Source organism: Aulonocara sp. 'chitande type north' Nkhata Bay, linkage group LG4 (genome assembly GCF_057382095.1).
Source record: "Aulonocara sp. 'chitande type north' Nkhata Bay isolate Kocher_YH1m ecotype deep benthic linkage group LG4, A_spYH_male_GT1.1, whole genome shotgun sequence".
Taxonomy (NCBI): Eukaryota; Metazoa; Chordata; class Actinopteri; order Cichliformes; family Cichlidae; genus Aulonocara; species Aulonocara sp. 'chitande type north' Nkhata Bay.
Genome location: NC_141347.1, coordinates 1,875,442 through 1,947,530, shown reverse-complemented (window position 1 = coordinate 1,947,530; position 72,089 = coordinate 1,875,442). Strand labels below are relative to the sequence as shown.

Below are 72,089 nucleotides of genomic sequence, written 5' to 3'. Positions count from 1 at the left end.
CACACCCTTTATTTGTGGAGTTTGCATGTTCTCCCTGCATGTTTGGTTCCTCCTGGTTTCCTTGCAGTATCAGTGTATCATGAGGGATACTTGATATTTGTGAAGCTCTTTGAAAAACTCACTATTGCCTTGTGATCACCTTACTAGTCTTAGTATAATGAGGCAAAGCTACCCTGTGGCTCCAGCTGTCCAGTGTATCTTTTATTCCTAAATCCACCTTATAAACTATGGTTTAGACTCTGGTCTTAACTACATGTCAGTATTTTGCAAACCTCGGGGGGATTATGTTTGTAACTGGCAATAAATATTTACATGTCCTGTATGTCTTTGTTCTTTGTCTGTGTCATTTATCTGTTGTGAAGATAGCTGAGACTTGTTCGAGTCTTCAGCTACTTTCATTTTTTTTCTAAATGCTTTATAAGGCAAGTCGTCCCTTTACTCGTCACACAAAATACTTAACAACTAGTAACTGTCTGAATTAACCATGAATTACAGTATGATAATAAAGTGTCTGTTAACACACTCACAAACAGTTCAGTTCATCTTTAAAAGCATTGAGTAATACGTTACTAATGCTGCACTTAAATGTCTTAAACATTACAAAGTAAAGAAAATCATGATCTTAATCTCAATCCGTTTTCACACAGTGAGACTGCAGAGGCCCAGCATCTCCTTGACGTTTCCTAATGCAGGACTTGTCTGGGGTCCTGAAGGTGCACAGATCACCAAGGGTTACAGCTTTGTCCTCACCTGTTCCATTAACTCCACATTTTCCAGTGGACATTTTATTCTCAGCTTCTCTGGCTCCAACCTCACAGAGCCAGCAGTCAACAACTCAGCCTCCTTTAGTTTCCCTGTAGCTGAGTATGAACAGCAGGGCAACTACAGCTGTGTGTACGAGGTCACAGTGTCCACACGGACATTCAGATCTGCTGAAACTGCACCGATTACTGTCATCATTAAATGTAAGTACACTGTTAAATATATGTATTTTTATTTTTTACTAAGAAAGAAGAATCATAAATATCACTGGCAATTCTACTGGGCAGTATTTTTCCCTCAGACGTCTCTCATTCTATTAATTTCTAAATTTGTATGCATTTAAAAAGAAAGAAAAGGAGAAGCAGGTATAAGTCAGAAGGCAGTTCTGATATAGAAACAAAACTGAACAGAAACAGGAACAAGCACAACTGATAATATATCCTAGCAAAGCAATCCTTTGCTATTTGTATTTGCTTATACACGCTCTGGACCAGAGATGTCAAACAAATCGACATGGGAAAGACTCCAATCTGGCATAAATTTTAGACTTTATCTGAATTTTCATAGACTTTTTAGCTTGTCCTACTGACAAAGGTCTCACCCACAGTCATTCATTACTACATCAAAGTAATTAAGTAACAGATAAACAATTAAATAAAAAAGTTTGGGTTTTGTCATTGTATACTACAGAAAAACTGAGACATATTGTTGAACTTGCACTTCTTTTTCTTATATTGAAATATTGCAGGGATTAAATGTACAATAACTTTTGTACACTGACAGAGTTTCATTGTTTCAACCCACTTAATATGAGTGTGGGCTGTATTTGGCTTCCGCTGTAAAATGGGTTTGACATCCCTGCTCTGCATTAACAACCTAAATGAGAAGCAGTTCATTTCAGTGGGACAGAATGTGTTCTAATAGACAAATGCTGTCCTCCTAGTGTCTTTGATGCCGCTGGTGTCCTCTGTATCTGTTGTAATCCTGCTGCTGCTCCTGCTGCTGCTCTTAGCAGTGTGGCTGATCCTCAGAAGAAAACGACAACACAAGCAGCCTGCAGCTCTCATCCAAACTCAAAGTGTGTACTCACCAAGAGACACAATTTTAAATGATTACAAGTTTAACTATATATTCACATTGTTTTCCTTTACGTGTGTTTCAGTGGTTGTCCAAGTTGGGAATGACTACACGTGGGGAGACAATGAGGGCGATGAGGAGGTCTATGTGAATGTTGATCTGCATCAAAAAATAAAAGGTGAAGCTACAGGAGAGGATGGAGACTTGAGCGATGACTATGAGGAGTGTGATTTTAAGGAAACAGATCCCAGTGACTATTACAGATGTCCAAAAGAGGCCTGTATGTTTGTAGACAATCACAGGGAAGAAGATGATGATGAAGAGAAAACTAGTCATGCAGAAAATGTCTTTGAGAATGTATCCCCTCCATCACCAGTTTATTAACATTCATAACAACCTGAATCGCATAAACATCCAAAATACAACCACACCGAAAATACCTGCAGGCCAATAAATGTTCACCAGTGTCGTATGGGTTCTATTTCTTCAATATACCATTCTTTGTAACAATATTTCCCTGATATAATGAATGGTATTTAGCAATTAATCTTGTATTATGTGGTCCAAACTGAAGTACTATAAGTACTTTTAAATTACAGTTATTTTCGATTCCTTGTGGCATGAAAGTTAAAGGAATCATCTTCGGCCCAATGCCTTTGGTGGTCACCTGACTTCACAATATCCTGATCTGTGGGTTTGATATCGGTTCTTATTTAAAGGTTCCCCTTCTGGATCTCTGCAGGCTGCATGTCAAAGCTAAATGTGAAGGGTGTGTGGGGGGAGGCTCAAATGATCGTAAAACTGTTTATCGAAGTGTATCGTTAAAATTGGGCTTTGTCCCCTGAGGTTCTTGTCATGTCTGCTCCTTGTTCATGACGCCCAGTTTCAAAATATCAGGAGAAAATTGGCAAAATTGCTCACCTTGAAGCTTTATAGTGGGACTAAAACCAATGGGTGATGTCAACCGTTCTAAGGTTATCCTTTCCTCTAACATTAAAACATTTTCTTTACACTGTAAGAAAACATTAGTTTTTTACCCTACATATTGAAATCCTCTTATTCCAAGTAGCCTTTGACAAACACCACTGAACAATTTAGGTTCAAAAAACTGTTTGACTTTTTTTCACCCTTTATAATCTTACAAAGAGTGCATCAGTAATGGATGGAAACATTCTTTTAAACAACCTTTCCTTTGAACCTTTACTTTTTTTTTTCATTTTATTGAGTCATACTGTATTTTATATTTGATCTTGGACGCGAATCTGGGTTGGCTTCATTTTAAAATGTACAAGTCTGAGCCTGAATTATTGTTTTTCAATGCTTTTTGTTTTTATCTTCATATATTATTCTATTTTCTTGGTGTATATATCTAAAATAAAATAAAAAAGGTTTTATGTTGCATGCTACTGTACACGTCAACATTACATTATACTCTGTGCATGATACTCAAATACTTTTCCAAGGCAAACCAGAAATTATGTATTGATATTTTGGTAAAGTTATAAACACCCTGCAAATACTTTGAATAAATTCTTACAAAATATTTAGTTTCATCAGGATGTTATTGCAGACACTCACATTAATACAACCTTGACTGGTCTTAATTTGGATGTTCTTGTAGAGCCATGAATAATAAGCAGGCTGATCTGGGTGGTGTAATAATATCTTAGTCATTTGGAGATGCAGATACAGCAGCTATCCAGAGTCTCCACTTCTATTTCTGACCTTGGCATCCTTTGGTTTACTGACATACTTCTTTATTTATGCAGCAGCCCCGATGATTCAAAGCTGACTTGAACATTATTCCATATGTGTTCTTCTGTATATCTTTGTTCTTGTGAACAGATCTTTTGGCTTCATTATAAACGGGCACAATGCCTAAAGTTACCAGAGAGCTGAATTTAAATAACTTTTTTTTTAAATGACAGAATACTTAACTCCATAAAACCTTTTACAGCCATTACACACATCAAGATAATTAGTTGGCATTTTGTATCAGCAGACTGTACCAAGAGTACCAACCAATCACATTCAAACTTGTTTCTGGTTTGAACCAATGATCTGACAGTCTGATGCCTACAAAGCCACAAATACATATGACACAGGGTCCTTGTAATGTTCACAAGCAGCGCTCACATACACACAGTGTGGAAATGTTAGCACTCTGAGCTCATCCTCAGTGATGAGGCCCTGTAACCTGAGACAAGACAGACTCTGTTTATAATACAAGCTCAGCTCTGAGCAACTGCTGAGGTCACTTGTTGGCTGTCATTTAATGTCTGATAAATTAAAATGTACGCAGAGCACACAGCCTGACACACAAAAGATATTTAGAAAGAAAAATTCCAAGATACTCATGTAGCATATGCTAGTTAGCTTAGCATAGCATAAAGGAAGGAAACGCTGGATATATTGAAAAGTAGTCTAACTTTACCCACCAGTTACTGCAGAGAAAGATGATTAAAAAAAATAGGATTCAATATATTAAACTATAACAGTTTAAAATGGCAGCGCACTGGTGCATTGATTAGCACTGCTGTCTCATATCGGGAAGGTTTGAATCCACCAGCAGGCAGTCTTTGTGTGTGGACTCTCCATGTTGTGCTTGTATGGTTTAAGATAAGATAAGACTTTATTGATCCCATGGCGGGGATATTTGTGCGTTACCTCAGCTCAGGTACAGATAGCAGAAGAAAAATAAGCAAACAAATACAAAATAAATAAGATAATACACGATATACAACAGCAGCATACACAGTATGTGATTATGGATAGAGGGTTGTGGAAATATACAAAAAATAAATGTAACTACTTACCACTACTATTATTACTAAATACCCGAGTAATAGATATATATAAGTATCTAGAGTATAGACGTGTACTCAGGGTCTCTCTGGGTACTCCAGCTTCCACCCACAGTCGAGGGGATGAAGCTTTATTAAACAATATTGTTAAACGTTTCAACAGTGAAGGCACATTGAGATGCAGTAAGCATTACTTTTACATTAACATGCAACTAAATCTTCATGAATCAATGTTCAGACGTTACCTAATAATGTAACATGGTCATGTGAAATTATTAAATATTATTAACAGTGCCTTTCACTGTGTTATAACATATCTTAAAATTAAAGTGTTTATATGCATTTCATACAACCTGTTTGTATGCATATTTGCTTCATGTTTTGTTTTGGGGTTTTTTTTGTATTTTGGAGTTTATTTTTGCACCATCCACCTGTAAGGAGAAGCATTGGAGGATGACCTTTGCTGTCTTTACTTCAGTCAAAATAAAGATATCTAGGCACTGAAATCTGAGCTTGTTATTGCCTCTTTTTTTCTTACATACTGCTATGATACTTACTTTAGTAAAATGTGTTGAATTTGCCATAATTTAAATCACAGTTATATCGAGTCAACAAATCATAACTTTTCAGCTGACTGCTATTTGTGAAGTTTGGACAAATAAAGAGCACTATTTCCATTAGTCAGTTCTGAGTGATGGAAGTAAAATGTTGCGCAAAACGCATTTGTGCAGTTTTAGTTTTTTGACATTTACTGGCACCATTTAAAGAAGTTACAGATTTTGAGCACATAAGTACTTTAATTAAAGAGAAGCCATTTTGGCCTAGAGATGATCCAACGTTTGTCAAGTACAAAAACACAATTCAATAAGATAATGTTTTATTTGCTTTAGTGATCATTTATTTCCTCACTTGTAATTACTGGTCTTTTCATTCCAGTTAAGTTTCATTTTGTATCTAATAGAAAGAGGTTCAACACTGCTAAAAGGAGTTTACATTTTTGTACTATAAGGTTTGTGGCTTCCATTTGTAACTGAATTCTGTTTGAGGCCGTCTGTCTGTGTTTAGATGATATAGCTTTTCATTTGCAGCACGATGGTGCGGTGACTGTCACTGTTACCTCACAACAAGTAGGTCCTGGGTTCAATTTCACCATCTATGTGGAGTTTGCATGTTCTCCTTGTCGTGGGTACTCGAGCTTCCTCCCACAATCCAAAGACACGTGGTTAGTGAGGTTAGGTTAACTGGTGATCCTAAATTACCCATAGGTGTGTATGCGAATGGTTATCTGTCTCCCTGCGTTAACCCTGCGACCTGTCCAGGATCATACTAATCATTCTTTTGTCACAGTGAATTGTTCACGTCTACTTATCCCTGTTCAACTTAAAAGAGCACTGAGCACACAGTGTAGGGTTCTTCTTCACCATGTGTCATAAAATGAGATGACCACTTTAAACTCATAACAAATTGTCAAAGAAGCAAATAAAAACATGTGATCTTATATTAGCCTCACTATGTACAAAATAAAAGTAACAGGAAGGATTTTTTTCCCATTATTTTACATGGTATTAATTATGTAAACCTTGACCTTAGTTTTTTATTTACAGTAAATAAAGAGGAAATGAAAAATTGCTAACAAGCTGCTATTTTCCCAGAGAGGAAGAAGAAGAAAACTAGCAGGACAGCAAACAAGGTGATTATATAAGTATATATAGATATACTATTATTAAAGGAATTTATTTTAAACTAATAGCTATGATTGGACCATAATCGTGGTTTAATGTAAAAGAAGAGATTGTATAATGTGTTAAAAGGTAAACATTAGGCTAAACCTCTTTTGATTTACTGGGGCAGCCCTTCATTCTGAAACGAGCTTTAGCTCCTGTCCTGTTAAACCAGCTTTCTTCTGATGAGCTACTTCTCACGAACAGCAGGTGGGTGGGCCTTCTGTGCACAGAAGTCCACAAACTGCTACAAGAATATTTCAGATTTTAAAATATTTACATTTTTGCTAAAATATTTCAGCAAGACTATTTCATAGGATAAGTATGTATAGATATACTTTGCATGACTTGTTTGGGATGTTTTGGATTTGTTTGTCTAATTCACCATTACATTGGTAATTAACCTTCCTGTAAAGTACATCACCCACATGAGAAGTGACACTCTGGGAAATGTGATCTCTCCTTATTTAGAGAACATTTTAATCCCAAAAAGCTAAAAGCTTTAAGGGGAACAGCCCTTACTGTGTTGCCAGGTTTAACCACTTTTTGCTCACAGTGGTTGTGCTGTGAAGCAGACATGCAGTTTAACTTCCATGTCACACAAACCTTTCTTTAGTGATCAGGAGAGAACCATAATAATGTAAACAATAATGTATCACTAAAAACGAATAATCTGTCATTTCTTTATCAGTTCAATTTCAGCTATAATGAAAATGGGTTGAAATGATTAAAATTGTTTTTTCAGCATGAAATAAGAAAACAGGGCAACCACCAAAACAGCTAGTCCACTGATTACGTCAAACAGATAGCAAACCAGGTTTCAGGAGAAGAGATGTCAGATGGATGTGCTCATCTTTGAACTTAGCATTAAAACTGAAAATACTCTGGAGATGAAAATACTCTTCAAGATATGTTCAGATAACCTCGAGTCCACATTCTAGTTATGGTCGGTTAGATCAATCAAGACTGATTCTTCAAGATTAGGCAGTCGATCAAAGTAAGAAATGATCATGATGTCTCTAAGTGGGAGAAGAATAAATCTATTTGGAAGGTGAGAACTCTCTTAAACAAAACATAACAAGGCTGCCTCAGTCTGCTGTGGCCGTGGACAGAGGATTACTGTAACTGGTGGGTGTCCTGTTTAGCAGTTGAGAAACCAAATCCCACAGCTTCAGAGCCCTAACTTAAGCAATACTTCTTATCCATAAAGAACTTTTGATGTTGTCATTTTGCCCTAGTTTTGGCTCTTCAAAGACTGATATGAGCTTTCATCTTCTAGCTCAAATGTCTGGCCCTCTATTGGCTTGTCTCTTGAGAGTCTTACTCCCCTTACACAGTTCTGGTCAAAATCCTGTCTCCCTCATACAGCTCTCATATACCATTAATGACATGGCCTAACAACACAGCTTTAGATTTAGGTGAGCATTGGGTGCAGAGAATGGAGTTAAAGTTTTGCTTTGTTGATATTCAGGAACAGTTTAGAAAATGTTTATACAGGAATGTTTTCTGTCAACCACAATTCATGAATCCAAAGTTCCTATGGTGTCTGTTCACTGATCACCTCTGCCAGCCAAGCCACGTGAAGGTCTTTGCTGGTGTTATTGGCCACATTCAAACATTAAATATGTCCACAGTCACACATTCAAACATTAAATGTTTGAATGTGTGACTGTGTAACTGTAATTTACAAGCTAAGTCAGTTAAATGCAGCTAATGGCATGCTATTCAGGTTACTCTGATGTCCTTAACAAGTGTTCAATCCAGCACACTGTAGTGCTTTTAGAAAATAGTAACTTTAAGTTAATTTAGTTACTAGGCAGAAATTCATTTTGGTTATAGTAAAAAAGAAATATTAGAATTTTGTGTTTGCTTTTAACATAGAGGTGAATAAAGTCTTTTAAAAGGTGTTGTGTCATTATTTACTTCATCCTACATACTCTCAGTGAGACAGCACACTTTCAAAGTCCCAGTCTGGGTCACTTATGAGGAATGACAAATCAGCATATTTTCTCCAGCAGTATCATGGCCTTGTGCATACAAACCCAAACAGGCTATGACCATGTGTTGTCTTTAGCTTTTTGATTAATGGCAGAGTATTCCTGACTTCACTGGCACATGTTAGCAAGCAGCACTGAGCTCATAGAGCTTAAATAGCACGGTGGGAGGGCCGGGACAGAGCAGCTGGGGTATATAAAGGACTGCTGTGTAGATTCCCAAACTAAGAGAAGAGTCAATACGGAAAAACTGAGGAAGCTTTCAGTTCTCACTGGACCCTGAAGATATCTAGTCAGAGGCAGGAACCTGCAATCAAAACAACACTGACATCATGTCCCAGCACGCAGCCTTGACCAGCTTGTTTGGCGATGACCCTTTCTTCAGTCATGAACGGGTGCTGTGGCCTCTCAATATTGAAGCCCTGTCTTCTCTCCAGCGAGACTTCTTTAACCGGAGAGCCAAACTAGCTGACAGCCTCCTGAGCCAGCTCTATGATGGGCCCCAGCTGCTCAACTTCAACCAGATGCCCCTAATGCCTAACACATTGAAGCGGTATGTACAGTAGCCCAATTTTACTAGTGGATATACCTGATTTGGGGTTTGTTCAAACCTACAGATTTGGTTTTAACTTAACCATCCATAAGATCACCACTGATCTGCCTAGAGTTATGGCATGTTTTAGCCACATGCTAAATACTAAAATGCTAAAAGTGGTAATGAAGTCTTATACATTGTTGGCATCAGATTTTCTACTAAAAGATATTTTATTTGGCTTTTCTAAACAGGTAAAGAATCTATTAAAAGGGTAGAATGCTACCTAAGATCTACTCCTATCTTAAGCTTAAGCTTTTTTGGATTGTCAATGATCAGTTTAGACATTCAAACATTTGGGGTTTTATAAAAAATTGAAAATTCTGTAAAGAAAAGAAAAGATACGATGATGATAAAAATAATAAATAAGGCAAGCTTTAGCAGAATCCAAACCCTACCCCAAACACAACTATAAAAAGGTTAACAGCCTTTGTGGGTCCGGAGCAATGATGGAGAAATTTTTTCTAATACTGATTCACTTTCAGGCTGAGTGATGATGAAGAGCAGCAGAGAGAGCTTTCCACTACAGAGACCCACAAGGAAGTCCAGCCAGCTAAAGAAAACAACGGTGACCTCCTGGTGACACTAGATGCTCGCGGTTATGCCCCCAGTGACATCACTGTCAAGCTGGAAGGCCGGTGTCTGGCGGTCGTAGCCATGAAGGAGGCCGGAGCAGAAGAGAGCCAGTCCTGCTCTTCCTCATCCTCCTGTGCGTCCTTCTGCTCCTCTGCATCTTCTCAGGCAGGGTTCGCCCAGAAGATCGACCTGCCTCCTCACCTGGATCTGTCCGGCCTCTCCTGTTCCCTGATGGATAACGGACAGCTGCGTATCCATGCCCCTGTGGCTAAGCAAACAGCTGGAGAGGAACGCCAGGTACCCATTCGTTTCAGGACATCGCTGGAGTTTCCCATCAAAAAGGACGACACAGAGGAAGAACAAAGAGACTAGTGCATATGTGCCCCCCAAAACACACACACACACACACACACACACACACACACACACACACACACACACACACACACACACACACACACACACACACACACACACACGCACATTTTTGATGAGTTTATTTATATACACCCTTCCACAACAAAAAGACTCTACAATGAGTAATGTTTACAATTATTAGATAAAGACAACTTTTTATTTTATAACAATGTGCAATTTGTATCAACTGTAAAAATGAAATAAAGTGTCAAATGGAAAATAATATCATATAAAATTGGCTTTTGCTGAGGACTACTGTGACCACATGATGGTGCCAACAGCCTACTCACACGAGGAGAATGAAGGAGTAAAAAGAAGTCAGCAGACACAGATGGAGGAAGAGAACAAGAAGAATCCTAAAAGCTGGCATTAACTCCCCTAAGGTGGCTGAATTAGTACCCTTAAAAGGTTCAAGTGACATTTGGTTTCCTGGGGCGAAGTTATTTGCCGGCGTGCTGGAGCTGGTGACAAACAAAAGGAGCAGTTTAACATTTTATGAGTCCTACCCTGAGGGTGTCATGATAGAGAAGAGAAGAAATAAAGGCATTATTAGAAAAGGTGAACAGAATAGAGTGAAAGGGAACAGAAACATTGGCAGTTTCTGAGGGATCAGTTTAACCAAATCCTAACCTTACTTTTTCTTTTCTATGACAATACCTTTAATTTGTTTTTTTCTTAAAGATCTGCTGCCAATGCAAATAAGGTAACTAAATTTACTTTATGCTACTAACTTGGGCTTTAGGAAAACTGCACAAAAGGTAATATCTTCGCCAATACCCTACCAGACATAACCAAAATAAGAAGATAACATTATTAGATTACTATTATTAACAATTGTACCACATGAGTCAATGAGACTTTATCAGAATGTTGCAAATTTATTAAAAATCAGGAAATCTTTAAGAAAAGTTTCTTTATGCTTTGATGTGCTATTCTAAAATTTGGTCTTCTTTGGTTTAATTATTCTTGTAGTTGTTGACATTGCCAACAAAGACACACACATTTGTGTATGAAAGGTCAAACAATTGCACTGCATGCCAGGATGAAAATCAATCCACAAAGTCCAAAGCACTCCCTGAAGACTTCTGCAATTATCTGTAGTGAGGTATAGATCAGGTCGAGGGTTAAGATCTATTTCTGCACCCTTAAGTGTTTCCTGAAGCATGGTGCTCTTGATAATTCTAAAATAAAAAATATTAGTGCTCTGTAGAGCTAAGTTTAACCTCGATAGAAGAAATAACCAGACGGATGACTATGAGGACTAAATCAAGCCTTTGTAAAAACAGAAAAAAACAGAATTCAGGAATAACTATGTCCTTCACCAAACCATACTGAATTGACCTCATTAAGTATCTGTGAAAAGATCTGCAAATGACGCTTCACAAATGGTGCCTTTTTACCCTGATTAAATGTCACAAAATGGGGCAAACTTTTCAAATCTTGGACGAAAGAGGCTGTAGAGACCAATCCAACATATTTAAGGTTGTTGTAGGGACATCTTCAAAGTGGATGAAAGGTCTTACATAGACTAATGGATTACTGAGTATAAAAACAGCTTTTTCTCTGTTTTATTGAAGCTGACTCTCACAGATCGACAGATACGTACCAGGTCATAGCAGTAGTGAGATAGGTCTCTCATTCCAGCTCTTCACATATTTGACTCTTGTAAAAGACCACTTGGCATCTAATACAAACACATAACAAACATAACAAAACAAAGTACATGCACACTGGGAGCACATGAACTCCCATTGCTGACAAACAGAGACGTTTAATGACAGAATGTCAGAAGACATGAAATTTGACATTTGAATTTCCACAGTTCAAAATTCTTTATTTCTTTTTTTTAATCCTCTCCTCTCTAGCAGCTTTTGCAATCAGTATTAAGATCTGATTGTGCTGTTGTGCCAAACACATTTTGCTTTTCCAAGATCAGCTCTGTAAATTCTCTATAGGCAGACTGGACTTCCCAGCATGGGCCAAACTGCCCTATGCAGCAAGGCAACAAAGAGGGCGCAGACCAGCCCAGTGCAAGGAAGCACCCAGCCAGAGACCAGGCGAACCCAGGCACCAGATCCCCATGCCCCACTCGCAGAGCCACCCAGAAGAGGGTTGAGTTCATGTTTAGGCATAGAGAATGATCGCTCTGAATTTGAGTGGTAGCGGCTAGCATAGACCAAAACTCTTTGTAAAACCATCTGGTGCTGGGGCTTTATCTTGTTAAGGAATTCTGCAATGTCAGCGTCGGAAGGATTAATCTGTGATGAGTTTAAAGCTTATAAAAATCTTTCAAATATTTATTTGTATATTTATATGTTGTTGGTCATGAGCAAGGATCCCAGTGGAATCCTTTAAAGAATAAATACTTGTTGTTGTTTTTTTATTTAGCTTTAACTGGTTAGTAAGTTTTTCAAACCCAGCCTTTGCCTTAATTGTTTTATTTAGTTCTACTTCTCGTTTTGTCAGGTTGGTAATTATATGCTCTTGTGGTGAGGCAGCACAGGCAGATTCTAATGATTTCAGTTTTTGTTCTAGTTCTAATACGATTAGAAAGCACTTTCTCCTTGTTGTTCTTATGTGAACAGTAAGATAATATTTTGCCCCTCATTACTACCTGTCCTGTTTCCCATAGAACATGTGTTGATGTCCCTGCTAGGTCATTATCTAAATGTATTGCCCATTCCATTTTGAAATAATCTTGTCTTGTTCTTTAAATAGTGATGTATTAAATCTCCAGCTCCTAATTAGTGGTGTGACTCTTTTCTGTGTCAGACAGATAAATACTAGTGTATGATCACTGATAGTGATAGAATGAGTGTTTTTAATAACGGAGCTGGAACTAAAAAGTAGTCTGAGCGACAGTGTGAGTGGTGTACTGGTGAAAAGAAGGTGTAATACTGAGAGTGGCATCACAAAGACCAAACTCACAGCCACATCCTTTGACTCACTGCTGTACTGAGACAGGTTGAAGTTTCCTCCTATTATAAGTGTGGTGTTAGAGTGATCTGAAGGAAAACCCATGTCTTCACCCTGCCTTTTGACACCTTGTGAGATGTGGGGTTTTTTAAAGATTATTTTATTTTATTAGTTCATTGTATGTTTTTTATACTGTTTTTATTTTTTATTTACTCTGTTTTGTTTTCTCTATTGTTCTTTACTTATTTCCCGTACTTTGGTCCTGTGCTGGCTGTTATAAAGTGCTTTATAAATAAAGTTGGATGGGACTGAGAGTGAAAAAAGAAGGTATAAACAAAGGAGGGGTCATCAACATTTGGTCCATATACTAGTGATACACAGATCCATATTTTGAATACATAGATAAAGTATTATTAATCTGCCTTGTGGACCTGCTGCTGACAGTGCAGTTCATTTTTCTGTTAATTAATATGGCTAAACCTCTTTGTTTTGAGTAGCGGGCTGAGAATGTGTGAAGGAAATATGGAGAGGTGAGTTTTGGTCATATGAGTCTCCTGTAGAAAGACAGTATATGGTGGTAAGTCATTTAACCGATTAGTCATTTTGAGCCTCTTTTTCCTGGAATCAATTCCACGTAATTCCATGTGACGAACCTCAGTGTGGTCATGGTGGAGAGTAGAATTTACACCAAAACTGTGTGTTTATCTGTCTGTCTTGTATGGCTGCATGTTAGTGTGTGTGTGGTTGGTATGTCTGTGACTGTGCTGTATGTTTCTGTGGTAAACAGCAGCATTGAGGCAGAGCATACATAATGCTGAGTGCTGAAGGAAACAGAAAAGATGTGAAAGGTGATAAAGGGAATAAGTCACACCGTTCAGTTCCAATTCATACAAACCAATTTAACCGAAACTGAACAAGAAGAGCGGTCATCCTTATTAGTACTTTCCCCCATTTAGGCCATTTTGACAAAGATGAGGGGTCAAAATATATTTTCTTTTCTTTTCTTTTCTTCCTTTAAATTTTATTTTGCTAAAATCAGTTAACAGTAGCATTTTATTGTTTTCAGCCAAAGACAAAATATCAGCATTTCATGTTAGTGTGACTTGCACTCTGTGGATTGAAAGGTTCATCACACTGTTTCTATAATATGTTTACAGGTGTGGAGGAGGTACATAAAAACAGAATAATAGTACATATATGAGATTGTTTATGTCACAACTCTTGCATTCTCCTTGTATCAATGATTTCAAACAGTTGTGACAAACTTGTCTCTCTCCCTCTAATTTTTCATGTCCTCCCAGAAATGTCTTCACGGGACCTGCAGGGATTCATAGTGTGTAGGTGTGCGTGATTGTGACTATGCATAGATTTGTGTCTAAGTGTTTGTATGTGCGTAAGTTCTTGCCTTTCTAAAACTAAACGTGCTCACACATGAAGAATGATGTCATCCAGAGTGAGGGCTCTTCTCTGCCATTGGAGTAATACAGATGTATGTGTGTGTACATGTTTAGACATCTTTGTGAGGACAGAAATTGGCATGCCACTATACTTGTGGGGACCAACAGTCCCTAATGGGGACAAAATGCCCATCCCCACTAGTTTGAAGACATTTTTGAGGCTCAAAATGTGGTTTTAATGTCAGGGTCACAGTTATTTTTGGAGGTGAGAAGAAAAGAATCAAAGGGTTGAAAATGGCTGCAGTGCAATGAGGGTTGCAATGAATAGCAAGACTTTGCCCTCGCATATATACGTTTGCAGGAAATGTCTGCACATTTTCCTTGCAGACAGTTATAAGGTCATAATAATGATGGATTTTACAGTCCAATAAGGCGGCAAACTCACTTTCTCCTGGAGAAGGACTCCCTCACCAGAGGATGCTGTTAAAACTGGCAGACACTTCTCTCTATGCACAAGTCATCTCAATAATCTGCTTTGTGCATGTGTGAATTTTCTTGCAGTTCTTTGGCTGAATTCCCAAAAAATGTAAAAACCCATCTCTGGTACAGCAATAAGTCAAAATATGTAAGAACAAAAAGGCAGATACCTGTTCATTTTACCCAAAGGGAGTTACAATTATCACATCATCAGTTATTTCCTCCTGTGATGTTATTGTCCTGTGAGAAGAAATGTTCCACAGAACTTCCAAACTGAAAAAAACGCCAAAAACAAATAAATAAACATCAAAATACAGATGAGAGAGACTTCTTAAACCAATTTTGTCTTATTTAAAGAGTATTTTCATCAATCTTGTAATGTACTGCCATCTTGTGGCAGTGGACTGCCCACTGTGGGCCATGTCTGTCCATAGTGACCCCGCATGAAACCTAAAGGGATATTTGCTAGGTGAGCTGTCAGAGGTTAGTGGAGGAAACACAGTTATTTAATATTATATTATAAACTCACTGTCACGATGTGCTGTGCAGGTGGTGGAGAGCTGATCCAGAATGCAGGACTCCTCAGAAAAACATACATTTAAAATGTAGTTTTACTAGCTAGCATCAGCAAGCTTTTGAAAAAACAGCAGTATTAACTGGAGCAGACTGATAGACTGGCAGGCAAACAGCATGAAGGGACATGACAAAGAACAAAGTGAAACTTTGGAACACAGCTGGGGAAAACAAGGCACAGGTGAACAAAGTCAGAACGATGACATGGGACACAAAACTGAACATAACGGCAGTGTTGGGAAGGTTACTTTTAAAATGTATTCCACTACAGATTACAGAATACAGAATACATGCGCCAAAATGTATTTTGTAATATATTCCGTTACGTTACTCAATGAGAGTCACGTATTCTGAATACGTTGGATTACTTAATATATTATCATGCTATTTACAACTACATGAATGTACTATTGCTGTGTATTTTAGGGTGTAGACATCTCGTATAGAGAACTATTCCACGTATATAAAACAGGTCCGCGGCTCCGAACTGTAGTAAAGGGACCTCTGGCTAATACATCGGGTTCCGTGTCGGGCTCTTAGCCAAAAACTAGCTTTACTTTGTTGTCTGGGTCAATTTTGCTAGCAAGAGAGAGAGAGAGGCGTTGAAAGGCTGCTCCAACGGAACTTATTGTTTCAGAGGAAAACACGAACAGATCCTGTTTCTGCTCGATGACAACTCGTACTTTTCCACTCTCCTTTTTCTCCCTCCTCGCGCTCACACACACATCACGGGTATGGCAGTCCATTCTCCCTGCAGCACAGAGTACACTGCCCGAGTACACTGAAAAATATTTCTTCACATCATCATGTGGGCTGCAAGTAGGGGTGACATGGGCCGCGAGACTGAGGCCCAGGCATTAGAGCCTCTTAATGTGTGTTTTGTTTGGGTTTCCACCAACATGGAATTACCAAAAATAGAGAGGGCATAGCCTAACATATGAAGCAGGAAAAGAGCGCCGTGTAATCCATTTATTTCAACAAAGTAACTGTATTCTAAATACCACCTTTTTAAACGGTAACTGTAACGGAATACAGTTACTCATATTTTGTATTTTAAATACGTAACGCCGGTACATGTATTCTGTTACTCCCCAACACTGCATAACGCATGCAGCAAAAGAGACTATCAAAATAAAAAAGGAAACTAGCACTGAGCCTGAGAATTACAAATTTGACAAAGACAAAGGGAGAATAAACAGAGACATGAAATCACCAAAATCACCAAAAGACTTCAAAGTAGGCTGGAGCCTACAAAGCCACACCCCTCCCCCACATTGGACAATCGGACCATCTCTCCCTGTTCCTCACACCTAGGTATTCACCACTCATCCAACGTGTGAAACCTGCTGTGAGGACAATTAAAGTGTGGCCAGAGGGGACAGACGCAGTGCTCCAGGACAGATTTAAAAACACAGACTGGAATATGTTCACCCACACAGACCTGGACCAGTACGCCTCATCTGTACTGGATTACATCTCCGAAACCACAGACAGTGTCATCACCCAGAAACGGATCACCATGTACCCCAACCAGAAGCCTTGGATGAACCGGGATGTTCGTCTCCTCCTGAAGGCCCACAACACCGCCTTTAGGTCAGGAGATGCACACGCCTACAGCACAGCCAGGGCTAATCTAAAGAAGGGCATCAAAAAAGCCAAACACCATTACAAAAAGAAGGTAGAAGAACACTTCTCCAACTCCAACCCCCGACGCATGTGGCAAGGACTCCAGACCATTACAGACTACAGGACCACCAAACCCTCCCCCGCATCCTCTGATGTCTCCTTCCTCAACGAGCTCAACAACTTTTATGCTCGTTTTGAGCGAGGGAACCCCACAACCACAACCAAAGCAGACATGACGCCAGACCACCAACCTCTGACTCTCTCCCCCACCGATGTAGGAGTGGTGCTGAGCAGGATCAATGTCCACAAGGCTGCAGGTCCCGATGGCATCCCCGGGCGTGTTCTCAGAGCGTGTTCTGGGGAGCTTGCAGGAGTGCTCACAGACATATTCAATCTGTCCTTGGCCCACGCTGTGGTACCGGCCTGCTTCAAATCCACCTCCATCGTCCCGATACCCAAAAACTCCAACCCATCTTGCCTCAATGATTACCGCCCAGTAGCACTCACCCCCATCATCACTAAGTGCTTAGAGCAGCTGGTCCTAGCACACTTCAAATCCTGTCTCCCCCCCACCCTGGACCCCCACCAATTCGCATACTGCCAGAACAGGAGCACAGAGGATGCAGTCTCCATCGCAATGCACTCTGTCTGTCTCACACCTGGACAACAACAACACCTACGCCAGAATGCTGTTTATAGACTTCAGTTCAGCATTCAATACAATCCACCCCTCACAACTCATCAGGAAACTGACAGACCTGGGCATCAGTTCCCTCATCTGCAAATGGTTACTGGACTTCCTGACCAACCGCCCCCAACATGTCCGGCTGGATAACCGCTGCTCATCTACCATCACAATGAACACCGGTGTACCACAAGGCTGTGTGATGAGCCCTTTCCTCTACTCCCTCTTCACCCACGACTGCAGACCTGCTGATGGTTCCAACACCATCATTAAGTTTGCAGATGACACCACGGTGATTGGCTTCATCAGTGACAACGATGAGGCCGCCTACAGGGAGGAGGTGGATCGTCTGGCTGAGTGGTGCGACAGAAACAACCTGCTGCTTAACACCGAGAAGACCAAGGAGCTCATCGTGGACTACAGGAGGAATGCTGACCCACATCCACCCATCCACATTAAGGGGACGGCTGTGGAGCGTGTGAGCCGCTTCAAGTTCCTGGGAGTCCACATCTCCGAGGATCTCACCTGGACGACCAACTGCTCCAAGCTGGTCAAGAAGGCTCACCAGCGCCTCTTCTTCTTGAGGACTCTGAGGAAGAACCACCTGTCCTCAGACATCCTGGTGAACTTCTATCGCTGCACCATCGAGAGCATCCTGACCAACTGTATAACAGTCTGGTACAGGAACTGCTCTGCCTCGGACCGGAAGGCATTGCAGAGGGTTGTGAAAACTGCCCAGCGCATCGCCGGAGCACCACTTCCTGCCATAAAAGACATCTACAGGAAGCGGTGTCTGAAAAGGGCTGGGAAAATCATCAAAGACCCCAGTCACCCATCACATGGACTCTTCACCCTCCTGCCCTCTGGGAGGCGCTACAGGAGCCTCCGGACTAAGACCACCAGGTACCGGAACAGCTTCTTCCCCACAGCTGTCAGACTCCTGAACTCTGCCTCCTGACATCTGACCCACGTTAAACTCATGGACTGAACATACACACACCCACAATGGACAACTGTACCCTCAAACACACAATAATAACATGGACTGAACCACCACTCACAACCACTAGCACTTTATATAGCCTCTGTAGAAACTATCTACACCCTCACTTATCTTAACTGCACTACTGTATAGCTCTGTGTAAATAATCATTCTGTACATTCGATAATTTTTAATCCTACAACTGTTTACAACTTGCATAGTTCCCATTTCTGTATAACTGTATATCTCAGATTCTGTAAAGTTATTTATTTCATATTCTGTATAGTTTTTCATATTTATATCCTGTTCATATCCTGTACATAGCTTGTACTCACTACAGCCTGTACATACTTATAGTTGTAGAATATTCACAACATACTTCATACCATGTACATTATAACATACCATAATAGACCCATTTCTGTAATATACTCACATATCTATATTATTGCTAATATATATTGTAATATATCTATATCACTAAAGCACTTCTGGATGGATGCAAACTGCATTTCGTTGCCCTGTACCTGTGCATGTGCAATGACAATAAAGTTGAATTCTATTCTATTCTATTCTAAACAGGAATCCTTACAAAAAGTAAAAACAAGAACACAAAACTAAAAATACTCGTAACTAAAAAAGAGATCACAACTCAAAACACTTAGTTGAAGACACAGGAGCACGGCACTAGCATCATATCAGCTACCACAAGCCCCAAACAGATTTAACCTTATTAGATATGTGTAATGTGTATGAGAATGGAACAAACAAGAGAAGCCTATTAATCACAGGTCATCACAAACTGACTGGATGGGTTAATGTATAGCGAGCACATTCATTTATGCCTTTTTTCTGCTGGCTCAGCTTAAAAAAAAATATAGCACATATATTTCATATATGTGTATGCATATATATGTGTATGAGTAATATATGCTGCTATATACAGCAGCATATATTACTCATATTACAGTATGAATGCATATTAAAGTATATATTACAGTATGGATTCAAACCTACCCCCAGGAAAAGAAAGTGTATCATTTATCATTTAACATTTATCTGGAGTCTCAAGCACCACCTCAGCTACAGTTAGCTCCAGCATGTAGCTTTTTCAGACATTAGCTTGGTGATAAAATCTCATCAAAGAGAAAAGAACATGGCATTAAATATCCTGAGGTAAATAATTGACTTATTTCTGATTCTGAAACAAAAAAAAAGTATAAGTAAAATTGTATTTGAAATCCTAAGTGAGGTGACAAAATGTGTAGCTTTGGGCTGTTACATTTTAATGTCTCAGCACTGTTCGAAGGTAGATCCTCTCTGATTAATCTACTAATGTTACAGTAGCACTGGTGTAAGCAGCACCAGCGAGAGTTTTGTCCTGCAGGCTCAATTTTGTACCCAAGCCAGCTCTAGCATCAGTGTGTGCTCTACTACAAACTGCCAAAATGTGACTGATGACTTAAATAAAAATTAGATGTGCTTAACCTGGAGGAAACACTTCATGACTTGCTCACTCATAATAGTCTAAAAGCAGAAATAATGCTGGTTACATTTTATATTATAGAGCTCTGGATTTTCTGTCATAATACTTCCTGAAATTTATGATTTTGTAAACACAAGCAGCAAAGCTATTCTCCCTAAACAATTATAATGATAATTTAAAATCAAATTAGTTTACATTTCATAGCATTTCATGTTTCTGACCCTTACTTAGGCTCATATAAAATTTCCAAATGCTGCTTTGGTTTTGCTTTTGATTCCCATGCTAAAAGTGGATGGACTCTTATTGTGAGTCATCTTGGCTCAAGATGTGCACCAAATGGCATTACTGTTATGACATGTGGCCAACTGATTCATCATACTTGACAAATGTGGAATTATCATGTACTGACACTTTTTCCACAGTAGTAGAAGAAATGTAAACAAACACCTCTGTTGACTACAAAGCTGCATTTCATATGTTGTGTTCAGTATCGGGTTCAAGAGAACCCGATACTGAACTCAGTAGTTTATTCAGTAGTTAGTGTGAAATGCCACTGCGAGAGCACATCACCCCAGTTTCATCCTCTTCCGCTGGCTTCTAGTTCCTTTCAGATTTTAAGATTATGTTGCTTGTTTTTAGGCTTTAAATGAACTCGCCCCTCCTTATTTATCTGTGCTTTTAAGTATCCACAACTCATCAAGGACACTGAGGTCTGCTAATCGGATGATTCTGAATGTTCTCTGGACAAAAGATATATGGAACTGGTCTTTTTCCAGTTTTAGGACGTGACCTGTGGAAACGCCTGCTGAACCCTTTCACGCATAGTGGTCACTACAGTGGACAGCTATTCAAAGGCTGTTTTCTTGTGTTTGTGTCAGTGTTGATGGTATTACTTGCACATAAACCACTACATTGGACACTGATGTGTCACTCCATACCCTGTCACCCACTCCAAAGGTGATGTCGTCCACATAAGTGGACATGTACTATTTGAAAAATACATGTTTAAAAAATGAAGTTCAAAAATAATTTTTTCATGCTTGATTGAGGCTGATTGAGGTTGTCATAATTCATGCTGAAAGGGCTAATCACATCTTTATAATAATTAACAGACCTTCATCCGGCCTCAAATCTCACCTGCTTTCCCCGACTTTTAATATGTGCACAGACATGTAAGTCTCAGCCTGCTTTATTGTATTTTATATTATTTTATTTTAGTGTATTTTATTGTTTTTATTGTCCTTTATCATTGTTTTATTTCTAGCTGAACCTATAAAGCACTTCGGTCAGCTATAGTAGGTTTAATTGTGCAATACAAATAAAGTTTTAGAAATTGAAGCCTCTCCTAAAAAAGCAGAAAAACCAAAACTTTTTAGTATTAGCACATGCTAGCAAAAACTTACTATTCTTACTATACTATTTTTATTAGCATGTTCAGGTAGCTTTAATATAAATGATTTATTCATGCTTTACTGTGCAGCAGTGATGTGACGCATCTATTAGGAGAGTTTCTTTTTCCTCTTTTGCAAAGAGCATTCTACAGGGAGTGCAGAATTATTAGGCAAGTTGTATTTTTGAGGAATAATTTTATTATTGAACAACAACCATGTTCTCAATGAACCCAAAAAACTCATTAATATCAAAGCTGAATGTTTTTGTAAGTAGTTCTTAGTTTGTTTTTAGTTTTAGCTATTTTAGGGGGATATCTGTGTGTGCAGGTGACTATTACTGTGCATAATTATTAGGCAACTTAACAAAAAACAAATATATACCCATTTAAATTATCTATTTTTACCAGTGAAACCAATATAACATCTCCACATTCACAAATATACATTTCTGACATTCAAAAACTAAACAAAAACAAATCAGCGACCAATATAGCCACCTTTCTTTGCAAGGACACTCAAAAGCCTGCCATCCATGGATTCTGTCAGTGTTTTGATCTGTTCACCATCAACATTGCGTGCAGCAGCAACCACAGCCTCCCAGACACTGTTCAGAGAGGTGTACTGTTTTCCCTCCTTGTAAATCTCACATTTGATGATGGACCACAGGTTCTCAATGGGGTTCAGATCAGGTGAACAAGGAGGCCATGTCATTGGTTTTTCTTCTTTTATACCCTTTCTTGCCAGCCACACTGTGGAGTACTTGGACGCGTGTGATGGAGCATTGTCCTGCATGAAAATCATGTTTTTCTTGAAGGATGCAGACTTCTTCCTGTACCACTGCTTGAAGAAGGTGTCTTCCAGAAACTGGCAGTAGGACTGGGAGTTGAGCTTGACTCCATCCTCAACCCGAAAAGGCCCCACAAGCTCATCTTTGATGATACCAGCCCAAACCAGTACTCCACCTCCACCTTGCTGGCGTCTGAGTGGGACTGGAGCTCTCTGCCCTTTACCAATCCAGCCACGGGCCCATCCATCTGGCCCATCAAGACTCACTCTCATTTCATCAGTCCATAAAACCTTAGAAAAATCAGTCTTGAGATATTTCTTGGCCCAGTCTTGACGTTTCAGCTTGTGTGTCTTGTTCAGTGGTGGTCGTCTTTCAGCCTTTCTTACCTTGGCCATGTCTCTGAGTATTGCACACCTTGTGCTTTTGGGCACTCCAGTGATGTTGCAGCTCTGAAATATGGCCAAACTGGTGGCAAGTGGCATCTTGGCAGCTGCACACTTGACTTTTCTCAGTTCATGGGCAGTTATTTTGCGCCTTGGTTTTTCCACACGCTTCTTGCGACCCTGTTGACTATTTTGAATGAAACGCTTGATTGTTCGATGATCACGCTTCAGAAGCTTTGCAATTTTGAGACTGCTGCATCCCTCTGCAAGATATCTCACTATTTTTGACTTTTCTGAGCCTGTCAAGTCCTTCTTTTGACCCATTTTGCCAAAGGAAAGGAAGTTGCCTAATAATTATGCACACCTGATATAGGGTGTTGATGTCATTAGACCACACCCCTTCTCATTACAGAGATGCACATCACCTAATATGCTTAATTGGTAGTAGGCTTTCGAGCCTATACAGCTTGGAGTAAGACAACATGCACGAAGAGGATGATGTGGACAAAATACTCATTTGCCTAATAATTCTGCACTCCCTGTAGTTCTGAACACAAATTTGCATATCCCCATAAAATGGCTGTGAAACAGTCATCAAATGTAAACTATGACTTCAATTGATACAAAACTATTTATTTGAAATACCACAATATAGAGCTGGGCGATAGAACGATAACGATATGTATCGCGATATAACTTTTACTCGATAGAGAAATTAAGCTATCGCGATAGACCTCGCCGCTCTTGTCCTCTTAAAAAAAAAAAAAAAAAGGTCAGCCAATCCAAATTAAGCAGCGCAGAGCCGAACCAATCACAGCCGCAGCGTCACGTCGCGTGACTTGTTACGTACAGCACAAGTGCCAAGCCGCACGTGTGTTTGTTTGGGAAACAGCCAGCGGGTAATGGAGCCAGCGCGTAATGGAGGAAATGAGTGTGCCGACTAGAAAAATCAACCGAGCGTGACCGAAGAGAAAACAGATGATGGTTCCAATGCCGGAGAGATTGTCGAACGGAAGAGCCATAGAAGTTCCGTAGTGGGAAGGTATTTCGGCTATTTCAAGTCTGACAAAAAACAGAGTAGCGTGCACTGTAAATGTGCCGAAAGCAAGTCTGGAAATACAATAAACTGGTGCATGCGTCACACTGTGCGCCACGTTATTGTTTCGGTGAAATGAATTTCTACAATACTGTTTCTGTTAATTCTACTCTCTGCAGTGTTTAAATGCTTACATATACACACAGTTACTGTCCCTCCACACATACGACTCAGTTCTGCTTCTATGCCCCAGCTTTGTTTACTTTTTCCCACCGAGGCTTCTAGACTTCTGATTGGCCAACATTTCTGCACGGTTAGGAATCTAGCGCCACCTGCTGCTTTGGCATGTTCATAGCAGCGTTTTCCTTCATTTCTGCCTTTATGTGTGGACGGGATTATTTTTTAAAACGAAAACGGAAAATCTCCGTTTTCAAAAATACCCGTGTACGTGTGGACGTAGCCTCAGTCTCTGACTGGAAGCGCTAATTCGTCATTCGGCTTTTGTCAGACTAAAGTAACTGTTAAAACTGTTTGAAAAGCTAAGCTATACAACAAGGAGAGATTGAGAATTTCCTTTTAGTTCTCAGTTTATTTGATATTGACAAAGGTTAGTCAGTTTTGTCTGTTCTTCTGTAAAACAAACTAAGATTTATTTTTAGAATTAATATTTTGTTTCTAAGTGGAATTGACAATTTAGTCTGTTTCGTTTGTTCTATTTTGAAACTTAAACGCTTTAGCGGCTGCCTTTTGTGTAGTTTGCAATATTTGCCTTTATTTATCTGAAAAAGTCTCATGTTCCTTAAGTACATCTACCCTGTTGAACTTATTATGGGAAATAAATATTTAAATAAAAACAAGCTGCTGATTATTTCACATTTTACTTGTGAGCAACAGCACATTTAAATCTTACAAATATAGTTATTTGGCTCATATCGTGATAGATATCGTTATCGCCTGAAATGAAAAGAACATATCGTGATATGAAAAAATCTCATATCGCCCAGCTCTACCACAATACAGCAGTGTAGAGTAGGTGAGCCTGACTCTGTTAAGAGAAAAACAAGGTTGTAACTCTCTCGCCCCCACATGATATGTGGCAGTGGGTAAGTGCTGTGGAATGTTCTTTGTCTCTGTGTTTCTCACTCTGTGTATAAGACAGCGACTGCCGCGCCCATCGTCAGAGACAACAGCTCGGGGCGCCTGACCAAACTGTTCTCTCTGTTAAACTCAGTTAAATGCCTGCTCATCAGGTGTTTAATATATGTTAAAAAAAACCTTCCATGACATATATTGTCCTGCCTCCCTGATGCACAAAGTTACACTTTACTAGATTAATATGTCTGACTGAGGATAACATACAGAGGGTGCAAGAAATGCTCAGCAATGAAATGTGATGCCCTTTAGCATCGCGTTTCAATGCACTCTGCATGTTTTTGACATATTACAACATAAATGTTTAATGTTTGAGGAAACTTGTTTTTTCTCTTTAACTATATGTAATCAAATTAAATTTAACACCTAAATCTGACCAAGTGAGTTTTGTGATTACATCAACGAGTAAAACTGAAATATACAAATCATAAAAAAGGGAAACAAATTAGTGAGTTTAAAAAAAAGCTTATCAGCGTGCAAAATACAAAGGTCTCTTGGCTGATATTATAATTACAGTGACTTACATCACTGCCTTGCCTCAAGCCTCCTACAGCAGACCTGGCAGCTTAAGTGGGGTGTTATATCCAAGAGTGCAATATTGCTATGCCTGCCTCCAAGGGACACCTCATAAGGGGGAATGGGAGTTTTTCATGCACTAGGATGAGGATGTGAAATGCTTGTGTTTTCTGCTAAATAAAGATGAATAATAGTCATTATTGTTAGTAACACACAATTGGTTCATAATGGCAACTAAGTGAAATGATGAATTTAATTTCAGCAGACGGATGAAGGGAGGCTGAAGTTATTTATTATACAATATGAAGTGAACCTGGTCATTGAGAAAGACCCACACTAACTGCTGGTGTTGCTGGCACTCTAATTGTGCTTAGCTAAGTTGAAGTTGAAGGCAAGCATCTTCTCCTATACCTGATCATTGGGCCACAGTTATAACTGTACATCTGTGGCTCTGGTGGGGTTTAATCTTTGACTTTAGTGCCACGTATGAAAATGATTGAATGTAAACACTTTAAAAGTACTATTCTTCTCATCAGGGAACCATGTAGTATTTTTTTTATTTAATGAGTTAAGATTCACAAAGGGTCTCCTAGACAGAACATGCAACAACAAGTCTATTCCATTACCAATTCTTCTTGGTTCCAGTTGTGACAGTAAAAGGGATCAGCATACTTATTTAAGGATAGGACCAATGCCCAATTTCATCTCACTATCTCTGTCCCAGCACAGAAATATCCCTTTTTCTTTCTTCTACTAACTCTGTTTTACTCCACCACCATCAAAAATATTGAACTGCACTGCTGTCATTGTCTGTAAAATGTTGTTATTGCCATTTTTCTGCCTCTTCTCTCATAGAGGGTAGCAGGTGTGTGTGCAGGAAATAGGGGGATCAATGGCTCAAATGAGCTTTATTGATTGAAGGAAAGGATACCAAAAGCCCTGAGGCTTTTTGACCACTTCTTTAACCTTCTCTCATTTCTTGTTTGGTTTCTTTTTCTTTCCAGTGTTTATTTAATCCATGTGCCTTTCTTAACCTATTTTCCCCTTTCTATTTTTGTATGTACAGATATGTCTGACAACATCCCCCCTCACAACCTGTAAGGACCCTTGGGACTTTTCAATCCAGCACTAAGTGGGAGGAGTTACATGAGATCGTCCATCAAGCCGTTTCTGGCACATCATAAAACATACGAGAGTACCCTGCATTATACAGGGGTGAAACCCAATACCCATGACAAAAACATTTGCAAATCAAATCAAATAAATAATTATTTCTGGAGGTTTTATTGTAGCACTTTCTTTGCAATGAATTAGGGGCTAGGAATATTTGTTCCTAGTGACCAGAGGGTGACCAGCTAGGCCTGTAATACTGAGGCTGAAGGGACTAAATGCTCAAAAAGAACACAAAGTTAATAAATCTCATGCAACTACAAAAGAAGCAAAAATAATAATTATTTATTAGATTGATCTCAAAATACCTTTGCATTTCCTTTTTTGCTAATTCACCCAGTGTGAGGTATATCTCGGATGAAGCAGTCTCGATTAGCACAAGTCATAGCCACCTGCTGGAATCAACCATGAAAGTGAGCTTCGACATGCGTCCCCAGTGGCTGGGACACATATCCATGGCAACATGTTGGACTTAGACCAGAGAAATAAAATGGAATTGCCACATTGTGGTCCTACCACGCACTGGGGAGGAAAATTGGTGGGTGTTTTAACAACTGGAAAGCAAACAAAACTCTGTTAGTGTGCCAAACACTGTCTGCTGCATTAATAAAGGTGAAATAATCTTTTATTACAACCAGCATGAATATTAATCAGATATCTGCATTCATTCTCAAAAAAGCACTATGTAGCTTGTCTAAAATCATTTATTAGACTGGATTTAAATAAATCCTAGGAAATTGGAATTTATTTAAAGATGTGAATTCTTAGGCCTTCGAAATGTAACTACTGGCCAAAAAAAGAAAAATACATGTATGCAGGCCCCTATCTAGAGATTTCAACAAGCACAAGTTTGAAACAACTATTTGAATAAATCACAAATAACCTCTTTAAGTTTAACATCTAATGAAAACCTTGACTGAGTGGAATGAATGTGCATTGTATTAAAAAGCAGTTAATGCTTTCTTTTGGTTTTATTATATATACTTTATAGTTCATTTAATCATGACAATGTGTTGCTTATTGTTCAGACGCTGATATTAAAAGCTGGTATGAGATAGTGATCATATCATGTTTTTAATGAACAGCAACAGATGATGAAGTTAGCAGTGGAATGAAATACATTTACTGCATGGTGAGAAGAAAAACACAACGGCCATAATAAGATTGCTATGAAACTTGAGCTCATTACTCTCCACGATCATATTATCTTTAGTTATATTAAATAAAGAGGTAGAAATGTTTCCAACACAGCATTAAGATTTATAATTTGAATACACTCTAATGGCCGTGAAACAGGCCATTTGAGGAGAATGAAGCAGTGTGAGGCACAGATACACATCAGACAATCACAGTCACTTAAAATTACACAAGCAGCTAAGGCCCACATGTGCTGGCCCCAAACCTGTTTTTGACTTTTAGTGCTTTTGTAGGATCTTTGCTGTACAATCGAAAGTGCTTTGAGGCGGCTGTTGTTGTGATTTGGAATATAAATAAATGGCCTGTATTTGTATAGCGCTTTTCTAGTCCCTAAGGACCCCAAAGCGCTTTACACAACCTGTCATCCACCCATTCACACACACATTCACACACTTCACACACTGGTGATGGCAAGCTACAATGTAGCCACAGCCACCCTGGGGCGCACTGACAGAGGCGAGGCTGCCGGACACTGGCGCCACCGGGCCCTCAATAAAACTCAAATAAAACTGAACTGAGCTGAAAATTCATAAACCTACTGTCATCATTTAATAAATAATAATGGATTGCATTTATATAGTGCTTTTTGGGGCCCTCAAAGCACTTTACAATTCCACTATTCATTCACACACTGGTGGAGGCAGCTCCAGTTGTAGCCACAGATGCCCTGGGGCAGACTGACAGAAGTGAGGCTGCCATATCGCGCCACCGGCCCCTCTGGCCAACACCAGTAGGCGGCAGGGTAAAGTGTCTTGCCCAAGGACACAACGACCGAGACAGAAAGAGCTGGGGATCGAACCGGCTTCCCAACCCCCTGAGCCACGGTCGCCCCGAAGAGGTGCAACATCAATTTTACAGATGAAAGATTGTTGTCTTTGCAGCTAGGCTCATTGTATATTTTAGGAGAACACAACATGCAAAGGTTTCACTGAAGAGTATTTAAATAAATCATACATACTGCAAATTGCACCTATTATCAGAAGCACATGCAGAGCTTGCTATTTTCAGATCTGTTACATATAACACATTGAAATATCTGTCAAAATGTAAAAGTTTACAGGGCGCATGTGAAGCAATCAGATTAATGCCTGAATCTAACAATTATTTGTTATTTATTGACTGTCATGAATACCTGCAGCCTCACATGTAATGTTGCTGAAAAAGTCATCAAGTGGGTTCATTTTTCACCTGCTAATCTGCACTGATCTTGGTAGCATGTTGGCCATTATCTAAACTCAACTAACTGCTTCTGTGTTTACTTTACTGCTCTATTAGCACATTACACTCAGAACTTCCCATCACTTCTATCAGTGTGTTTTTGGGAATACGGCCTCATACTTGTTTGCCCCACTTAAATCAGTAAATCTGTCCCTAATCGAGAAACACACACACACAAGCTCACCACAGCAGTTGCGTTAGACTGATGTGTTGTTCCTGGTGCTGATACAGCTGCTTATCAGTAAAGTCTGCCTGTCATCGTCTCGACAGAGCAGAGATACAGGCTTAAAGAAACACTGAAAGGCTCCTGAATATCAATCAGACTCGCTTTAAATGCAATTCTGTATCTGTGTGGGTCTCTTTGTGTGTGTCTGTATGTGTCTATCTGTGTGTGTGTGCTTCACAACAATCCTAAAACATCTGTATTTGTAGCACCTATTGGCTCGAAACAGCAGAAAAAGCTGTAAAAAATTTTTAAAAGTATTTCGAAATTTCATTTTCAATCTATGTGTGTGTGTGTGTGTGTGTGTGTGTGTGTGTGTGTGTGTGTGTGTGTGTGTGTGTGTGTTGGGGGGCTGAGTTATGTGCATCAACTTGGACAGCACTGTGTTTTATCAGCGCAGTTTAAATGTTTCCTGCCACTCATCTTCCTCGTTTGTAGCGATTCTAACCTTTAGAAGACTGCTATTGATACGATCAGACAGAGATACACTGACACAGACAGACTCACATGCTCTTTGTTCAGCTTGTTGTTTCCTTATGAATCGATTTTATATACTTCCATTAACTTCCATTATATGGTTATCCCACATGATTAGCAGGGCATCTTACAGTCATGGTATCAAATAAGTAGATCCCTGTAAAATTACTAATAAAGCCTCTTGAATAGAAGTGTGTGAAGCTGTATTGCCAAGTTTTACAACTGATGAAGTATGTAATCAAAGCTCCAAATGATGTGAAATACAAAATTTTATTGGACCAAAAAAATGTGTTTTTTAAATCGAAAGGCTGCCAGCACCCGAAGGGTCAAAAGAAGTTAACAAACCTAAATCTGATCAATTTCAACAGGTAATTCTGTCATTGAAGTGCATGTATCTAATTTCAGAATGACTGTGTGAATATATTATTTGTCGGAAAGATCTCCAAAAAGAACGTTAGAGCAAGACAACAGTTTGCCAATGAAAATACAAGGAAAGAGCTTCTGGAGCTTCACACGGTGCAATTCCTCATATGTGTACATGTACTTGGTCAATAAAACTGATTCTGATTCTGAAGACCAGACTTTTTGGAATGATATTCTCTTGATAGATGAATCAAAGTTCATCAAAAAAGTAATACGACACATTTTCAAACACACATCAGATGTAAAAGATCATAAGTACTTGAGGTATGTCCTAGTTGACCAATGAATCCAATGAATATTTTAGCATTTTTAAATCATCAATAATTTGTAATTGAAACAAACAGGAAAAAAACTGCAATATTAAGTCTTCACGATTGGTCAAACTTTCACCAAGTCATGATGTCTAGGCAAAGAAGGCAATACTGTCTTATGATGGCAAAGCTGCTATCATGTTTTTTGCAAAAATGATTTCTGATGAAAAAAGTTTTTCCTTAGTTTACATGTGCTTTTTGTTAACATATATCCATGGAAGGGCAGGATGGTCCCAGGACAGAGCCATACTGTTAAATTTAAGTTAATACAGGTCAAAATAAACAATAATGAAAGTGTATACATGCATTATAAGTGACTAAAGAGATCTATAATTATTAGTCACCAGGGGTCTATTAGAGGTTTGTGAAAGCAACATGTGTGTATGTGCTTGCATGTCAGGGCACTGTGACTGACTTATGTAGAGCAGGTGCTGCCACACCAGACTGACACATTAAAGTATTGCTACACTGTGTCGGGATTCACAAGGACTGCCTCATCTTCTGCTGTGAGAATCAGTACAAGTGATCACACAGTGACATTGGTCAGGAACTTAAGGCTACGCACTGTGACACACACGACTCCTCTGGTGTCATTTGTTTTGACATTAATGGTAAGCTGAGGTTTTTCCTCTAAGCCTTTGCTGTCTCTTGTCTTCTGGTTAAAAAGAGTAAACATGTGATTATGCTCAAGATGATTCACCTGAACACACCAGTGGTTAGACTCTTTTCATTTCCAAGTTGTTCAGACTCTGTCACCACATTAAAACTTAGTGGTTATCTGTAAGTGTATTTTTTTTAATTTGCAAAGTTAATATTATGAAAATGAGAATTTCCCCTCCAGCCAGTCTTTATTGCTTATTATGTTAAAAATTGTTTATTGTCTTTTTGTCTCTTTTAATTGTTTCATTAGTCTTTGTTTTCTTTGGACATTTTAGATTATCTTGCCTTTGGATTTTATCAGTAAACTTGGTCAGTCTGCTCCTGCCTTTCAGCATCTTTGTTGCTTTTTCCAGACGTCATTGTCTCAACACTTGGGTCTACTGAAGAAATAATCAGCAACAAAGCACAAAACTCCAAAATGTTCTTTGGCTATTAAACTTGGAAGCACTTTTTTTAAGTTAATCACTGTCATAGACTGTATTATTGGACCTTATGTTTACGTTTGTTGCTCTGGGACACATTTCTTATTTTATTGAGACCTGTACAATTTTAACAAGCTATTCCATGCTCTGGTGTAGTTGGACAAAAAATGTATCCAACCATCTGTGTAAATGACCGCAGTAAGCTGAGAAAAATCGGCTGCACTGAAAAGAGAAAAGTGGGATTTTCTAGAAGTAGTGACAAACTCTGCTTGTTATTGTAAGAGAATTTTAACATATTGTGGAAAGAATGACGAACACAATCATATATTTGCATTCTTTCAGCACTTTTTATTCCCAGTTGCTGCTCCTTAAACCCTCGGCTGCAGCTTTTCAGCTGCCAGCCACACATATACAACAACAAAGCTTCTTAGGTCCCAGCACGTTTAATAGGGGAGGTGTGATGAGCTGATCAAGCTCAGGTGTGTCCACCTCCCCCGCAGCCGCGCCACAAACCACGCCCCTCCACACATATCATTGTAATCGACTAGTAATATAAAATATTTATTATAGCTTCTTTAATTAGGATTGATTAGCAAATAACTAGCCCCACACCTTTAATGTTAACTTGCTAATCAATACTGGCCAAAGATATTATACGGTAGCTCAATATTACACCCACCATACAATGGGCACTTTCTGTTTGTGTCAATATCTTGAAGTCTGCCTGTACATTCCTTCAGGACAATGTAATTTTCCAGGTCATTTCAGTTTCATTCTTTGTCTTTAATGCTGTCATAAAATCAGCTTCTATCCTTTTTTCCCATATGTCTCATTTCGTAGATTAAGTTGGAACTTAGTGATAAGGGTCACTGGCAGTGTAAACATATCCTCCTGGGTAGACACCTACACACATGCGCGCACACACTCTGTGGTCAGTAATTGCCTTGCCCTTTTAGCAATGCATTATCACAGGTAATATTTGTGGAAGGAACTAAGGTATGTTAGCTTCCCCAAACAAACCTACATTCTCCATCAAGTGCACACAGAGTAAGCTATTGGCTACTATGTTTGCTCAGCGAACAGAGAAGGGTTGAGTGCAAAGATGTTTATACAGCTTTCATTGACTCTGTGTGAATGATAAAGAGACAACAGAGAGACGGGCGAGTAAGCTGGAGAAATGAGTTCCAGTCATTCAGTGACTGGAATGACACACACACACACACGCACACCTTCATATACGTCACTACCAAGAACTTATCTGTAGTATCTCACACACACCTTCAGACACCAAGCTACTTTTTGCACAGTACTCAGTGTTTTGCACATTTCCATTGCACTGTCTTGTGTCTGTATCGTCTTGTCTTGTTTTTGCAATTTTTGCACACTGCACAGTATTGATAGGATTTTGTTAAGGATTTTTACAAACCAAACACAAATGTCCTTGATTTATGTGTAAAGTTTATTTACACATATAGAGATTTATATTTGAGAGGTGACTGAGAAATTAATTAGCACACATTACAATCAACTACATTCCAATTCCTACACCTGGAAAATAAAACACTTCCTTCAAGATTAATTTCTTACCTTCCAGGCAGTCGTTTGTTTCACTTCAAGCAAAGAAAAAAAGAAAATTAATCAAAAACCTGCATAAAGTGTTACATCTTTATTTATTTATTATATTCTCTCAAAGCTGTGTCATAATGCAGCAGACTCATTACATTTGATTTTTTATGGATTTCACACTTTGCACTGACAACTAATGTTTGATTGTATTTTTCACTTCTTATGTTTCAGTGGCATTGTGTTACATTTACCTTACTCACCTCAGTGTGAGTTCAACAGAGTAATTCAAGCTGGACACAAAAGGCACACGGCATAATAAATAAGTGGTGGGGTTTGACAACTGATATCTGTCAAATTAGTTATATTTCAGTAATATGTAATATCGCTCTGCTTTCACAAAATCCTCCTTAATATAAAAATGTGAAATGTGGATTGTTCATTTTATTTCTGTGCAACATTATCCACAATGAGCCTTATTAGAAAACAAATCTACCCCAAACCAAGAGTCCTTCATCAATGCTAGTCCACATCTAGGCTCTTTTTGGCACATTGTTGTTTTACAAATCAAGTTCAAAGTATTAGGTGTTTATAAAAGTGACATTCCACATTGAAGTTGCTCTGATCAGTGAACAAACTTGAAGATCTTAGTCCACCAAATCTTCATTGTCACCAAAAGATCCTGAACCACAAGTTACTGACAGTTCCTATGTGGGACGGCTTTCAGAGGAAATCCTTTTGAGTTCCATCTCTGCTGAATTGAAAAATCTGTGGACTGGATTTCTCCCCTAGCCTGTCACAGAGTGACGCTGAAAAACTAATTCAGGCATTTATTAATGCTAGGCTGTACCACCATTCATTATTATGCAAATGCACTAAAAACTCCCGGAAAAGCCTTAAATTACACTCAAAATGCTGCAGTGAGAATGTTGACAAACTGGAAAGAGGGAGCATATTTATCCCATATTGGTTTCTCTTCACTGGTTCTCTGTTAAATCAAGATTAATATTTTCAATCCCTCTAAGTAGAATGGGAGGCAGAGCCTTCAGCTTTCAGGCCCTCTTCTGTGGTACCAGTTTGGTTTTAAGAGACAGACACCATCTCTACTTTTCACGATAAAAAGCTTTGCTTTTTGCTAAAGCATATAGTTCAGGCTGGATCAGGTGACACTAAGCCATCCTAAAGCTGCAATAGGTTGCTGGGGGGCTTCCCACGATGCAGTGAGTGTTTCTTCTTCACTTGCCTCTTTTTATTCTCTGTTTATACACCACATTGCATTTAATAAACAGTTATTATTAATTATTAATCTCTGGTTTTCCTTCACAGTGTGTCTGTTGTCCTCTCTCCTCAGACCCACATGACTCATCATGGCAGATGGCTCCCCCTCCCTGAGCCTGGTTCTGCTGGAGGTTTCTTCCTGTTAAAAAGTTGTTTTTCCTCCCCACTGTCGCCAGGTGCTTGCTCGGAGGTCATCTGATAGTTGGGGTTTTCTCTGTATTATTGTAAGAAACAAAAAACTAACAAAGAAAAACAAAAGTCACAATAAAACACTGAGTAGCCATGCACCTAGTTTTGCACCATGTCTCACAATAAGATATAACATTTATATCAGAAATTCAACAGTGTTGTCCTTAAGGTGCAAACCACAAAAGTACAGTTTAGAGAATCATGTGAATAGAATACATTCTAGAAGAACAAACAAAGCAAAGAGTTCTTTTCCTTGACAAGCAAGCTCCTTTTCCCCTCCTAAACGCTACTTCACATTCCCCTTTGTCTTTGCAGATGCAACCAGCGGGATCAGTAAGGCCTGAAAGTCTCTCTTAAGCATGCTGGTAATGTTCTTGTCAGAAAGCTCATTTAGCCCAGTAGGTCCACAATGTGTGAAAGTGCTACAAGCATTTGAGCCCCACTCCATGTCTCATCCATGACATTTTTGACTTAATTCTCTTCACTCCCATGTGCATGGCCTCTTAATTGGTACGATAATGACTGCAAACCAACTGCTCTGTAGAGAGGACGATCAATAAGTGCTATAGATCTATATGAGGAAGTTCTCCACTCAAGCTTATCTATTGAATTTAAACCCTCTCTTGCTTTCAGTAAATCCTGTCCACTCTGTTTTGGACAAGTAACAAGGCTCATAGAAACCTTTTTAAAGCACTTTGAGTGGTTAGGAAGAACGTAAATGTAACTCTAGTCCATATTTCCACTAGAAGATCATTTTATTTAAGAATAAAATAATTATGAGGGTAAATGCACTGTGATGGCCAAACCCGTGGCCACACTCTAAATTCGGTAACTTTTGTATTTTCATTCTTCATTTGAACATAGTAATACATTTTAGTTGCCAATAATTTCATTGATTGGTTTGGATACATTTGTTCTATTTGTAAGCGCGCACATTTAGTTTACTTATGTATTCATACTACTTCATTTCTTTGCTTTCTGACTAACCTTTGTCTTTTTATTTCTTACCTGCCATCATCCCTGGGAGTTGCTGGACAAAAGATGGCAGCCAGGGTTTGAAACCATTAAATATGAAGAAGATAATTGGACCACACCACCACTTCCTGCTGAAGGGGGAATGTCCATCCATCCATCCATCTTCATCCGCTTTGTCCGGGGCCGGGTCACGGGGGCAGCAGCCTAAGCAAAGAGGCCCAGACCTCCCTCTCCCCAGCCACCTCCTCCAGCTTATCCGGGGGAATACCAAGGCGTTCCCAGGCCAGCCGAGAGATATAATCTCTCCAGCGTGTCCTGGGTCTGCCCCGGGGCCTCCTCCCGGTGGGACATGCATGGAACTCCTCACCCAGGAGGCGCCCAGGGGGCATCCTTGTCAGATGCCCGAACCACCTCAGCTGGCTCCTTTCGATGTGGAGCAGCAGCTGCTCTACTCTGAGCCCCTCCCGGATGGCCGAACTTCTCACCCTATCTCTAAGGGAGAGGCCAGCCACCCTTCGGAGGAAGCTCATTTCTGCCGCTTGTATCCGCGATCTCATTCTTTCGGTCACTACCCACAGCTCGTGGCCATAGGTGAGGGTAGGGACGTAGATCGACCGGTAAATTGAGAGCTTCGCTTTTACACTCAGCTCCCTCTTCACCACGAAGGACCGGTGCAGCGTCCGCATTACTGCAGCTGCAGCCCCAATCCGTCTGTCAATCTCCGGCTCCCTTCTCCCATCACTCGCGAACAAGACCCCGAGATACTTGAACTCCTCCACTTGGGGCAGGAACTCATCCCCGACCCGGAGTGGGCACTCCACCTTTTTCCGGCTGAGAACCATGGCCTCAGATTTGGAGGTGCTGATCCTCATTCCCGCTGCTTCACACTCGGCTGCGAACCGTTCCAGTGCGAGCTGGAGGCCCTCACCCGATGAAGCCAACAGAACCACATCATCTGCAAAAATCAGAGATGAGATTCTGAGGCCACCAAAGCGAAAGCCCTCCGCCACTTGGCTGCGCCTAGAAATCCTGTCCATAAAAATTATGAACAGAACCGGAGACAAAGGGCAGCCCTGGCGGAGCCCATCACCCACCGGGAACGAGTCCGACTTATTGCCGGCAATGCGAACCAAGCTCTTGCAACGGTTGTATAGGGATCGAATGGCCCGTAGCAATGGGCCAGACACCCCATACTCCCGCAACACCTCCCACAGGACACTCCGAGGGACACGGTCGAATGCCTTCTCCAAGTCCACAAAACACACGTAGACTGGTTGGGCAAACTCCCATGCACCCTCAAGTATCCTGGAGAGGATAAAGAGCTGGTCCAGTGTTCCGCGACCAGGACGAAAACCGCATTGTTCCTCCTGTATCCGAGGTTCGACTAACGGACGAACTCTCCTTTCCAGCACCCTGGCATAGACTTTCCCAGGGAGGCTGAGGAGTGTGATCCCCCTGTAGTTGGAACACACCCTCCAGTCCCTTTTCTTAAAGATGGGGACCACCACCCCGGTCTGCCAGTCCACAGGTACTGCCCCTGATTTCCACGCAACATTGCAGAGGCGTGTCAACCAGGACAGCCCTACAACGTCCAGAGCCTTCAGGAACTCGGGGTGGACCTCATCAACACCAGGGGCTCTGCCACCAAGGAGTTGTTTAACTGCCTCAGTGACCTCGCCCCCGGATATTGGCGGGTCATTCCCCTCATCCCCAGACTCTGCTTCCTCCTCGGAAGGCGTGTCAGTGGGATTAAGGAGGTCCTCGAAGTATTCCTTCCACCGCCTGACAATTTTCTCAGTCGACGTCAGCAGCGCTCCGCCAGCACTATACACAGTGCAGGTAGAGCACCGCTTTCCCCTCCTGAGACGTCTGACGGTTTGCCAGAATCTCTTCGAGGCAGTCCGAAAGTCTTTTTCCATGGCCTCTCCGAACTCCTCCCACACCCGAGTTTTTGCTTCGGCCACTGCCCGAGCCGCATTCCGCTTAGCCTGTCGATACCTGTCGGCTGCCTCCGGAGTCCCACAGGCTAACCAAGCCCGATAGGACTCCTTCTTCAGCCTGGTGGCTCCCTTCACCTCTGGTGTCCACCATTTAGTTCGGGGATTACCACCACGGCAGGCACCAACCACCTTGCGGCCGCAGCTCAATGCAGCAGCTTCGGCAATGGAGACGCTGAACATGGTCCATTCGGACTCAATGTCCCCAGTCTCCCTCGGAATGCTGTTGAAGCTCTGCCGGAGGTGTGCGTTGAAGATCTCGCGGACTGGGGCCTCTGCTAGACGTTCCCAGCACACCCTCACTACGCGTTTAGGTGCACCAGGTCTGTCCAGCGTCCTCCCCCGCCACCTGATCCAACTCACCACCAGGTGGTGATCAGTTGACAGCTCAGCCCCTCTCTTTACCCGAGTGTCCAGAACATATGGTCGCAGGTCTGGTGATACGATTACAAAATCGATCATCGACCTACGGCCTAGAGCGTCCTGGTGCCACGTGCACTTATGGACACTCTTATGTTCGAACAGGGTGTTCGTTATGGCCAAACTGTGATTAGCACAGAAGTCCAATAACAGAGCACCGCTCGGGTTCAGATCAGGGAGGCCGTTCCTCCCAATCACGCCCCTCCAGGTCTCGCTGTCATTACCCACGTGAGCATTGAAGTCTCCCAGTAGGACAACAGAGTCTCCAGGTGGAGCACCCTCCAGCACCCCCCCCCCCCCCCCCCCCCCCCCCCCAGGGACTCTAAGAAGGCTGGGTACTCTGAACTGCCACTCGGCGCATAAGCGCAGATGACAGTCAGGACCCGTTCCCCGACCCTAAGGCGCAGGGAACAAACCCTCTCGTCCACCGGGAAAAACCCCAACGTACCGGCAGCAAGCCGAGGGGATATTAGGATACCCACCCCAGCCCGCCGCCTCTCACCAGGGGCAACTCCAGACTGAGACAGAGTCCAGCCCCTCTCCAGGAGACTGGTTCCAGAGCCCAAGCCATGTGTAGAGGTGAGCCCGACTATATCTAGCCGGTACCTCTCAACCTCACGCACTAACTCAGGCTCCTTCCCCACCAGAGAGGTGACATTCCATGTCCCTATTGCCAGTCTTGGCAGCCGGGGGTCAGTCCGCCAGTGCCTCTGCTCCTGGCCGCCACACGGTACACAATCCACCCGACCCCTATGGCGCCTCCTGCGGGTGGTGGGCCTGCGGGAGGATGGGCCCATGTTTCCTCTTCGGGCTGTGCCCGGCCGGGCCCCATGGACTAAGGCCCGGCCACCAGACGCTCGCCCTCGGGCACCCTCCCCGGGCCTGGCTCCAGGGCGGGGTCCCGGTAACCCTATCCCGGGCAGGGTAAACTGTTTCCTCGGTGTCCTTTTCATAAGGGTCTTATGAATCGCTCTTTGTCTGGTCCCTCACCCAGGGCCAATTTGCCATGGGAGACCCTACCAGGGGGCAAAAGCCCCCAGACAACATAGCCCCTGGGATCCCTGGGACACACAAACCCCTCCACCACGATAAGGTAGCGATTCAAGGAGGGGACCCAAGGGGGAATGTGTGTTTTCTTTACTTTAAAAACAAAGTATTTGTATTTAATTAAATATTTGAGTTTAGGGTTTAATGGGGTTTTTTGATTTTCTTCTTTAGTGTTTAGTTTATTAACAAACTAGATTGTACTGCATCGTTTGTGATTTATGATTGTGTTTTGTTTGTTACCCCTCATGTGTCACAATGGTCTGATCAGCCATTATATATACCCTTGTATGTCATTTCATGTTTAGGTCAATTATGTATGTTTGGGCAGTCATTTGGTTTGTTAAGGTTGCAGTCTTTGCCTGAGTTCAGTTTTGTTTCTTTGACCTCTTTTATGAGCTCAACATTTATTAGTCTTGTAAATATAATTTTTTGGGGTTAAATAAATGGAAACTATATTTTTCTAATAATTCCTGGGCTCCTCCTGTTTTTCAACTCGGTCCATCACATGCACATTATTTGCTTGTGCTGATATTAGGAAAGAAATAAGAGTGACCAAAGCAATACCTTTATAAAAATATAAATATATATATAAATGTTTTTATTTGGGTATCTGGCTTAAAAGTTAAGTTGATCAGTTGTACTAAGAACTGAGAAAATTAAAATTACTATTAATATTCACTAAAATCTATTATTGAAAAAATCTGTTAAATCTAGTTTTCAGGTCCCTTGAAGTCTCTGGCTATTTTTTTTTTTTAACCTGGCAAAACATCCTGACATTTGGTCAGTAAAAGCTCCACAATCCAAACCAAATGGCACAGACAAAGTACTACCACGAAACACAGAATCAGTGACACCAATGTCAGTAAATCTGGCCTAAAAATTGAGAACTCAACTAAACCGATTATTATGTGTCACATTCTGCAAATGGCAGAAATACCACTTGTCACCTATAGCTGTTACCTTGGGTGGCTGTGGATCAGGTGGAGCAGGTCATTTACTGATTAGATGTTTGGTTGTTCAATTCTTGGCTGCTTGAGTCTGCCTGCTAAAGTACAGGCAAGATACTGATCCATATTCCATATGTGGCTTTTGTGAATGTATGTGTGTAAATATAAAGCGTGTTCCATAATTTTACCTCTGTTGGTTCAACACTCAAATTGTCTGAGAAAAAAATAATTATTTTTCTTTCTTTAAATAGACCGTTTCACTGAATTAGCCACAGGTAACAAAACAAACTGAAGGCTCATGCATTGTGTTTGACATTACAGTTTTTCTGTTAAATGTTTTTGTGCTTTGTTGTTAGAAATATAGAAACCCTGCCTCTAAGCCTGAATGTTTGTTATCACTTGTTGGATATTAAGAGATTTAATACACATAAGAATATTTAAGCACATTTCACAACACGTGACTGTGAACTTCAGCTGTTTTACACAGAAATAAAATGCCTCTAGCGTTCTACTAAAACCTGCTACAGAGAATTTCTTTCTAATCGAAATCTTCAAACTCCACTTGTGAAGGCCTAACCTCACTACTGGCTGTGCAGCTTATTCCATGTTTGAATATTTCTTTTTGTTTTTGCCTCTCCGTGGTTATTGCAACGGTCTCAAATAAATGAATTCAAATGTTAAAAAAGTACAGAAGTGATGGATTAACCAGTGAGGAGACAATGACCAACTGTTTAATGAACTACATGCAAACATGTCAGATGTAAAGATGAAGCAGGTCTTCAACCAGGAAAAGAAAACAAAGCAGCAACTCAGGCCTGCAGCAAAACACGGATTTCATCAATAAAACGGGAAAAATTCACAGGGGAGTGAAGGCGATGGGGGAGAGGGCTGCGGGTATGCATGACACGTAAAGCCATATCGTTCAGGTGCTCATACGTCACAGCTTTGGACTACTGGGAACCTGCGTCATCACGCTTCTTTATTGACGCTGGCACAACTACTTTACGGTGAAATGACTTTTTGTCCGTCTGTCTGTCCGTCAGCCTCACAGTTGCTCACGTGGCTCCGCCTGGTGGCAGAAATCGCAACAGTTTGAGTCACAGAGTGAAAGCATTCCGAGCAGACTGACGTGCAACGAAACACAATAAACGTTTTTAGCTAAACTTCAGACACAGTGGTGTGCACGTGGTTAATCTCCACAGATCAGCCAAAACACAAAGATTTCAGTTTGACTGGGAATATGTATTCCATAACCCAGAGTTGATTCACTGCTGCCCCGAATACACGGAAACCTCAGCCAGCAAGAACGAATCACTTTGTTTGGACAACTACTGGTTTCCATTTGGACAACTACTGGTTTCCATTTGGACATGTTGGATCATATTTGACTGATTTCTCGTGAGATACATATCGAATGTAACAGGTTGCTTTACTGGATAGTTGAGCCAGGACTTCTGGTGGCCAGATAAGCCCAGTCTGGGTTATGCAGAGCTTTGAGTAAACAGATGGAAACTCACTAAACATTCTTTTTTTTTTCTTTTTGCACTGATGCAGCTTTTGAGTGTCATGGCCCAAAATGTCATCAGAAACACAAGACTGACTGCGTGACCGACTCCTTAGTAATGTCTCATCATCATCATCATCACGCTATCTGACTCATTCGGCCTCTACTCCCACCCGTCTCCCTCACACACTCACGCGGTGTAACCCCTCCCTTCTCCGCTGCTGCTAAACTGTATAAATAACCTCTGTCGGAGTTTGGAAGCAAGGTACAGCGACCTGCAGAGTGAAAACAAGACACCGAGGAGGAGAGAGAGTAAACCCTCTGCTGCTGCGAGAGACCACCTGTGGCTGCCACGTCTACCTGTAACCTCCAAAGTCTTCTCAAAGTAAGTCTCCACACTTCTCACACAACCCGTGCTTTAACTTTCTTTGACTCCAATAGGGATTTGTTGATTTGTTTATATACCGGTAAATAAATAAATCAAAATAATCGCAACTTTGCTGAGCAAAACGTACTTAAAATAAAAGGTTTCTTCTGCTCGCTTGCCTTTAAGCGTTAATTGGTGTCCAGTAGCTTGGCTGAGGTGACATCTGGAGCGCGTTCAGTACCACGGACAGCTCAGCCTAGTTTTACCACACAACACATGCCATCGATTTGCCTCAGGATCCACATCTGTTTCGTCTAAAAAGTATTTTTTTTAAAAGCAGAACTTCAATATAACCGATTACAGCAGAAATGTGCGCAAAGGTCACTGTTGCTGAACTTGATCAGATCTGCTCTAAATTCTGAAGATCAGCTTTATAAGACCTGCTGAAGGAAGGAAAAGGACTTAGAACAAAATCTAGTGGCCTCAGTTGCTATTTTTTTTTAAATAATATTTTATATTTTTCAAATGAATAAATACATAAAAGGAGGATATACGTTTTTCTTATTTATTTATTGAAGCAACTCCGACTTTAATCTATAATTCACCCCATGCAATTATTTAGAAAAGGACTGGAAAATACAGCAAATAAGCAAATAAATAAATAGCCGGGCTGCAGGGTGCGAGTGGGGGTAGAGAGCAGAGGTTTCTGGCACACTTTCATCTGCTCCCACACATGCACGGAGAATAGGAAACGTGCTGGAGAGGTTCACACTCCAGCAACATAGTACTCATGGTAGATGAAGGCCACATTCACATAATACAGTTATTCTACCAAGAGTCTTGGTGGAGATTTACTGCTGCAAATGGAAAATGCGAAAAAAGTCGCAAAACGCAAATAAATAAATAAATAAATAAACAAACAAATAAATGAAATGCTACAATAATATTTTATTTTAAGGATTTCACAAAATATTGCGGTTCTTTTTTGTTTTTAAGTTGTTGGTTAGACAAGATTTACATACAGAGTTTTAAAAGACAATTAGATTGTAGACTGCTAGTTCTGGCCTGATTAAATAGTGTGGGTGTGCGATCCGCTGCTAAATGTGGCACAGCATATAGACCAAAACACCCAGAAGGTAAATCCTGAAGCAGCTGGTGCAGCTTGTCAGATGTGAGCGTCTGTTAGTTTCATGGTTTTCTGTAAGTCTGAATGGAAAAAAAAAAGAAATTCAATTTAGATCTCTTTTTTAAAATTCAATTAATTGTGAAACAAATTAAACAGTGAAATGGCCAAACTAATGCAAGTGATAATTAAGCTCCTTACTGCCATTTTCAACAGCCTCTGGACATTTCCACCACAGACTCCACAGTCAGACAGAGGACAGAGGGATTTTTTTTTATGCTTTATGTTAGTTGTGCAAATTTACGAGTTTGCAGTTTTTAAATCTGTGCAGACCTGGTATGGAGCAAACCAGTGACTTCTGGGGAAAATGAACATGCAGTTACTTTATCTGACTGTTAATCCAGACATACACAGATTTATAGTTTGTTGTTGTAAAAAAAATACTTGTTTAGTTATCAACAAGAAGTTACAGCAAGATTTCTCTCTTTGTTGAAAGGCTTTAATCCAGGATTCTAATTAATAATTGTAACAGCAGGAGCAGATTTGGTAATGGTATGATGTGATAATGAAATAATCGTCATAAAGCTGATACACTTCAGTGGAAATCCAGTTCCTCACACAGCATGCTAGTTATTATTATTATTAATGCAAATTAAACCTTTCTGTAAACTCCATTAAACCCACAGCCTCCGTGAAGATGCGTGAAATCAGTTTCCTCCTCTAGAGACAAATCCATTTTCTTCATCTTCTTTCAAAAGACAACAACTTTCAGGGAAGAGCTGACAAAAAATCAATCACAGCCCAAAGCCCTAAAAAACATTAAAGGTATATATTGACTTGTTTAACCGCTTTACACACCTCCGTTTACTCATCAGCCTGAGCAGATATTACAGATGAAAACAGATGACATTTGCACCCCTCAGGAGAGGTATGGTACGGGTCGAAGGTTTTGTCATTAGACAGGAAAGGGCAATAGCCTTTATTAGACTCAAAGCATCTTTTTTAATGTATTTATTTATTTGTAAGATTTCATTTAGGATTTATTTATTATTTCCTCCTTTTTTGTTATTTTTCATTATGAATCAATGGGAAATTAGACTTCAACAGTGGTTAGATTTCCATAGCATTTATGTGCCTTGTTACAGATGGTTGTGATACTGAAACCTTGGACAGTGCTGGTGGCCTTAGTGCTGTGTGTGCTGGTCTGTCTGGGAACACTGGCTGATGCCTACCCCCCCAAACCCGAGAACCCAGGAGAGGATGCTCCTCCTGAAGAGCTGGCCAAATACTACACTGCCCTGAGACACTACATCAATCTGATCACCAGGCAGAGGTATGACCACACATACATACACGAGTGTGTGCCCAACAGGCACCGCTGTTCAGGACAGCCTTGAAATGAATGTGGTGCTCAAATGACATTTAGATTTGGTACCATGAGAAAATGACTGAACTTGAAGGAAAATGGTGATTTCCAAACAAATAAAGAAACCATTTTCATCTCCTGCATTAAATTTCAATAAGGATATCAAGGTAAATTTAACAAGGTAAAAAACAAGAAAAAAAGATACAGCACAATCTGCTTCATCACCAATGAAATGATGTGTGCCATATTTGAAAATGTGGAACGAAAAAACAAAAAAGCTTGAATTAATTTTTTTGTTCAGTTTTCTTCCACCAAAAAATCCTGCAAGGCAGGGCACCAATATGAATATTTAATGGTCCCACACTAATAACCTTTCCCAAGTCTTTAAGTATTGTTTTTACTGTTGTGGATGATCCACATGAAGCTGGGCATGAAGAAAGTATGTGAGTTAAATCACTCATAAACAGCCCTTGAAAAATCCCCTCAAAATTAATGACCCTGAGCCAACTGTAGGTGTTAAGCTAAATGTGTTAGTGGGGAACTTGAGCCTTTTCTTGCTTCTTTCCTGCCGATCTTACTTTAGTCCAGACTTCATTTTATCTTCCTTGAGTCATTAAAGCAAGCTGGTTCATACATAAGCCTGGAGCTCTGTCAATGTGTGATGTACACCCTCTTCCTCCCCAACACTTCACACAATGAGATTATAGATTAGATTACTGTCCACTCTCCGAAACCTCCAGGCCTCGAAATGAGCGGGACCAGAGCAATAAAATCGGCGCAGACCGACCCAAGAAAGAAGCCCAAATTCAGTTAGCAGGGCCCAAGCTAAAGCCTGCTGCTCTCAGGTATAAAGATCACCAGTATGGAATTGTCAGAGGGTGTTTCATCATTGGAAACAGTCACACTCGGGAGCTATCTGTTCTCATTCATGAAAGTCAAATAGGCCATTGGTATTTAAATACATCCAGTGCTATAGAAAGTTTTTGCATTTCACTAGAGAGGTGCACATTATGGTTTTCACAGTGGGTGTGAGTGTTTGTTAGGTTTAGACACACTAGATACAACTGATAGATCTATGAGGTGTAACCACAAATGAACAAAAGAAAACAAAAGTAAAATTTGCATAGTTATTATATCATATGTGCTATATTGTGACAATGTTAATATTTAAATATTGCATTTATCAGTTACCATCACATGTAGCCACGCTTTTCAGTGTAAGTAACATTTCTTACTACTCCAAATTATATGGAAAATTATACACAAATACATCAAAAATACCAAAACTAACAAAGACACGTTCATCCCCAACTGGCTCAAACATTTCACAGAAAGCTGTTTTAACACATGAAGGACTGTGAAGATGTTAAAGAGGATGGATTTTAATTCTGGTGACTTTTGTCTTTTTTTTCTTTTTTACAAATATCCATACAACTAATCAATTAAAAATTAATTCAAAAGAACACTCAATCCTTAGATTGAGCTTTAGATTTAAATTAAGGTCCCACAATTGTAGGAATTGCAGGCGTGAGCCTGTGAACCTGCTTGATCATTTCAGTGCAGCACTAACAGAAAATGTTGAAAGTATAATATTATTACATTTCCTTAAGTAAGAAATCCGAGCATTTCTTTCACCACTGGGGAGAAGAAGACACAAAAGGACACATTAAGGCTAAAGAAAAAAATATTGGTAGATTGGTAGGAAGATTGAGGTATCAACCAGCGGTGAAAACATTTTATATCCTGATATGTTGCCAGCTGTGTGACAGCTGAAACAGTACATGTGCGCTTCTTGATTGCTTACCTGCAGGGAAGCACACACTGAGGAAGTAACGGAGCATAAGATTGGGTGCTGAGGTCATAGGGGAGGTGGAACAGATGTTTGATGGGAAAACAGAAGAACTGCAGGCCGCTCTGCGGGACCTGAGATGATTGTTTCGCACACATAAACACACACACACACACACACACACACACATTACCAAGTAAATTTTCAGTTAAACGGCTCTGTGATTTTACATTTGCAAGCTCTTTTGGAACCCTGGTTTCCCATCAAGGGAATGATAAAAACCCAGCCAGACTTGGAAATGACAGCCTCGTACACACATTAAAACAAACACACACTCTTGAATTTGAATCTGACTGTGACATTAAAGCATTAGCAGCAAACAAAAGGGAACAGCTTGGAAAGGTAGAGGTAAGAGAAGACAGGTGACAGACTGACAGACAAGTGTGATGCACCAGAACCAAAAGTCCAAAAGTCATGTGTTTGTTGTGAGAGGAATAAATGTGGTCACTGGTTTGAATCAGGATGCTGCACACTGCTGATGATTTCGAAAGGAAGGACACAATCACAGACAGAAACCTGCCAACAATAAGAAAAAAACCAAAAAAAAAACCTGATTAACACAAAGTGTCCAAAGTGACGGCATGACAAGCACATCTCAAAAAAACAAATATAGTACCAACAAAAGCAAACAACATACAAACAACCTAACAAAGTCTTAGGGAACAGACACTTAACACACACCAGGGAACAGGATAACAAACCCCAGGCAAACTGAATCAAACACTAACAAGGGTGAGGAAAAAAAGGAAATAACTTTCAAAATAAAACAGGAAATTGTAAGGTTGATCAAGAATGAACTCTAAACTCTAAGCGGTGCAGAAAATCACAAAGAGAACTTTCAAAAGCGCAGTGGAAGAGAAAATTTAGAGACAGACAATTGAAACTGTGTTGTCATAAAGACAGTGTCGTGGAGATGTGCAAAAGTCTTGACTTCTCATTTTTAAAAAGTATTTTTCTACACAAATGGAAAATAGGTGCAGCGTTTTATTAAAATGTGTACATACATACATGAGAATGCATTGTATAAAGCTACATTTTAACAAGCTTGAAAGTCAAAATTTGGTATGGCCAACTTTATTCTATAACACAGATTGCTGTAGACATTCACAGTTTTACCTCTCGTGAGCTCTTCTGTGCATACTCATACAGAACTTTCAAATTTGGTTTATCACTCTAGAAGACCTACTGGCACTGGTTGATAATTTGGGCTACCTTTGTCCCCATTTCCCTTCCTTAAGCATGGTTTCCTGACAGCCACCGTTTCATTGAGACCATTTCTAATGCTTCAGCAAACAGTAGATGGATCATGCATCTCACAGGTCTTCATTGGATGTTTTTCTATTTCTTAAGATCATGAAAGCACACTTTCATGTTTAGCTGTCTGTATATTTTTTGGCCTGTCACTGCTTTGTTATTTTCTTCACTTATCCAGTTTCCAAAGACTTTTAAGCACGTGGGGCACATTATATCCAGTTTTCCGTTAATAACTCTTTCTTTCGGAATCACTTTTTTTGGAGCAGCTATTGGTGAAACAATGTTATCTTTGGCATTATTCATAGATCCAACTAAAGAAATGGAAACATATATGTTTATGCAACAGAATGCTAGTAACAAAGTACCTAAAGATACTATTCAAACTGTTTTGATAAAACTAATCCAACCCTTGAATTGTGTGACTTGAATCATCCTTGAATCATTGATGGGTCAGTGTTGGTTGTCTTCACAAGACATGAAAGAAAGAAACAAAAAACTCCTCTGTAAACATTCACTTACACATAAATGAATGAAAAGCAGTCAATGTCCAAAGGAAAACTTCAGAAATATTTCAGAAAGCCTGGAGAACTCTTATTCATGACCACATATATAGAAATGTGGGGTGACTTAAGACCTTTGGACCACCTACAATATTAAATATACCATATAACAGTTACAGGAGCGGCATGGTCATGAAAACTCATGCTATGAAGTTCCCAGTGCTCATATTCTGCTGATGTTTACGTCAGATGATTGTTGGTACTTTAGTGTACTTTTACACATTATGCGCCTCAGGATTTGACAGCTCCAATCTAACTTATGGGTGCTGTGATTTCTAAATGCATACACTTTGCAATGATACCACTTACAGTTGACTGTGGAATAGCTAGGAGGGAAGAAATTTCATGAACTGACAATGGTGACATCCTATCACAGTAACAGCAGAATGACTTATTAGTTGTTTGTAAAGGCAAACTGCATGGCTACAGGCTTGATTTTATAAACCAGTGGCAAGGGGACTAAAACCACAGTGCGGCACAATGTATTAGTGTATATACAGATATACAGTGTATATCTCAACAAAAGACGTGCGTGTTTCATCGGTAGCCAAATGAGGTTAAACTTATTATGGTTTCTAAGTCATGAGTAAATGGACTGATTCTTATATAGCACTTTTCTACTCTCCCAGAGTACTCAAAGGACTATATACAACAACCTCATTCACACCCACTCATACAAGCACTTCTAAACTCAAGAGCAAACTAACCGACATTCACACACATTCACACTCCGATGAACGCATCAGAGGGCAACTTGGGGTTAGTATCTTGCCCGAGGATAATTGGCATGCAGACTGGGGAAGCCAAGGATCAAACCACCAACCTTCCAGTCAGTAATTGATCTGCTCAACCACCTGAGCCACAGCCAACTCAGTGATTTTCAGCCTGTACGAACAGCTGTATATTTTTTCCTGTGGCTCTAGAGATTAAATTTTATCTTGTGTCAGATAAATAATCCCTACAATAATATAGAGGATGTGTGCAGTCATGAAAGATGTATGCTGTAGAATCATTCCACCTGAATGCAATCATGTGCCACAAAAGGCAGGAGAAAAGACTAAGCACCTTATCTGCAGATCTCATTTCATATCAAGCTTTGAGGGGCGTGTGTTTTCATATTTGTAACTAAATTCTTGAAAATCTGTTAAAAAACGTGGATTATTATGGATTATATAGAGACCTCTGTAGCAACCACCAATGTGGCATTCATGGTTGTATCATGGGTAATTTAGGATCCAGTCTTATAGAAGGATTAAAGGTCAGTGTATAAGGGATCCTTGCTGCTTCTATTTTGACTCTATACCAATGAGCTGCACTTTGTGTGACTGATTTACAATAAAAGCAAATCTGTTTTTGTAAAGGAGAGTGAAACAGCAGCATTAGGAAGTGTTTGGATCAGCAGTCGTTTTGAGAACAGAAAATGCACTGTGGTGGTCTGAGTCGAGGGGGAGAATGGTGAACCTTTCCACTAACAATGATTATTAAACAACAGAAACATTTACAGAGGCAAACTGTCATGAATATCTATTTTTCCAAAATAATGCCAACATTAAAGCATAAAGACTGAGCTTTAACTTCATGAAAATGATCACAATTGCAATTTACAATAAAAAAAGTGTCTTCTTCACTCTCAGGTATGGAAAGCGTTCAGCTCAGGAGGACGTGGTCGCAGAGCTGCTGTTTGGTGGCGATAACAACAGAGACCAGAGATCAAGGTAAAGATCCTCAAATGTAAAAACTGAAGATGTCACATGAACTTAAAGAATTTACACTCTTCTCTCATTGGCACATTATTTCCTCTCTCTGTCTTTCAACAGATATGATGACTCTTACATGTGGTGATTCTCCTCCCTCCTCATCGGACATTCCCTCCGGGTACATCCCAGAATGCACCTGGAGGGGCCGACATGTGCCTCTTCTTCCCTGTACTCTAAACCCAACAAAAGAGCATCTCTGACGGATCACAACCTCCCTCTGTTTCTCCTGTTGTTGTTTCACATCTCTGTCACTCCAACAAAACTGTACATAATTTATTATTAAAATAAAATATATATGTATATGAAATCACAGAAGGTGGAACTGTGTCTGTGTGTGTGCGTGTGAGCTTTGGTGTCCTTCGACTGTCCATCAGACTGGAGGAGATTCTTGTTTTGCTGTTTGTATTGTGAAAAGTAACATCATAATATGTGAATCAAATGTTTTCTGTGAGAATAAAAGTTCCCAAGGACTCATGATCTTTTCTTTTGTGGCCTTTTATGTTCATTTATAACTCCGTATTTTAATTCTACCCGCTACTATAGCTTTGCCTGATTCAGAGTTCAACAGACTTCTTATTGATCTTACAGTGGGACTTGCCTCTCAACTGATCCTTTGTCTCCAATAAGGTATTTTAACGTCCTCCCCAAAAACATTTCTAAACTTAACTAAGAGACTGACAAAAAACAATGGCTTTGTCCAAAACATCAATGTATTGTGTTGAAGAGATATATTTAAAAGATAGTAGTAATCAGTATAGTGTCCATTCTGCACAGGCTCCAGTTAATGGCAAGGGAAATGCTGCTGAACGCTTAGATATGGAGGAATAGGTGCTCTGCTGAATGAAACAGCAAAGAAGCACCAGCGCCAACTTTGGGAAATAAACCACGTTTAGATTTATACAATAGGAGCAATTGAGGATGTGCACTGAAGTCCGACTCGTAGACAGCTCTTGGAGAGTAAAGGATGATTCTGGTGGTAAACTGACATTGTTTCTTCTACATCGGTAAGAACAAAGCTTTTAATCTAAAGGTTTTAGGAGCTGCTAACAGTGCAGAAAAGCCCAAACACCGTTTAACTCCAGAAACTCCAGAACAGTAAGATGACCACATTAGCCACGGCATCACCCAGATCTCAGGACAGATATTGTATTATTTGTTTTTTAAAGGAGTTGGCAACTACACTAACACTTTCTGGTAAAACACTGCCTCCTGGTGGTGAAACTTCGGGTTAAGTTTGCAATATGTGAATACAAAAAGTACCTTTCAATCAGTTTTCTTCTGACATTTCTAAAAAATGGCAAGGATAGAGTAGCAAAATCAGGAAAATTGTTAAACACATAGCTTTAATCTTGAAAGTGTGATTTGCACATTACTCTGAACTCAGAAAATTTGAAACAATAGTTAATATAAAATAATGATATAAATAATACAGTATAAATATAAATAACCCGCAGCAACAGAGGACACATCTCAGAAAATTAGGTTTAGCTTTAGGCCGAAATATTTTAAAAGGAAAATAATTAATAAGACCCCCCACCCCACCCCCCTCTCTCTTATGGTGTCATTATGGTGTGGATGAATAAGATGCATCAATGTGTCACAGGATATGCTGACAGTAACAAAATATCAAGCTTAAATGAAAGTTATCAGGTTATATGCTTAGGGAAACATACAGGGTTAATATGCAGTGCACAAAAGAAAGAGGGTTTACTGTGGGGACAGAAGATTTAGGAGTATTGAGCTAAAACACACAAACACAAACAGCTGCAGTAATGGTAATTTCCTCAGAGACCAGATCTTATTTTATTGTTGAATTTGGGGGGCATGAAGCAAAAGAAAGGAAGAATTAATCCCAGAGCACAGTCATGCTGAAGGCAAAGATGGCCTAATAATACCAGGGAGAAAACCAACATCACATTGTCAAAGGTATCTTTCTCACTGGTATCATTATGTTTCTTTTTATGTATTTTATTTGAGTATTTCTAGGACAAACTGTGATGGAAAAACAAAAGCTCTCACACTTACACATTCTTCTCATAGCTCATGTATTAATTATAACAATAGAAAAAAATGTGAAAGCAAAACAAGCACTGGCCCTTTAATGCACCTCTACGTAAAGCACCGGGAATATGGTCAATTCAACCGGAAGTCTCTTGATTCTAAGCGTTAAAGTATTACATTCCCATCCCGCTTCTTGTTTACCTGCATGCTTTATAATTTTTATTTCAGTGGCAACTCTTACTTTTATATAAATATAAAAATATAATGCTTTAATAATTCAATTTTATTGTAGCTTTATTCGCTAAATGCCCTTTATTCTGAAGTTTTCTCGGAAGTTGTGTATTTTTCTGCCTCTTCCAGTCACAGAGGGAACCGAGAAACCAGACGACAACAAAAAGCGCACGAGACATCACAGACGGCAGGAAGCGTCTCTTGTTGTGTTTAAAGGTGGGTGAGTTTGTTTTTATGTGTCGCAAATATCATTTTATTAACAGACTACGTCTTATCATTAAAGTATCCTAATAAAAGGGTTGTTTATTTAAGGGAGCAGATACACTAAAGCTAGGTTGACAAAGGTGCGCGCGTGTGCGCGCGGTTCTCTCAGTGTATTTAAATAACCGCGCGCCACTAGCGCTACATTTCATTTGTGATGTTTGGTTAGCATCTTCCTTTGTCAGACAGGCTATCTGCATGTCTTTCTGTCCCCCTCTCCTTTTGTGTTTGTGTGTGTGGTGCTTTGTTATGTATGACTCCTGAGATTAATTAGTAGACTTCTCTGCTTGCACTGGTGTATTTGCACCTGTGTCGTTTATTGTGTGTTTGCTGAGGGATTCATTGGTTATGTTAATGGTAGTGTAGTTAGGCTACTCGCTTCTCGGCCTTTTGGCTAAGATCAAGTGTTGTAGTTAGGCTACCAGTTAAACTGTTTTAAGACTTAGAGTCACACTCACCCTGACAATTTTATGACAGTTTGTCAAGCTAGACTCATCTGTCCTAATACTTGACAAATATAGCTTTTTTAAAATTGCTTAATAAAGCCATAATATTAAATACCATAAATCTCTTAAAGTTTTTTCTTTTTTATTATGTATTCTAACAATTCAATAACAATTCTGAGTAATTCTCTTGCTGTTGAAGTTTAGTAACTGACATGATTTGTGTGTTTGTTATCATCTCAGAGACTCAAAATAATAATAATGATTAGAAACAATAATCACACTACATTTGTCATCAGTTAAGTTGTAGTCCAGCTATTATATCTGCTTGGTTGGGATTTTCCTTTTGAAATGGTAAAATAGTACAAAAGAAAATGAGGATAAAACAGCACTTTAGCTCAAGTCTAAGGAATAAATCGTTTGAAATAACCAGCTTTACTAAATACAGGATAACGACACAGTTTAAACCATGTTGGCATGTAGTACAGCACACAGCCAAACAGCTTTTGCCGGCATGTGCTTTCTACAATTGTTTCTTTACATACAGCAGGCCTGTCCTGGTGTAGCTAAGCAGATGGATGATGGTGGGGGGTGAATGGAGGAGGGGCAGGGATGTTGCATAAATAAGGGAGTAATAGAGAGGAAAGGATGGGAGGAAGGTAAGAAGGAGGGGAACATCATTAAGGGGATCTGCAAGCAAGAAAAAAGGATTAAAAAAGCAGAGGGGAGTGAGACAGCAGGACAGAGTGCAGAGCTGAGGAAGCTGTGAGGGAAAGAAGTGTTAAAAAAAGTGACGATGAAGCAGGAGGACGAGGAGGGGTGTTTGTTGGAACGTGTGAGGAAGCAGAAAGCAAATGGACTTCACAGCATTTTAAACACAGTCATTAATGTGTCTGTGTTGGGCTGTTATTGTAGTTGACATGTACAGTAGCTGAGCAGCCTACTTCATCCACATAGAATGAGTCCACGTCCTCATCAGTAATATCAACAAAAGAGAAAAAGTATTGTACTCCCATACTCATTGTCATACAGCTCAGTGAAGTTATGCTGCTACTCACGATGTGCATTTATTTGATGAGTCATACATACACAGTGTGAGTTCAGTTCAGGCGCACCGTCCGTGGTTCTACTTAGATTTGCAACATCTGTTTTTTGTTTTTTTCACACTGAGGATATACACACACACACACACACACACACACACACACACACACAAACGGAATAAACTAGGTGACTCATAACCAAAATAATTTAGTTGGATAAATGGTACTACAGACTGGAGTAAAATGTAAATATGTAAATATGATTTGGGGGTGCCCCTTTTAAGAGCAGTGGGCAGCCAGTAGGCTAGTCCCTTGGTCAGGGGAATTAACCTGACGTGTTTTCAGTTTGGGAAGAAACTGGAGCTACTGGAGGAAACTGGAAGAACAGATTGAAAAAGGAAGGCGCAGGTTTGAACTTTAAAAAGTTTCACTGTGAGACAACAGTGCTAAGCACCGAAGCATCCTATGCTCAGTCAGTTTCTCTCTTTTATGGTGTTCATTATTATTCATGGAGTTTTGCTGTCGCCAGTCTAGACCCAAACAGGTCAGGGTAGTATCCAAGATTAAAATCTTGTAATGTTTTCTTTCACATTTGTTGTCATCAGCTTGGATAAAATGTGCATCAAAGCTGGATGATGGTGTGAATCTCATCTTTCAGACATTATACTTTACATCCAGTCCATCCCGTTCCACACGTCTCACTCTTACAGCTTCTCCTTTTACGTCATCCACTTTTGCCTGAGGTGTTGTGTAATGCCTACTCTAGTATAAACAGCAGGGTGTGTGTGTGAAGGCAAAACTGAGGGAAGATGAGTTTCCATGGCAGCCACAAACTGCAACAGCAGCTTGTCATAGCAACAAGCATAGATAAATGCATAGATAGATAGAAAGCATTAAAGGGGATGTGTGCCTCTTTGTTCCCTTCTCACTTTCTCTGTATTGCCATTGTGTGTGCTGTCTTGGCAGTGTATAGATTAGTCACACCCACATGCCCTCCCCCTCCCCTTTTGCCAGGCATGTTCAATTCCAGAACAATCAGTGGAGCTCCACCCTCAGTCGCTGACATCACTGCACCCTGTGTGTTTGTCGTGCTGCGTTATGGCGGGGAGGGGGTTCAAAAACACGAGCATACCGTATACACCCGCAAACATTCCCACGTGCAGCAACTGAGCAGTGCAGTTTTATCTCATGCTAATTTATAGCACACACTGAACCCAGTCATCAGTTATTATCACGCGGTTGTTACTCTCAGTCAGCAGGATGGCAGCATAAGTCTCGACAGAAAAGGATGATTAAAATGTTTAACATGAATATTTTAGACTGCTGAATCTGCTTTTTTAAATCATGCTATAAAAATAATTACTAAAATGTCAGAACTGAACAGAAAAACATGTTAAAGCCCAGATTTGGTTCTTCATATATCTATGATAACTGACAACTCTCCAATTTTTTGGTCTCATATCCACTTCTGTCAGATGATCACTAAAAAAACTCAGAGCTGTAGTGCATGTGAGATATATCAGCTCAGCTATTTAGCTTCAGGCCTAAATGGATAAATAGCTACCCTGGCTGTAGTGTTTATGTTTCTATGCCAGTACATTACTTGCAATTGTGCTCTCCCCTTTTTCTTCTTCCTGCAGCCATTTATAGGAGTAAAAAAGCCTGGTAAAATCATATAAGCTCAAAGGCTGTTTTTAAAAAATGTGTATTACTGAGGCTGTAGTGGTGTACTGCACTGCGTGTAAGTGGTGCAGTGGCCTATATATTAAGAGTGTTAACTTGTCCAATTGGTTCCAATCTTGAGGCTTTTATTCATGTGAAAGTGTTTATCTTTGTATTGCAAGTTGCCCAGTGAGTTTAAAAGCAGGTGGTTTGCACGGCATGAATAGAGGACATCATCATTTGTACTAAATCATCCCCATCTGAATGTAGCAGCGAAGGAAACAAGCTTTTTTAAAATGTTGGTGTTCATTGAACGTCTTTATCATTATTGTCAGTGTCTTATTTTCAGACCTGCACTTACATTTATTTTGTTGATCATTCTTTCCTTTTTTTCTTTCTGTCCTTCTCAGATTTACTGCAGCTCTACCATGCCCGTGGCCTCCACCAGGACAGAGCCTGGTGAGACCAAACACTATACTCCACATCAGCTTAGCATCGCCACATGATTGTTTTTTTCTGTTTTCTTTATTCACAGCTCTCTCCTAAAATCCAGTTTCACAAAAGATTAAAAACCAGAAATATGAGAATGTGTTACTAATCTGAAAAATGGTGGTATTTGCTCTTTGTAAGCTAATTAATGATAACAGATGTTTTACAGTTACAGCTACACTGTAGAATATCCTCCAGGAAACGACTGATGCCCCCAAATACCAATATTTATGATAGCGCTGTAGTATATATATATATATATATATTAGGGCTGTCAAATGATTAAAATTTTTAATCAGATTAATCACAGCCTAAAAATTAATTAATCATGATTAATCACAACTCGAAATATGACCAAAATGTGTGCAAACATACGGACAGATAGCGGATTTTTACACACTTGTTAGTGTTATTTAATGCTAAGACCACGCTGAGTGGCCTGCGTTCACTCAGCGTGGTCTGACATAGGCTGGGTGTTGTGCTGGAAGCGAATTAATCACAGCCTAAAAATTTATTAATCGCAACTCGAAATATATGTGTATATGTGTGTATATATGTGTAAAAATCGGGACAGATAGTGGTTTTTAACACACTTGTTTGTTTTATTTATTATTAATTGTGAGTACAAGCAGTACAAGCAGAACAGGGCTTCAAATAATTGTGAGGAATTTTTACTGAATGTTTTCCACCCGTTTAAATCTAGCACATTGTTTTATCCATATACATCTTCAAGTTCACAGAACATAGGCCTAATTCAACAGGCAAAATGTGGAGGCAGGAGTGGCCAGGTATCTGCGAGCAAGGCGGGCCAGCTGGCTGTGGGCTCCTGCATGAGCTGCCCACCACTGTAAGGGACAGTCCTCTAAGGCAGTGCAGGGCTCTGCTCTGTAGCGCTGTATGGCTCTGTCCTGCTGTACCTCCTCCTCTGACTCAGAGTCAGAGTCCATCTGCAGCAGGCTCAGCCTCTTCTTGGCTGGACCTTCTTCTGCAGTGTGTGATCTTCTAGGAGAGTCTTCATGCAGCATGCCTGCCAGTGTGGTCCACACTGCTTCTCTGTCAGTCTTGGGCACACTGCGTAGGTCTTTAAAACGTGGGTCCAGTGCAGTTGCGATCTGGAGCCATGCATAGTTGGTATGTTCCTGGCGGGAAGCAAGGTCTTCCTTAAACTTCTCTTTAAACCTCACCACATATGCAGGGTCCTCATCAGTTACTTCCATGACACGGCGCAGGTGGCAGAAGGCTGGTAGAACTACAGAGCAGGAGACGTAGGCCTCTCCTCCCAGCAGTTCAGTCACATATCTGCAGTGGAATACACACACACACACACACACACACACACACACACACACACACACACACAGAGAGAGAGATAAGACAGCAAATTAAAAAAAGCTTTTTAATACTAGGTAATATTAATAAAATATTTGATTTCATTTATTTTTTAAATAAGACATTTTCATAATAACAAAAACTGATTTAAGATGTATGTTTGATACATTTAATCTAAACCTACAATTATGGTCACAATGACAGGCTCACCTGCAGGGCTCTAGAAGTGTCTCCAGTCTCTGGAGTTTGTCCCACTCTGGAGGCGTCAGGAGGACAAGTTTATGCTTTTGTTTATCCAGAGTCGCGGTTACTGCAGTTTGGTTGCGGATCAAGCGCTTCACCATCTCCAGCGTGGAGTTCCAGCGCGTAGGCACGTCCTGGGCCAACGGCTCCTGCTTGCGCCCCAGTGACACCTGCTCTGCGTTCAGCTCTGCTGTGTTTGCTGGGCTGTGCTTAAAATGGCCAACAATTTTGCGGCATTTGGCCAGCGCAGTGACAAAGCCACTGTCTGCGAGACTCACTGTGATGCATCTCTGTAGAATGTGCGCGGTACACGGCATGTGATTGAATGGCATGATGCGAGCCGCGGCGATCATATTGCGCGCACTGTCCGTGCCTACTGTTGTCACCTTCTCCTCAATTCTCCACCTGCGAGCAACAGTCTGGAACTGCTCTGCACAAGCCTCCGCAAAGTGCCGCTCTTCCGTTTTCATTATAGTCAGCGCAAAGGATGTCAGACCCCAGGCTTCAGTGATTAAATGCGCAGTAACTCCCAGGTAATTGTCATTACTCAATGATGTCCAGTGGTCTCCTGTCAGAGCCACGCATTCTGTGTGAACTAAAGCCTCTTCTTTTTTCTTTTTCTCCGTTTCATACAGTTCGTGGATTCGAATTGTTATTGTGCTTCTCGCTGGGGGCTTGTAGGACGCGTCCTGAGATGCAACCTTTAAAACATCCGCAAAGCCCTTGTCCTCCACAATGCTTAGCGGTCTGCAGTCCTTTGCTATCCATTTGGCTATATTGTCGGTCAGTTTGTCCAAAGAAGACTTACCGAGTGGCCTGCGTTCACTAAGAGTGGTCTGACGCAGGCCGGGTGAAGCTGCTGCCCCGACAAACGCGTGTTTGGCATTAAGGTGGTATTTTAAGGTCGAATTTGAACGGTGAAATTGAAACTCTTTACTACAGTGAGTGCAAATTACAACGCGTTTGTTTATTGTCCCATCTATGTTCTTCTTGTATTTAAATTCCCCATCCAGAAGGCCATCCGCTTCCTGCTTCTCCATTTTCAGTGGCGCGGTAAACAAATCAAGTGGAATTATGGGAGCGACTTATCTGCGTGTTGCGCTAAATAGTTAAATATTCTAACGTAATTAATTCCAAAATTTAATTATCGCAATTAACGCGTTAATTTCGACAGCTATAATATATATATATGATGCTGGTTTGCTTACACCTGTGGCCTTTGATTACATCTGGTAATATCAAATTCAATAATATGAAAATACTAAAATAAATAAAAATGAAAAAATTACATAATTGCAGCTTGTTACATTGTAGCATACTTCCCTTGAATATGACTAAATATAGAAATTCTTAAATTCACTGCAGTTTTGTACATAACAGCACTGCTGTAGGCTGTATTTATGAGTCATAATCTAGTTTTCTTTCATTTTAAATTTCAACTTTAAACTTTAACCTTAAGGCAGCATTCCGGCTAACAAGCTGTGCTGGCAAGTTGAAATTTTCTCAAACTTCCAAAGCAAAGCAAAGCAATACATGTACAGTTCATTTCTCTAGCACATGATTTTAGCCTGCAGCTTTCTGTTTTCTTCTCTTTGTTCAATGTTGTCGTTCCTAAAGCCAAAAATGCATCCAAACAACAGACCGTGTGCCACCACACTCGGTAGTATGTTTTAAAGGAGACAGTACACACTGGGGGGAGTATTAACTGAATTTAAAGACAAAAAATGTCAATTTGAGGTCCTGAATGTCGGTTTTGATTGATTTGTCAGCCCTACAGTATCCCCTACCTGACACAACACACAGTCTGCAGCTTTTTTAACCCATGCCATTAGATTAATATGGAGTTATAAACTCATACTCGCGTAAGTATCTATTTTTGAAACTAAAAGGATGTTGAATTCCAATGAGGAATTTCCCTATAATGAGCAGAATTCAGACAGTTACATCACAGCTTTGTTAAAACCAGGAAGCCAGGTGCTTGTTTAAAGCAGAGTTACAACTATAGACACAAGCTCTGTGTCATTTGTTACTGTCTCATTTACCATGTTTCCCTTACTTAATGTTGTTCTTCCCTTCACTGTGTGTGTGTGTGTGTGTGTGTGTGTGTGTGTGTGTGTGTGTGTGTGTGTGTGTGTGTGTGTCACAGTGCCCCAAGTGTTGGACGCAATGAGCGACAGCACGGCCAGCTCCACCACAGCCAATGACCTGGACCTCATTTACCTCAAAGGCATCATGGAAAGCCCTCTGGTAGGCTTCACACAGATGCACTCGTGCACACACATATTTTAAATTCAATAAATTTTGCTGCGCTTCTGTCATTCATACTTGCACTTGCAGCACGCTCTCATCTTTGTAACCGTGTTTGTATTTGTGCGTAAGGAGCAAGAGGAGAGCCTGAAGGAGCCACGGTTGTCACCCGTGAGGGAGAATAATGTGGAGCTCCTGCAGGAGATCCTGAGAGACCTGGACCCATTCACCAATCGTTCTGACACCGCAGCCGAGCTTGCTCGCATTCTCACGCAGCCTCACTTCCAGGTGTGGAACACACAAAGTCACACACACAGTGTTTCCCACTTTGTGTTTTCACTGTATTCCAGTCACAGAGGTGGTTAATTGAAGGAAAACGAATATTTCATGCATGATATTTTGTGCCTCAGTCTCTGCTGGAGACACATGATTCAGTGGCAGCTCAAACATGTGAAAGTCCACCTCCCAGCCCATGTGACTTTGTGGATCATGAACCAGAAGACAGCCAAGCACACAACCACCTTCCACCTGATGCCATCCGCATGGTGGGCATACGCAAAATAGCCGGGGAGCATCTGGTAGGTTATTAGAATTTGGACTGTTTGCACCTTTTGTGTTTCCCATTTAAAAACATTCAGTTTGTGAAATAATAAATGCTTGTGTGGGTTGTATGCTGGTGCCATTTGGGTTATGGATGCAGATTTTTATTAGTGTTAATGATGGAGATAATAGCCAGTAATAACTGTATTCCAGGGTGTGACATTCAAGGTGGAGGGTGGGGAGCTGGTGATAGCTCGTATTCTTCATGGTGGGATGATAGACCAACAAGGGCTGCTGCACGTCGGCGATATCATCAAAGAGGTGTGTTGCTTTTTTCTTTTTTGTTTGTTTTTTGTTTTCCTTAGTTTCATTTTCAATTATCCTCTAATTTATTGGTTTATGGTGGAACCTTGCATTTTTAGTTCTATAGGATAGTTGTTTACTTTTTTCAGTAAGTTAGTATTTGATGAAGAATATACTTTTTGGTTTCCTGCTAAGACTATCCGTCCTATGAATGCAAGAGCCGACAGAAACATGTAGACAGCTACTGCAGACTGTTCAGAGGTAACGTCTCCAAAGCTCACTTTGTAAAGCATTATATTTCCATTGTTTCATCTACATTGAAATGTGTCTCACTGTGAGGTTAACAGGAGACCAGCTGAGACTCCAGGAAATCAGTGCACCTGGCCCACTGTCCCTGTGATTCTTGGGAGTGAAGCTATTTTTACAGCAGTAGCTGTTTCACATGTCTCCAGTTTTTTTTATGCTGTTCTGAGTTCCCGCCTGATTTACATATGAAGCTTACCGATATTACCGTATTACCGTATCAATCGTCTCGTTAAGCATTTACTTATCGACTCTTGTTCTCTTGTGTTTATTTCTTCTTGAGTGTCAACTTGTTAACCGCTATGACTCAAGGTCAGGCTCAAGCATGAAATGCCCCGGATTATTTGCGTACCTCCACAACTACCATAAGAAAAAATCTGTTGTTTATCGGCTGTTTATTGATCACGGCGTTCTGAAAGTCTAAATGCATAAATCTGTGTCCATACTATTGTTTAACCACTAGATGGCGAGGTAAACTATGTGTTCTTATGAAAGCATGGGGCAGAAACCCACAGCAGTTCAATCCCAATACTGTGCAAATGAATAGATCAGGAAAAAATAGCAAAAGTAAGGATCATTTGCTAGTGAAAGTTTGTTTTTTTGACATTTTATTCAGGGGTTTTTGGTGCTGCAGTTGTTGGAGTTTCACTCCTGGAATCTGTGGAACTTTATTCATTTGAGTGGATGTTTGAGCAGATACTTACCTGTGTTTAAATACTCTGTGGTGTAGCTTGCTTGCACTGGGCAGGTCTATCCCTCCTGACAGGGCTATTGGGACCTGTTCTGGTGCTCTGTAGTGGGCTAACACCTTAAGAGTACATTTTCAGTTGTTCAATTTGTCCGTCATCTGCATAGTCCACAAGAGGCTTTTAATTTTTACATGCTTCAAAGTTCTGTAAATATTTAAGCCAACTGATCGAATTTGCAAATTTAAATGTAAAACTCTAGTCAGCTGTTTAAAACCCTTTCGCTTAACCTGTAAGACATGTAAGGAATCTTTTTTGTCATTACTCTTGTTGTCTACTTTACTGACAGGCGAATGGACGAGAAGTGGGCAGGGACCCCAGGGTTTTACAGGAAGAGCTGCAAGCAGCTAGTGGAATTGTGGTTCTGAAGATACTGCCAAGTTATCATGAATCCATACCACCTGTACAGGTGACACATAAACACACCACACACAGAATAGACACATGGGGCTAAATCTATTCTCCTTATTTGTCAGGGTTTCTATTTATTTATTTATTTTTTGGTTATTAACTGAATTTCATTGTTAGAAACTTATTTTCATTAACACTAGAACCTTGTTTTGACCTCTGTTAAATTAAAACCACGTGATCTCATATTTCATGCCGTTTTAAAAATGGATTTCTTCATCAAATACTGAATTTTGGGGTGTTTGGGATCAAAAGAGAAAAGAAAGTATAACCATTTTTACATAGAACCACCAAGGATGTTATTTCGACCGCATAGAAACTGATGTAAAATCACTGTTGTGCCACATTGGGCTGCCTAGCAATACGATTGTTTACACACATTTTGACTTAAATGCTGCTGTTACATGAGTCAGAGCTAGCTATATGTGATTGATAAATAAATATGTAGGGGAATGTAGTTAGATGAAACATGAGTAATTGCTGCTGGGCTCAGGGTGGGATATTGAGCTGGGCAGACTGTGGGACCGAAGGCATGGAGAACCAGGTATGTAACTTGCTGTGTAGGGCAGCATAGGGAACTGAAATGAAAAGAGACTCCAGAGTGTGGGGAACTAATCCAAATAACTAAAGAGTGAAATCAAGAGAATAGCGCCCTGCTCACTTTCAGGCCTGAGCAGCACCTCAGCAGGTGAAGCTGCGGACTGAGGCAGGGTAGTGTGCAGGTTTGGTCTTAATTATATTTTTTAAGTGTGTAAGCTGTTGTGGTAGTTTTGTCCAGTCTTTGTTTATTTATTCTAAAGTGTGTTTTAAACTTTACAACCTGCAATTAAATTTTAAAACTCATTGATGAAACCATTCAAATCCCTCAAAATTCACCTTAAATCCTTGTTTTGCCAAATCTGACTTAAAATTAGAAAAATTTGATGAAATAAACAACTTAAGTGAACTTAAAAAATGGCATCTTTGCCATTACTGCAAGCAGCACCTCAGTAATGGCACCTGTGGTAACATGAACCCCTCCTAGCAGTTCTAGTCTTAAAGGGATTTTAACTTGGGATGCACCACTGAAATAAAGATGTGTACCTCTATGTATTTCTCCAGGTATTCTTTAAGTGTCACTATGATTATGACCCAGCCAACGACAACCTGATTCCTTGCAAGGAGGCGGGGTTAAGGTTTGAGACCGGGGATATCCTGCAAATAGTCAATCAGGATGATGTCAACTGGTGGCAGGTGACAGAATAGTATTTATGTGAACATGTTATAGCTTCCTGTGTGCACATTTTCATATCTTTGGATTGCTTTGCTAATTTTTTCTTCATTTGTTGTGCAGGCACGTCATGTGGAAGGTGGGAGTGCTGGGTTAATCCCTAGTCAGATGCTTGAGGAAAAAAGGAAAGCTTTTGTCAAGAGAGATGTGGAGCTGGCACCTGCAGGTAATATGAAAGAACGAATAAGGTTGTGATGATGGTGACTTTATTTTAACAGAGGGCCTGGATTCTAATCAAAGCATGGACGCAGTGTGTGTTTTGGGCCTTAATGAAATCATCTCACTATGGATGTAAAATATTATTAAAATACTGGTGGTTGCCAGTGTTGCTCTGCAGCCTCCTAGTGGATGGTATCAGTTAGATAATCATAGGTGACTTCCTCCTTGAATTATTGCATCACAAGATTTTCAGGAAACTTGAAGAAACCTTGAGGTCAGTGTCGCTGAGATTCAAACTCATCTGAAATTTTAGTAGCTGCACCTTCAAAATCCAAAACATTTCAAAATCCCACATTGGCACATTTTGGAGTTATAGCATTCACAAACGTGAGTGTCCAAGCTGCTGCCCTGCAGGGTGACGACAGAACTCCATCAGCCTTTTACAGCTTTGGGGTAAAAGCCAAAAATGTTTCATGAACACAACAGAATATGACCCATTTGTATTGAACTATATTAGCATATTATACTGTAAACAGAAATATAAATCGTTAATAAACATATGGCAGCAAAAAAAAAAGACTTCTGAAAGTGTTAAGTATTAAGTAGGTGTTCATTAAGGAAGGGCATTATGTTCACATGTCTGGTGTGTGTTGCTGCAGCCCATGGTTTATTGATTATTTGTCACTGCCGTGTGGTGGTGCACAAACACGCCAGGTACATGAAGTTTGCTCACATGTTTAAATTTCACAATGTGCCAGTGCACTGGTCTACAATGTTTTAAGAATATTTAGACTTAACTTTTTATAAGAAATATTTTCAATATAACATTGAGCATTATAGCATGAACCTGTATTAGATTACAAGAAAAGAAGTTTGAACATACTCCCACTTTCATATGTGGGAGTTACCCCAGTTATTATGGCATATAAGAACCATCTCTCTCTGATGTCCAACCTTTGTAAAAGAAAAAAGGTTTTCTTTGCTAAACGTTACCAGTCAATGATGTGTCATTTTTTACACTTCTGTAAATGTGAGATTTGCATAAGCATTCGAACAACTGCTAATTCAGTTCGAGTTCACAGAAAGGGTTTTGTTCTGTAAGGGAGCTCTTATCAGTAGATCCAGTAGATCTAATTCCCCTTTTAGAAGCACAAACATGAATATTAGAACTTAAAGAGGAAAAATTAAATGTGTATGAGACATAATATCTGGCAGAGACACATGCATGAACATGACTGATCATTACAAGCCAGCTTGTGGGCAAATGAGTACAAGTTAGTAGTTGTGAAACATGACTGATGCTCATAAATTACTTTAGTTTGAAGTTTGGCTTCAGTTCTCTGCCTACACTAATGCTGTGCTCCAACAATGCAACAGGAAATCTGTGTACTGGTGTTGGAGGAAAGAAGAAGAAGAAGATGATGTATGTGACCACCAAAAATGCAGGTAATAAAACAGGGCCAGGATCAGTTTAGCTCTGCTGGGGTAAAATATTCCTACTGCTTCGTCCTTACTTTCTGCTCTTTGTTCACCCTCAGAGTTTGACAGACATGAGATACTGCTCTATGAGGAGGTGGCCAAGGTCCCACCTTTCAAGAGGAAGACTCTGATTCTGATAGGTGCTCAAGGTGTGGGGAGGCGGAGACTAAAGAATAAGCTTCTACTGAGGGATCCACAGCTCTTTGGGACCATAATTCCATGTATGAAGTCTGATATATTCCATTGCCTTATTGCTTCTTATTGCTAAAGTAGCTAGAATTGTTTTTTTGTTATATTGAGTCGATCGGTAGGCCCACAAACCCCTATGCAGGAAGTTGATTTCGGCTCTCTGATTAAAAAACATCTTGATCCCTGATCCTCTGATCAGTCCCCTCTGCATCATCTGAGTCTCAGCCAGTAGATGGTGCAGAGGGGACTCGCTCAACCTGACTGCCTTCATGTCCAGATGTCTTCCCTGCTTCCCCTGATAGGAAAAAAGCTGACTAACTTTGCAGGTCAAACCTTTTTGATTGCACCTGTTGTGGCACTTGTTATCCTGGGATGGTTTCAGAGGCCTGTACAATAGGCCCCAAGGGAAGATATTACTGGGAAAGGCTAGAGCAACCTATTAGAGCTATTTGGACTAATATAGATCAATACTCACCTTTAATGTTTCTCAAAGGGTTGAAAAAGGAATGGCCACAGTTTAGACTTTAATAGCAGAAGATTTTATTAAAACAACTTTTCAGAGTGGGGTCTGCTACCAAATGTGGCAGACAAACTGACTAAAATGTCCACCATCCATCTAAAAATTTTTACATTTTGGGTTGGAGAGCTATGTTAGCTGGCTTGAGCTAATAAACTGATCATAGTAACTTCCCTTCCTTGTATTTGCGCAGACACCTCCAGAAAACCCAAAAAGGGAGAGCGAGAGAGTCGGATGTTTGCTTTCACTACCCGCAGCAAAATGGAAACAGACATCAAGAACGGGCGCTATCTAGAACATGGAGAGTATGAGGGCAACCTGTACGGCTTGAAGATCGACTCCATACATGAGGTGGTGGAGGCAGGGCGGGTCTGCATACTGGACGCCAACCCTCAGGTGTGCACATACAAGACTTTTCTGTTTTAGCAGTAATCATAAGCAGCAGCATCTTTACTGTCTTGTGTGAAAATTAGGGGCTAATTTGACAGAATCCTGTATACATTACACACATGCTTCTAATAGTTTCTATTGCCAGTTTATTAAAGTGAAATGCTCTAACTTACGTTGTGCTTGAGATGCTGAATCAATGTTGTTGTGCTATTGTGGTAAGCTGATTCAGCTGATTCAGATCACATCGTAATCCCATGACTACTTTATCTTAAATCTGTTTGACACAGTCAGTCCCATTCAGTCAGCATAGTGTCATGTGCCTCACTCAAGGGCATCTTATTAAGAGTACTGATAAGAGAAAACAGTCTTTCACTCTCGTCAGTCGGTAACTTGTGGTGGATTAGCCCAGTGGGTCAAAAAGTTTAGAGCCTGCAAGAGACTCTTTCAGTCTAATGTACTTGTGTTGATTTTGCTTGCGTGTCTTAATTTTAGTCTCTCAAAGTTCTGCGGACCTCTGAGTTCTTGCCCTACATCGTGTTCCTTCAAGCTCCAGAGTTCGAGGTGCTCAAGGCCATAAATCAGTCAGCTGCAGAGGCAGGGGTCGTCACCAAGACGCTGATGGTAGGAATTGCTCACAGTACAACAATATGCACATAAAGAAGATGAATAACTCAGGAAGCAGCAAATAATGAGAAATCAGTCAAAGCAGAAGTCCTGTGATTAACAGCCCTGCTATCTGTTTTCCTTCACAGGATGAAGAGCTGCAGAGGACGTGCGATGAGAGTGCTAAAATCCAGACAGCTTATGGTCACTACTTTGACCTCAGCATTGTCAACGACAACCTCGACGAGACATACCGCACCGTCAAAGCAGCGCTGGAAACGGTTTCCAAAAACCCCCAGTGGGTCCCGGTCACCTGGGTGTTCTAGAAAGAGACGTGCTGGACTGAGGAGGGAGGGACAAGAAAGGAAGCAGGCACTGAAAATATTCCACTGAGTATAAATGATGGGTAATGACTTTACAGGATAACTTCTCAAATTTCCATAATTTAAACAGGATATATTTTCCGTGCTGCAAAGAAAGCGTGGAATTGAAGAAGGAAAGAGATGAACGAGGAGGTGGAAAAAAACCCTTCATTTCAAAAAGTGTGCATATGCATGTGTGTTCCTGTTTACATAGAGACTTCAGAGCAAAGACATGTGCCATTACTGATGATTATCATCAGATATTGTCATTGTTTACATTTTTTGCATTTAATCAGTGCCATCTCAGTGCAACTCAGTGCCATTAGGAACAAGCAAGCTCCATCTTTCACTTTTGTAAGTGTACAGTTTCTCATCATGAAATCAAAAATAGTTTCCCACTGCCTTCTACAGTAAATGTGGATGTTTTGCATAAAGGTTAAGTTGTATAAGGTTTCCTATCAATCCCCTCAATTTCCTATCAGTCTGGTGAGGCCGTCATAATCTTTAAAAAATGTCTCTTGTTCTGGAGTTGGTTGAAAAGTGAAAGGACATCTCTTTCAGGCTTTTAAAAAGATTTGATTTCAACTTTTATTGGTTAGAGACACTAATCACTGAGCAATAGCATCTAAATGGTACATGACCATCAGTGGCAATAACAGATTCAATTTGTTTGAAAAGTCAAAGTTAACATCACATCCAGACCAGGGGTCTCAAACTCCAGTCCTCGAGGGCCGGTGTCCTGAACCACGTATACCTGTTGCAACACAACTGAATACAATTAGTAGGTCATTAGCAAGAGTATAGCACTTGACTATAGAACTTGACTGCATGCAACCCCTAACCCTACTAAATTTGAGTAATGTTGTTTGGAAAAATGTACTTCTAAAAGTACTTTTATTGCTCCATGTTCATTCACTCATGAGCTGCTGTAACGTGAATCAAATAGCTGAATAGCCACTTCAGTCCTCAAGGACTAGAGTTTGAGACCCCTGATCTCGATCAAAACCTAGCATGAAACCTCTCAGCCAGGTTTAAACAGAAAGAAACATTTTTTCTAGATATCTTCACCTATCATAAAAAAACAGCTCGTCACATTTCACTATAATCTCATTTTAACTTTGTTTCAGTGTGCGGCACAGTCGCTTCATTAACAGTTTTTCAATAAGTAGCATACTGGGTGGGTCACATGGATTAAACTATGATTTAGAGAACAAAAAAGAATCAACGAATATCCTCTTCATCCTATGGAGCAGGTGCTGAAAAAAATAGGACAAAGAAATAAATGAGAAGTCTGGAGCTCTGCATTCAGCTGTTAACTGTTTTTCTTAAATCATGATTTACTCATAATGCTGGCCTCTTCTCATGGTTCTGTTACTAAACCTGAAGCCTCTTTAATTCAGTTCCATGTCTAAATGGGAATGTGGCCACTATTAAGAGCAAATCATAGAATGAGTCTTAGGAGATACACTGTTCATTTAAAACAGAACTCCAGGCCTCAAGAGCCGGTATCCTGCAGGTTTTAGATGTCCTTGATCCAACACCGCTGATTTAAATGGCTAAAATCAACATGTCTTGAAGTTCTCCAGAGGCCTGGTAATGAACTAATCGTTTGATTCAGGTGTGCTGACCCAGGGTGTTGTCTAAAACCCTACAGGCCTGATTTAAAACATCACCATTTACTTGATGATTTTCTATTTGATTTCTGTATAGGTTTCTCATCATATTCCAAATTTAATAATTGTTCGCAGACACTGAAAAATTCCTGTAAGAATTCAGTCAACTCACTCCGTAACATTTTGACAGCTAATTTTGAGTTTCAGTCTTTTAACCATTTAGTTGTAGATGTATTTTAAGCTTCTAACCTCTTTTAATTTTAGTGTAGTTTTAGTCGACTAAGTATCATAAGAGTACAGTAGGCTAATCCTGAAGTTGAGTGACTTCATTTAAATATAAAGTGTAAAAGTATTTTACCAGTAAGAGTTGCTCCAAATGGTTACAAAGCATCTTATTTTCCTCAATATCCACTTTATGTCTATGTCTCATCTTCTCTTCTACTCAAGTGTTGACATTTTGTTTTGTTTTCATGACAAACAGGGAGCTTCCCTCCAACTTACCCTGTTAGTCAGCAGCAGATGAAATACGCACAACTAACCTGACCGAAAAAGAGAGAGATTATTTCTAATTGGATCGCCTCCTTTCTGCCCAGTATATATTCAATGACAACAGTGTCAATACACTTTGTCATAGTTTTTCTCCTCGAGCATTCTTTTTTATTTAGTTGTCATCATGTTTTAGGAAAACTATGATAGAAATTATTGGTCATAGAGATAAACAAATACAAATTTTATTTGTCACATACACAGTACAACATATAGTGAACATGTAGTGATATGCTTGTGTCCTGAATGACTGATATTTAACTGTGCATCATTTATGCTGATAACTTCTAGGACCAAATATGTTTGGTTGTTATAGGTGGATCTAGACCTAGAGTTCAACTAAACATACAGAGTGTCAAGAATATGGAATAAAAGTGCACACATCAGGAAGAAATCAAACAAACACAAGCTGTGAAACCGTACATTGAAGTCATTGTACAAAGCTTTCTTTCACCAGAATGAGTTATTCTGTTTCACTCATCCTGTCATTCTCAGTTAGCACTTTTCATTTTGATGTGTCTGTGATTTTTTTGTTTTTGTTTTTTGTATTTCTTGCGTGAGCTGTAAAAAGGTTGTAGATAGAATGTAGATACACAATCATATAGAAGGAATGATGCTCCCCCCTCGTATTTACAGTATGAGACATGTCAGTGGTAGCCTCAGAGTGAAGACCACAGCAGCTGACCTACATCAAAATAAATGTAAAACAGTATTTTCACCATTTTGATGTCAACACAGTGTGTTGTCTTTTGTCTGTTTTTTGTTTTTGCCCTTCAGTTGTAGTGTCACTCTCAGGCCACCGTACTTGTCACAGTTTCCACAGTGCCAACTGAAGTAAAACAAATCATTGTATTTATTTTTTAATTTCATGTGTTTTTTGTGGCAGCTACTCAGTATTTTGATGCACAATCGCTTAGCGATATAAGAAAATTTGGTGTTTAACAGTGAACAGAGTCTGGTTCTTTAGGCTGTGTTAGGGGAGCAGTTTTTAGTCAGTCTTTGTAAATAACATTTATATTTATGCTCTAGTTTTTAAAGATGGCTTCAGAAAAGCAGATTTTTGCCTGGCAGCTATACATGTGACGTCTGAATATGCTGGAATAAAACCATCATTACTCTTGAGGACATTCCAAAACCTCACTGTGTGCTTTTTTCAATGAAATGTCATGAATGCAACGGTAACGATCATCAAATCACAAAAAGATTTGATGATCTTGCGATAATAGACTTTCCTGAAGGCAAAACAACAAAATCTTTGCAGTCATGCATTGAATTAGACGGTGAATCAGTGTTGAACCTTGGAATTATTTTGTAAGGCTGCTATTAGTGATGCTTCTGTCTCTACAGAATAAATGATTCAATTATAATTATTTGTGATTATTTTTCTTCTTTCTGCATGTTTTTAGGTGCTTAAAGCCTCAATTATTCATGTGCACTTTTATATTTAATAATTTTATATTTGATAAGTTAAGTATTATAAAAGACACTTTGGAGTGGCATGATGGATGCAAGGCATTTTTCCCTCAAAACAGTTAAACAGGAACCAGCCAATGATATTGGTAATTAATGTAACGTGTGTAAACCATTACTTTTTTTTTGTCTCTCTGGCTCCTCATTTCCTCCACATAGAGATGAAAACATAAAAACAATGTCCAGCACTGTCAAGAGCACGCCAAGTCAACCCTAACCATGTAGAAATGTTGGCCAACTAGAAGCCTACCAGCAATTTATTGCACAGTCTGACATCATAAAGGGGATAATGGCACCGACCTTTGACACTGCAAGCCAGTGTTTATTTTTATTTACCACAGACATTCTGAAAACATTCAACCAAGAAAAGCATTTTTCCACCGTGGCTGTAGCTCAGGCGGTAGAGCAGGTCATCTACTGATCGGAAGGTTGGTGGTTCGATTTCTGGTTTCCCCTAGGCTGCATGCCAAATATCCGTGGGCAAGATACTAACCCCAAATTGCTCTCCGATGCATCCATAAGAGTATGAGTGTGTGTGAATATTACTTAGAAAGCACCTAGAAAAATGTGCTTGTGCGAATGGATGTGAATGGGTGAGTGCTCAGAAGAGTAGAAAAGCGCTATATAAGAACCAGTCCATTTAGCATTTACTTCCAGAGGTGCAGAGAAGAACACACACCCCCATCACCATCAACAGTGCTACTGTGGAGAGAGTGAGCAGCCTCTGTTTCCTAGGTGCACATCTGGTGTAGGATTTCACATGGTCAGTTCACACGAACAAAACAGTGAAGAAGGTGCAGCAGTGCGTCTTCTTTCTCAGGAGACTGAAGAGATTCGGCATGAGCCCCAACATCCTCAGGACCTTCTACCGCTGTGCCATTGAGAGCATCCTCACCGGATGCATTACTTCTTGGCATGGCAACAGCACCACCTACAACTGGATAGCTCTCCAGAGAGCGGTGCAGTGTTCTGAAAGGTTAATTGGAGATTATATATATATATATATATATATATATATATAATTTATTTATTTTTTGATAATTGGTGCCATGAACCCCGATTCTTTTGCGGCTGAGAGGACAAATGTGGCCGAAGGTCGGATCTGAAATGAGGTGGACAGGAGACCGGTCTAAAAAGATTTAAAGGTAGGCACAGCCTGTTCAAAAAAGCAAATTGTGCAGATTGGATGAATTCTAAATTATCTGTTAGCCGAGTTGATGAGCTTGACCGTTAAATTGGCTCAGTAGTGGTGAAAATCTGTTAAGTAGATTTCTGGTGACATGTCCATGGTGATTTTGGGTAATTTGTGACAAATAAAAAGTAAAGTCTGGGGAATATTTGATGAAAGTTTATTCCTGTCAGGGTTGGGGGAATTTTAAAGTTGATGTGTTGTGTGTTTAAAGTTGATGTGCTGTGTTTAATGTAATTGTGTGCTGTCGGCCAAGTGAAAAAGTTTAGACTAGGGCATTTGGTTAAAGGATTGTTACAAGACAATATATATTGTTACAATATATATATAATTAATCCTTATTTTCTGTTTATATTGTTTTATAGAGGCCAGTGTAGAAAATCGCCCTTGTGAGTTAGAATATGTG

The 72,089-nt window shown here is 40.1% G+C and overlaps 5 protein-coding genes and 1 pseudogene across 5 annotated transcripts in view; 5 read left to right on the top strand and 1 right to left on the bottom strand.

Moving 5' to 3' along the window:
• The window catches only part of LOC147331696 (uncharacterized), a 7,422-nt gene extending 5,199 nt beyond the window's left edge, over positions 1-2,223 (top strand). Inside the window, exons 6-8 of the mRNA XM_086290447.1 lie at positions 648-965; positions 1,706-1,840; positions 1,925-2,223. Coding sequence (XP_086146573.1) covers positions 648-965; positions 1,706-1,840; positions 1,925-2,223 — 752 coding nt within the window. The remainder of the gene's footprint in view (positions 1-647; positions 966-1,705; positions 1,841-1,924) is intronic.
• Positions 2,224-8,561: 6,338 nt separating this feature from the next.
• Positions 8,562-10,961, top strand: hspb9 (heat shock protein, alpha-crystallin-related, 9). Its single transcript, XM_086290501.1, has 2 exons — positions 8,562-8,911; positions 9,436-10,961. Exons 1-2 carry the CDS (start codon positions 8,691-8,693, stop codon positions 9,896-9,898), a joined length of 684 nt encoding a protein of 227 aa, XP_086146627.1. The 5' UTR covers positions 8,562-8,690; the 3' UTR covers positions 9,899-10,961.
• A 30,665-nt stretch (positions 10,962-41,626) lies between these two features.
• pyya (peptide YYa) lies at positions 41,627-50,113 on the top strand. Its single transcript, XM_086290500.1, has 4 exons — positions 41,627-41,756; positions 44,007-44,194; positions 49,525-49,605; positions 49,708-50,113. The coding sequence occupies exons 2-4, from the start codon at positions 44,007-44,009 to the stop codon at positions 49,730-49,732; spliced, it is 294 nt and encodes a 97-aa protein (XP_086146626.1). The 5' UTR covers positions 41,627-41,756; the 3' UTR covers positions 49,733-50,113.
• A 1,907-nt stretch (positions 50,114-52,020) lies between these two features.
• Positions 52,021-70,391, top strand: mpp2a (MAGUK p55 scaffold protein 2a). The gene is made up of 14 exons (XM_086287906.1): positions 52,021-52,095; positions 55,699-55,747; positions 59,496-59,596; positions 59,729-59,884; positions 60,007-60,174; positions 60,350-60,457; positions 61,778-61,897; positions 62,998-63,129; positions 63,230-63,332; positions 64,703-64,771; positions 64,864-65,025; positions 65,704-65,906; positions 66,393-66,521; positions 66,653-70,391. Exons 2-14 carry the CDS (start codon positions 55,717-55,719, stop codon positions 66,827-66,829), a joined length of 1,659 nt encoding a protein of 552 aa, XP_086144032.1. The 5' UTR covers positions 52,021-52,095; positions 55,699-55,716; the 3' UTR covers positions 66,830-70,391.
• Positions 52,515-52,669, top strand: LOC147331693 (U2 spliceosomal RNA; annotated as a pseudogene).
• Positions 56,486-58,389, bottom strand: LOC147331692 (E3 SUMO-protein ligase ZBED1-like). The gene is made up of 2 exons (XM_086290499.1): positions 57,317-58,389; positions 56,486-57,076 (listed from the first exon to the last, which is right to left on the bottom strand). Exons 1-2 carry the CDS (start codon positions 58,387-58,389, stop codon positions 56,527-56,529), a joined length of 1,623 nt encoding a protein of 540 aa, XP_086146625.1. The 3' UTR covers positions 56,486-56,526.
• Positions 70,392-72,089: the final 1,698 nt, after the last annotated feature.

Coding starts and splice junctions, on each gene's coding strand:
- hspb9 (XM_086290501.1), top strand. CDS start 8,691: ATGTCCCAGCACGCAGCCTTGACCAGCTTGTTTGGCGATGACCCTTTC. Junction 8,912..9,435: donor ATGCCTAACACATTGAAGCG/GTATGTACAGTA, acceptor ATTCACTTTCAG/GCTGAGTGATGATGAAGAGC.
- pyya (XM_086290500.1), top strand. CDS start 44,007: ATGGTTGTGATACTGAAACCTTGGACAGTGCTGGTGGCCTTAGTGCTG. Junction 44,195..49,524: donor AATCTGATCACCAGGCAGAG/GTATGACCACAC, acceptor CTTCACTCTCAG/GTATGGAAAGCGTTCAGCTC. Junction 49,606..49,707: donor AACAGAGACCAGAGATCAAG/GTAAAGATCCTC, acceptor GTCTTTCAACAG/ATATGATGACTCTTACATGT.
- mpp2a (XM_086287906.1), top strand. CDS start 55,717: ATGCCCGTGGCCTCCACCAGGACAGAGCCTG. Junction 65,907..66,392: donor TACTGGACGCCAACCCTCAG/GTGTGCACATAC, acceptor TCTTAATTTTAG/TCTCTCAAAGTTCTGCGGAC. Junction 66,522..66,652: donor TCGTCACCAAGACGCTGATG/GTAGGAATTGCT, acceptor TTTCCTTCACAG/GATGAAGAGCTGCAGAGGAC.
- LOC147331692 (XM_086290499.1), bottom strand. CDS start 58,389: ATGGAGAAGCAGGAAGCGGATGGCCTTCTGGATGGGGAATTTAAATAC. Junction 57,077..57,316: donor ACACTTCTAGAGCCCTGCAG/GTGAGCCTGTCA, acceptor ATTCCACTGCAG/ATATGTGACTGAACTGCTGG.